This window comes from Medicago sativa, chromosome 1 (genome assembly GCF_051527215.1).
Source record: "Medicago sativa cultivar Bolivia chromosome 1, Bolivia_mono, whole genome shotgun sequence".
In the NCBI taxonomy this organism is placed as follows: domain Eukaryota; kingdom Viridiplantae; phylum Streptophyta; class Magnoliopsida; order Fabales; family Fabaceae; genus Medicago; species Medicago sativa.
In genome coordinates, this window is record NC_140749.1 from 60,420,701 (window position 1) to 60,482,455 (window position 61,755).

Genomic DNA, 61,755 nt, shown 5'->3' on the forward strand with positions numbered 1-61,755 from the left:
ACAACCCTCAAACCCTCCGCTACAATGAAAAAAGGAAAGGCAGCAATGGACCCCCTTTGCGTCTATCTCCTCCCCATTTAAAATTCCTGCGTTGGACTTTAGTTAACGAGAACTTATATTGTTAACGTGTACATGAATCTATTATTGACAAAAACAAAAAACACATTTTTTTGCATTGTATATTGTAAGTAGTTCCAATTCACCGAATCATATAAGTCTTTCTGAAGTCAACTTTAATGAGGATTCTCTTCTTGCAGGTCATGGTCTTCTAAATTTTAACTACTGCACCAAATCATGGTTTCCCTATTGTTAGGCATTTTCAACATTTATCCAACTTTGAAGTCAAAGATTTTGTATTTATGATCCATATCACATCTTGAATTCAAAGACAACTAGGAAACTTTTTATTTGGTAACTACAAGGAAACTCCTTATTCACAAAGAATTAATTATCTTACAAAAAAATAAAAATAAAATAACCAAAGACACATTGGAGTATCGGCCAAACTCATTAAAAAATGAAACATTTGAGATCAAAATTCATTAAATAAAGTCACATTTATAGATGTTTCTATAATTTTGATAAATTGAAGGACTATAATAATGGCGCTTCTTAACACATTCAATGATTAAAATGACTTGCTAAAAAAAATAGATACTAGTGACAACTAAGACACCTTCCCTTCAACATAAGCATATTATAATTTGCATGACTATACAGTAGCAGTAGGGACAGCAAAACTTTGCCACCCCTCTAAAGATACAAGCTGCTTGGCGCGTATGGGATAGGAAAAAATTGACTTATCAATCAATAATTTAGATAACAATGTCAATGAATGCCATATTGCCATGTCTATGGCTTCTACAACCACACGGTAACTACACATTCATAATTAATCAACAGATTTTTCTCAGTATAAATACACATACTCAGTGTGTAGATTTTCCAAGCTCAAAAATTTAGAAATTCTCAAGTTCACAAAGACACCAAATTTTATCAACAGTAATCACTAAGATGGTTCTTTCTTTTGTTGGGAAGATGCAAAAGGGCATTTCACACTTTGTACACAAAAGGCAAGATTTCAGTGAAGAGTTAGTGCCAGAAGATGTTAGGGAAGGATACTTTGCTGTTGTTGCAATGAAAGATGGAGAAACCAAAAGGTTTATTATTGGTTTGGAGTACTTGAGTGATCCTGAGTTTCTGGGATTACTAGATCAAGCTCAGGAAGAGTATGGTTTTATACACAAAGGAGTTATTGCTGTCCCTTGTAGGCCTCAAGAATTACAGAACATTCTAGATGGTCAGAGATGACTATGAGCAGGGTAGAGCAAAGAGCACTAAACAAAGGTGCAACAAAGATACAAGTACATTATAGATAGATGTTCCTAACTTCCTATGATAGAATAGTTATAATTGATTAAGCCTTTTGCTGCCACTTGAAATTGTATATGATCATATATAATATATACATGATGATTCGTTATACTCTCTTTACATCAATAATACTAATGAAATAGTTGATTAAGCCTTCTGGCGGAATCAAACTTTTGATGATATCTTCAATTGATCTCAGCACCGTTACACGCATATCGATCCACTGGAACATATTGTGCTCCCAAAACATGCTCGTCACATTTTCGTCGTTCTTTAATTCCACCCAAGTTAATGATACTCTCCCCTCGTCGAGCGTTGGACGTTTATACCAAACGTATTCCACCCTCCTTGTGTCTCCGGGGTTGACTCCTTGGTTGAATTCATCCAGTTCATCCTTGAGACCTCTTAACGTTACACCAAGGTACCGAACCTTCATCCTATGAGGTTCTCCGCCGTTGAATTGTGCATGAATGTCGATCCACCCGGCCGTTGCTTCAAATCTACACAATAAGAAATTAAGAACAGTCAATGAAAAACTCATTCAAACATTTCATCAAATATTTGAAGTGCAAATTATACATAAACCCTAAAAATGATAACTACTTAACATGCAAACATCTAACCACAATTAAGCAACATAAGTCATTTACATGTAACATTGTATCATTTCTTGCAAGCAAAATCAAAATTTAAACAAACCCTAAATCTAAAAAAATTCTCTAAAACTCAAAACCTGCAACATAAACATGCAAACATCTAAAACATTTAAGCAACACAAGTCATTTTTATGTAAACATTATATGATTTCTTGCCAAAAAAACCAAAATTTAAACAAACCCTAAATCTAAAAAAATTCTAATTTAAGAGAAAAAATCTAACATATAAACATAAAAGGTTAATGGTGTTTGATTATGAAAACTTACTTGTTATTGGAGTGTTATTTGATTTGAACTTGAAGGAATTTTGGTTTTGGGTGATTTGAGAGAGGTTTTTGAGATTTTAGATGAGAAATGAGGAAATGAGGTGTTCTGCCTTGTTTAAGACAGCACGTAGCGTGAGTTTACTAACGATGCGCTAGTTAACTCACGCGGCGTTAGTTAAGTAACGCGGAGTTTAACACTTGTGTTACTTAACTAACGCATGGGCATTTTTGGAATGGTTGCAGGGCGCGAGAGAAAAATGCAGGGGGAAGAGCAGAATTCTAAGATTTATGGCAGCCTAAGCCCTGGCAAAGTTTATGATTGTCTATGCCGCCATGAATTTAAATTTAAATTTAAATTTTCTTCATATGTTTTATGACGGTCAAGAGTAGATTTTTTTTTTTAGTTACTATTGTAATTTGTTATCAATCTAACTCTCTTGCCATTTTCAATCTCTAAATCATCATTCTTTTTTATGATACATGGAATCAAGAGTATGAAACTTTTTTTTTAAAATTATTATTGAAAGATGGGCTTATTGTGTTTGTGCAAATCAAATCAAGGTTTTTCAAAGTATCTTGGAAGGGATTCATTGTTATACCATTTGTATCCAATAGAAATTGATTGGTGGAGGAAAACCGAAACTAAAATCCAGTGTGATACACGCTTTAAATTTATTCATGCAATATTATAATCTTCTTATTCTAGTTTTTAAAGCAACCCACAAGATCTAATTGTCTTAGATTTCGTAGGTGTCGAGCAATTTGATTCCTTGAATAAGCGAAATACAAAAATACTTTGAAAATTTGTCAAAAAAAAAATACTTTGAAAATTAAAATGAGTGCAAACAACACTGACTTCAACACTCTTATTTTAACACTATCATTAGAGTTCAATTTTATAGGCTCAAGTTGGATCTCTTAAAATTTGAGTTAGGACTAACTCAACTTTACAAAACCAATTTGTAGGTGACAATGGCACCCACTTATAAATATATGTTCAGACCATTTCATCCAATGTTGGACTCTTAAGACGCACACCTCATGCCAAAGACTAGACATCTGGAGCGTGACCGTCGTGGTCCAATAGCTGAAACCTAATAATAGATGGTCTAACATATCTTCGATAGACTCATATACCATCTTAAAATTTGAGTTTAGTCTAAGTCAATTTTACAAAACTGGTTTGTTAATTTTTTTGTCGAGTAGCCTGGTGGGAGGGGCTCACGCATTTTAAATATGGAGAACTGTGAGTATGGGTTCGAAATCCGACTCCTGCATAATATTGTCCTTAGAGCTACCAACTGACTTGTAAGTTGATGATTACCTTTATTTATAAGCATATATGTTCATACCGTCTTTCCCCAACGTGGAACTCTTAACAAAATTCAACTCAAATATATTGTCAAAGATTTTGCCTTGGGTTTGGAATTTATGTACATATCACATCACATCTTGAATTCAATGACACAAATACACGAGATCCATATTCACAAAGAATGATCTTCAAAGTTAATGATACTGGTGGCTGTTAAGACACCTTCCATTCAACACAAGCACAATGTACCACACTCTTAGATATTATTATTAATCTATATGACTATACAGTAACAGTAAGGACATTAAATATTGCCACCCTTCGAAAGATACATGTATGTTTCTCACCGCGTTTTGAAAAATAAGAAATTGACCTATCAATAATAATCAATCAATAATATATATAACAATGAATGCCATTGCCATGTGTATGGCCAAACGGTGACTACGCATTAATCAACATTTTTCGTGTGTTTTTCAGCATGTTGACAACATAAATACTCGTGCTCATAGTGTGATTCTCCAACCTCAAAAACTTGGAAGCTTTCAAGTTCAGTAAAACAACCTAATATACTATCAACAGTAATTATTAAAGATGGTTCTTTCTTTTGTTGGGAAGATACAAAGAGGCATTTCACACTTTGTTCACAAAAGGCATGATTTCAGTGAAGAGTTAGTGGCAGAAGATGTTAGGGAAGGATATTTTGCTGTTGTTGCAATGAAGGATGGAGAATTTAAAAGGTTTATCATTGGTCTAGAATACTTGAGTGATCCTGAATTCTTGGGACTGCTAGATCAAGCTCAGGAAGAGTATGGTTTTATACACAAAGGAGCTATTGCTGTCCCTTGTCTCCCTCAACAATTACAGCACATTCTAGATGGTCAAAGATGACCATATAGAAGATAGCACTAAAGCTGAAGATACATGTTCATAACTTACGGCTAGGCATGGCAATGGGGCGGGGTGGGGACGGGTTTTGCCTTCCCCATCCCCATCCCCTACTCTCATATACTTACCCGTTACCCTACCCATACCCAACGGGGATGAGAAATTGAATCTCATCCCCGTTCCCAATGGGTTCGGGTAATCCCGCCCCATCCCTGTTCCAACAGTGAATCAATTTTTTAAATAAACAAAGAGTTTTTTTTTAAGCTTTAATGGTAATGTTGTAATGCATTATCCAACAATTTGCGCTCATTTTAACATTTTCTTACCGAATAATTCGGTTGTTCTTTAACTATCAATGAAAGTTCTTATATCATGACAATTATCAAACCAAATAACATGGCATATCATTATCAGCCCCCTAAACGATAAAAAAAAAAATGAACTTTCTACATTCGGGTAGGGACTGGGTATAGGTTCGGGGTGGGTACATATATCCCCGTTACCCATCCCGTACCCGTATTTTGAAATCAGGAAAAACCCAAACCCAATCAAATCGGGGAAAACCCGTCAAATCGGGGTTGGTTTGGGCGGGTACCCATGGGCATGGATTTTGTTGCCATGCCTACTTACGGCTAATTCATAGTTATATACTTGAAATTGTATATGATACGCTATAAATATGATGGTTCAATACATTGTTTGCCATTATTTTCTTATAACAATTCTTATATCAATAATACTATCAAATATCAATAATACTATCAAGTGTGAAAGATTTCTTCAAATTAATGAAAAGTGTTTTAAATAGTAGTCACGGTAACAATTGTAATTCGTCGTGCTTATCAATAATGCGGAGAATTGTAGTTAAATGTGATTGATGCAGTATCAATCGCAGTTGCGTTTTGTTAGAGAGTTTGAGAGTTTTAAATTTGAAACAGTAACCGGAAAAGGAAGTTGTTGTTTGTTTTAAGTTTCAGGTCGCAACGGTAGTAAACTGCCACGCTAGGAAATAAGCGAACGGTGGTTAACTGCCGGTTTTATACCGGTATTTGCGTCATTTCAATGTGTTTTTAAGAACTTTTGTATATGAGTAATAGCAATCTTCCTCATTTAATGCAAAGGTGATAGAAAGGGAAACATTTCATGGTCTCATGCGTCAAAGTAGCGGTTTCACCTTCATAAGAGAAAAAATTCCCAGCTATGAGACATTATCATTACACACACCTATGTATCACCCACCATCCACCATTCTCAAACGATGATGAAATTCCTCAACCCGTTATCGTCGAGGATCCTCCAAAAACGAAAATTGTCATTTAAATTGGATACAAATCAACTTGGACCAAAGGGAAATATGGCCAGAATCAGAGTTTAGTGGAGGGATTGCAAGATAAGGATGATGTGAAAAGCAATCCATGAGGTAAAAAAATTCTAACTTATCTGATTTGAAATTTTCCCTCCCAAATTGATATCAAATTATATTGTATTTTAATTCAACCCTAACCCTAATCTTTGCCTATAAAAGGGTCCATTTGGGGGGAGGAAAACACAGCCCAGCATTGCTTTTTGTTGACATTGCATTGCTTTATTTTCATTTGTTGTTGTGTTTTAAATTTCAAAGTTGTGTTTTTAGAATTTCAATTTGAATCTGGTTTTCACTCTTGGTTTCGAAAATTGTTAAAGGATAAAAAAACACAATATCTAATCCTTCTAAGTTTTCTACAATTTTTGAAATTTCAACTAAAAAAACTTTTTGGAACTTGAAGGGTAAGATCATTCGATTATGGCAAGTATCAGATTTTAACAGAAACGGCATGTCATTTTCGATTGAACTGCTTGATGAGACTGGTGATAGAATACATGCCACCATCAGTAAAACTTTACTCTTCAAAGGTATCTTTACTTTAACGGGTAAGTATATGGGATTCGGGGACAGAGAAGATAAAACTCGTATCTGCACCATTGTCATACCTAATCAAAAGAACGTCTTCGCGTAATTCAAAGTATCTTTGCTCTTGTTCGACACATTCACTTTAACAAATATCTTTGTTGGGTTGTATTAATTAATTGGTCAAACAAACGAATTGAAAAAGTCTTATACAGGGGATTAATACTTAAGTTCTTTAAGTATGTGGTTAAAGATTCAATTTCTGATCTATATATTAAGAAGGCTTAATAGCAGTTTTATCCCCCTAACTTTCTCAAAGTTGTGATTTTGGCCCCTTAAGAAAAAAAACTACAAAACCGCCCTCTAAGTTTTGCACATGTGGTAGTTTTGGCCCCCAAGGCCAATTTTGACTCAGTCTACGCTGACGTGGCACCCTAACTGAGGTGTCACGTGTTATTTTTTTATTTTTAATTTTTTGCCTTGGGGGCCAAAACTGCTACGGTTGCAAAACTTAGGGGGCGGTTTTGTAGTTTTTTTTCTTAGGGGGCCAAAATTGCAACTTCGTGAAAGGTAGGGGACGAAAACTGCTATTAAGCCTATTAAAAAACGTATATTCAGAGATGCCAACATAAAAATATCTCCAACATGTCGTGAAATTGGTCTCTACAATTTTAACATGTATACATTAGTTTACAAAACATAGAAAGGAAATCATCATAAAGTAAGGAATCGTATATATCTAGGGACAACAAATTATTGGCCCTCCCTTAAAATAACAACTTTTTGGTTAAAGGGATGGAATTAATCGACCTATCATATAATGGCATAAATGAATGCAATGAATAGGGCTAGATCCACCAATACAATACAACTAAAAATTTGTACCCAAAAACATCTCTTCAGTTAATTGACCTATGTGATTTATTTTGATCTTATCACTATGGTCTAACATATATGTATTTGCCAAATGATTGAAAAGTTTGGCAATACCTAATCGCAAGTGGCTAGAAAATCTCCCTTGTTTGTTTATTTTCATTTGCGTACATGCATGATATCTTAGTATAAATATATTGAACTCTACATTAACATGCCTCATCCTCAATATAAACTATTTATACATACAGAATTAAGCTTTCAAGTTCAGTAAATAGTTCACTACTTATAAAAGATGCTTAGATCCTTCGTTAGAAAAATACAAAAGGGACTCACACAAACTGTGCACAAAAGCTACTAAAATGAAGATGTTAGAGAAGGATATTTTGCTGTGGTTGCAATCAAAGATGGAGAAATGAAAAGGTTTATGATTGGGTTACAGTATTTGAGTAATCCTGCATTTTTGGGATTACTTGACCAAGCTAAGGAAGAGGATGGTTTTAGACAGCAAGGAATTCTTGCAGTCCCTTGTAGGCCTCAAGAATTACAGAACATTCTAGATGGTTCTAGAGCGTAGAACAGAAGAGCATCAAATGGTGCAGCTTGGAGTAATTAACGGATGTTTATTTTTTTATTTATTTGATTATCATTGATTTATTTAGTTTAAACTTCCTGATCTAGATGAACAACTAGAACGTTTTTGTTTATTTATTTAGTTTATTGTTTTCATATATGTTCCTTTCCAAATCTTCGGTAGTTTTTGTCTATTGTGCATTTTGGTCAATACACAAATCTTTTTTGGTCGAGCGACAGTCAATTGACGTTGGAGTATTTTGGTATTTTCTAATTTCCATTACTTATCTTCAAGAGTATGGTTATTTCTAAAGTGTCAAATTCACGAAATAGCTATTGCAAACATGTTACCTAAAGATGCTTTAGACATAGTTTATAACTATGTTTTCAAGAATTTGAAGCTGAAGAAAAATGGATGATTAACACTTACTATTTGCCACCAAAACTTCCTTTGATTTGCTTGGAAATTAGAAATAACATTGAAGGGAAAGGATATTAATGGATAAATTTGACTGAAAATAAATTAAATAAAGGTAAATTAAACAGGATGAAAGGATATATTTGAATTATAACAGATTTGGAACTAAATTGCTGGAAAAGTAGAAGTACAAGAAGTAAAGATTTTTTTTTAAGTAGGGTATCTTCCGCGTGCAACTGCAGAGACTAATCCCTCGAGCATTGTGGGACCTAAATTGGCAGCAAATTCTCCCAAGAGTTTTCAACATTGTCAAGAAGTAAAGGTTTTATCTTTAAATTTAATTGCTGAAATTTAAATGAAAATAAGACATTTGGCTGAAACCTTCGGAATATAAGTATCCAGCCTTTATTACATAACTCTTATCTACATATAAGATGGGAAGAGTAATTGGTCACTTTGTGACGGGCTGAAAATAAGATTTGTTGCAGTCGGCTTTTTAATGCAGTCACGTAGTCATTACATTAATAACCCTCAGTTTCACTACCAAAAAAAAACCCTCAGTTTATGAATGGAATTCAGAAGAGAAAAAAATGATTTAATTTTTATTTATAATTTTATTCTCAAAGCAAAACTGTTTGATCATGATCGGACAATCGAGGACGCGTGACTGTGTGAAAGCGACAAATTACTGGCGGCGGTCAATCATGATCTCGTTAAGGCAATTACTTTGTTTTTTTTCTTTTAGGGGAGCAATTACTTTGTTATAACTTAAATGTTTAGCGCCTAAAAGTTAAAGTTTGATAAGAAATCAGCTAATGATATTTTCATCGGCCTATCAACTTCGTATATTTCTCAAAATAGTCATCCAATCTCTCAGCATTCCTTGTTTAGTCTAAAATAATTCCTTTCAATTTTTAGTAAGAAATTAGAGAAGAATGTGTGACGGCCTAAACCCTCACAAAGTTTGCAGAAAGCAATGACAAATTTGTTTCGTAATAAGATTTATGGCAGCGTAAGCCCTGCCAAAGTTTATGGCTGTCTAGGCTGCCATGAATTTAAATTAAAACTTTCTTCATATGTTTTGTAACGGAAAGAGTGTGAAACTTTTTATTTTTAAATTACTATTGTCATTTGTTATCGGTTTACTCTCTTGCCATTTTCAATCTCTAAACTAAATCATCATTCTTTTCTATGATACATGGGATCAAGAGTATGAAACATTTTTTGTATATTACAATTGAAAGATGGGCTGATTGTGTTTAGGCAAATCAAATCAAAGTTTTTCAAAGTATCTTGGAAGGGATTCGGTGTCATACCATTTGTATCCAATATATATAGATTGGTGTGGGAAAACCGAAACTAAAATCTAGTGTGATAATTGCTTTAAATTTATTCATGCAAGATTATAATCTTCTTATTCTAGTTTTTAAAAGCAACCCACAAGATCTAATTGTCTTAGATTCCGTAGGCGTCGAGCAATTTGATTGCGTGAATTAGCGAAATACAAAAATACTTTGAAAATTAAAATGAGTGCAAACAACACTAACACTGACTTCAACACTCTTATTTTAACACTATCTTTAGAGGTCAATTTTATAGGCTCAAGTTAGATTTCTTAAAATTTGAGTTAGGACTAACTCAACTTTACAAAACCAACTTGTAGATGACAATGGCAACCACTTAAAAATATATGTTCAGACCGTCTCATCCAATGTTGGACTCTTAACACGCACACACTTCACGTCAAAGACCAGACATCTGGAGCGTGACCCTCGTGGTCCAATAGCCGAAACCTAATAATAGATTGTCCAACATATCTTCGATATGTTGGATTAATTATTTAATTAATCAATTATGGATTGACAATAATCAATTATTACAAGTTGATGTCATAATATAAATTATGGTCTATTGTGTTAAGCACTAATTAGTTAATGAATATATGTGATTGGGCTATTCTTTCTAAATGGACCGTGATGGGTTGGACCATTTAGCTAAGCCCAATGAGAGGTCCACGCCCTCAGCCGTTTAGCTATTTAAACGTCATCCCATCAGACGGTTAATTATTCTGAACATCATGGTGAAAACCTAAAGCTAGACGGAATGAGGGTAGTTATCCCTCTCATAGTTGTCAGTGTTGTCTACGTTTATCCTTCATCAACCTAATTCAAAGGTACACAATTCTTCTTTCTTCTTTATTTGTGATGATATGCTATAACTTGTATTTATTAATCTATGGCTAAATATTAAAACTTTTATCAATTGGTATCAGAGCCAAATAGATACATGTTATGGTTATAGGTTTATCCGTGAATCATCTGTTATTAAATCAGTCCATCGTTATTTGTATCCATATGATTCATTCTAATTTTTTGGTGATCGTAAACTACTGTATGTTGATTTCATTAATCCTAATACATGAAACATGAATCAACATATAACTGTCTCTATATTCTTTATACTGTGTGCATCGAAAATTCATATCCATGAAAAAGCAATTGATTCTTAAAATTGGTCCGTGTGTTTTGTCACTGATTTTCAATAAAAACACATATGAGATTGCCTGTTGTCAAATAATAAGATATCGATGTATATCTTGCTTCCAACCCTACAATTTCAATCTTAAATTTTCTCTCGAATGCGATCGTGTTCCCCATAAATCAAATTAGCAGATCGTTGTTTATTATTCTATAAGAAATCAGTCTCAATTTTGGATTTTGGGATGAACCCAAATTTCTTAGATTTGTCGTTAAGTCGATAATCCGAAGAATTGACATGTGAAATCCTTTTGTATCTCAATCGCGATTTTAACCCAACTTGAATCGTCGAAATTTGTCCACTAATGAGAATCCAATCAGGTCAATCGCGGCTCGTTTCGACCCGTTTTTTTAGTTAAACGGGCGAAGAAGACCATGCGCGTGATTACACGCGCGCGTGAGAGAAAAAAAAAACTATCCTTCACGCATTTCTGGCGCGTGGGAGCGCGTGTAAAAAAAACAAATCTTCCAAAATTATTTATTATATTCTTATTATTTTGGAATTTTTTGACACATGTAGATATTTATATGTTATTGTTTGGGGATAAATAAATTATATTCTCACATTTTTTGTGATAAAATTTGATGAACATTCCTTACTCTTATATGACAATTTGATGAACATTCCTTACTCTTATATGACAATGAGGAATTTAATGTGTCAATGAGGAATTTTTCACTCTTTCAAAAAAATTATATTCACTCTTTCAAAAATTGAATTTAATGTGTCAATAGGAATTTTTCATCCCCAATTATCTGATAAATATTAGTATATTATTTTACACCCAAAGTACTTTTAGAAGATTTGATTTATTCTATACCTTTAAAATTTGGGATTTAAATCACTTTATGAAATCTCTAAATATTTGATGTAAATTAATATGAGAATCATATACTCTTTTAAATCTTATATTCATTAGATTTGAGTCTATAATATCCTGTATTTTTTTATGGTAATAACACTTATGTGAATTAGTTTTAAAGTGTTATGATTGTGAAAATTTTTAGACTTAGACTTATATTCTTGCATCAAATATTCTATATTAATATATATTTTGAGATTTGTTGATACCCTCAAAATTATTTGTCTTGTCAAGAACAACTTGACTATTATACTATATTTATTCTTGATTTATGGGTTTCAAAATTTTGTCAAAACTTGAAAAGATCATATATTCCCAATATTTGAGCCTAAACTGTTTTGAAAATCTTCTCTTACATTAGTAACACTAACTATCTCATCAATTAAAATGTTACTATTGTGAATTTACAGAAGGCTCAATTTTATTAATTTTAATGCCAAATATAGTTAATTTAAATTTTACGATTTTTAATATTCTTGGCATTATAAATATTCTAATATAAGATATTCTTGAATTCATATTGTCTTAGCATAAAGATCCAAAGTTTACTAATTGATCATTCTTTTAGGCGACATATTTAAACTTAGAGACTTTTGTTACAAAATGATTTAAAGGGTCCTAATAATATTTTGTTTTCAATATGAGTATAGTAAGTTGTATATTATATATGTCATTTATATTAATTGAATCTAAAATTGACATATTTCTCTTTAATATACATTATGCTTTCTGCTACACTCTCTAATCTAGACCCGTAATTTATTACTCTAAATTTTGTGACAAACACCATTAACTATCTAATAATGTGTCTTGTCGCAATTAAATATTTGGATTACAATAATATTAAACTATATATTTTATATATAGTAAATAATGCATTGTTGCATTTTTATGCTAAAATTCTAATTATGAATTAAAATTTGTACGCCTCTTTGTTGTTTATCTGTTAACTATTATCAAAACAGCTTATTAAGAATTGAGGCAATTTTTAAAATATGTGTCATCCTTACATCTGAATTCTTATATAAATCATATTGATTTATAATTAAAGTCTCACGTATGTTTATTTATAATTGCTTATTCTCTATTGAGGAATATTTTGAGATGACTATATTATAAGATATTCTCGTTAAGTCATCAAAATTCAGTGGCTTTAAGTATAAGGATGAATGTCACACTCTCCGAGGTAAGTTGTGATTTATTTATTTTATACTCTTGTGACTTATTGCTTATTGTTGCACATATGAAGAAATTTAGTCTTTCTTCTCTTTTGTTGTGCAATTATGATATCCTATATAGAAGTGAAATCCTTTTTCAGAATATTCTAAATAGAACTTTGTTGTTATATACTATTTTCTTACTATAATACTCCATTTTGTATTTATATTCTTTCGAATTTATAGTGGGCGTATTGGAAAATTTTATTCTAAGAGTTCTATTCTGGATAAAATAGAAAACTATTTGACACACTTGTATTCTAAATAATAACTTTTGTTATTATACTACTTCATATAAATAAATTCTAAAGTCATATTTATGATGTGCTAATTTAAAATATTGTTAAGCACATTTTTCTATTATTTGAATATGATCGAAATTGAGTAAATTAAGAATTGTTTATGCATGATACTATTTTATCATATTCTTTTAGGCATAAACATTATTGTTTTGTATAATTGTAATCTCACCTATCGTGGATACAATTATGCAAATTTTGTTGAATAGATTAGCATTATATTGGTGACAGTCATACTCTATCGGTATGTTGTTATTAATATTTATTATTCAATGTACCTAAAATGTTTATACTTATGTCAATTATAATACTCTATCAATGTTTAAATTTTGAGACATAAGAATTGTACATTGTGATGATATAGTTCTTACTTATTATTATCCTTAAGGTCCTTGAATGACATTACAATAAGTAAGTTACTCTATTAAAAGACATGTAGAAAATTGTATAAATTTTGCAATCCAATATTATTACATTTTGAATTAAATTTCTACCTAAATGTGATTTTTTTATATATATAAATATATCGGATTGCTACTATCCCTTTGTTATGTGAGTGACGGACATACCATATCGGTGTGACGTTACTTAACATATCATTTTGTGATAGAGAAATAGTTGAATATTTTATTAAAATATCTTTCAAACTTTTTAATTCAACTATCATTGTCTATTCTCTATCAAGTGGGAGAATCATTGCTATGTATTGTGTAACGTGATGGACATACCCTATCGGTATGACATTACTTAACATAATCATCCTTTTGTGGGTAAGATAGTTTAACTATCATTCTCCACTAAGTGAAGAAAATATCATTCTTCAACAAGTGAGAAAAATTCTGCATGTTAACCAACTATATCTCATAAACAAATATATTTATTTGTTTCATAATTTTAGATATGAAATTATTGTAGAGACTTATATTGAGGATATTAATTATGTTATTGCTATTCTTTAATACTTATGGAAGCTTATGACTATTTTCTCTTATATCCTCAGTAATAATAAAATATAAGTCTTGTGTATTTCCGCTGCTTGTAACCTAATTTTTTTTCTCAAATGTGTGGAAGTATAATTGTAGCATTTGAGTTTTGAGTGAGTTACTAAAATTGTGAATAGAGTCTTATATCGTATTTTATAATAATAAGAGACTTATCTCACTCATATGATGATAATTTTTTTTTATATAATCATCATACTCTGTCATATAAAGGTTACTATATTTATAAAATTCTTTGGAATTTTAATTGTGAAAAAGGAGATCTTGTGTTATAAAATTCTTAAATGAAAATTTACATTCTCCTTAATTCCAAATGCAGAATATTGATATCTGTCATTGATAAAATATGTATTTAAGGGGTTTTATATTATCCTCGAGTTACCACTTGTGTTAATAATTCTGATATGCTTATGTGCAAAATATGTGGTTGAGTTCATGAAACTCTGTTAGTTAAAATTACATAACCACTTATGTTAATAATTTTGCACTAGCAACTAAGTATCCCACTATTGAATATTACATTATTGTAATATTTTTATATCAGTGATCACTAATGAGAATCCCTCTTACTCTTGTTTATATATATGTGGGATCAGTGGGAGTGTGTACACAACACTATATATTATGAGCTCAAATGAGAAATCCCACTCTTGTTTATATATATGTGAGATCAAGAGAAGTGTGTACACAATATTATTCTCGTCATTGCCATATACTCATGTGCACACTATAAAATATGGCATAGCTTAAGAGACTTTAAACTTTAGTCTCATTCTATTATATTGAGATATATATTAAAATTCTATCAATCTCAATGAGCATCATAATTGGATGCTTAAGTCAATTTTGTTGGAATATGCACAATAACCTCGTAGCATGCAAATATATATATTGTGCTTCTGTTTTACCAACATTCCACATTTTATGAGGTCATAAATAGTAAGTACAATATATAATATCAATACTCCTATCGAGTATGATATTGTGTTCTTGTGATACTTATAATTTGAGATAATCATAAATGTTCTTTTGTTATTGACATTCTAGTGGCCACATTAATCCACATCCTTTTTCTTCAAACTAAGTTACTATGTTAATCCAATTTGGGGATTCTTGAATTTCCTATTTTGTTTTTATGGATTTTCATAGTCACGCTTTTGCTAAAACTTGGATTAATTGAATGTCATAGAACATTTATTGATTTTTTGACTAAATGTAATTACACTCTTTTAATAGGCTATCCCTATAAGTAATTACTATTTGTATACCTATGTGGATATATGACTTCTATAAAATTGAAAACTCATTGGCAGAACCACTAACCACAGACTTGTATATATGAGTATTGTAACTCATGATGATTTGATTAAGTCTACAATATTTTGGGTTAGTGGGAGTTTGTTATAGCATTTTTAAAATGCTTGGGCCATTCTTTAATGACACATTCTCTTCAATTCAAAGTGTCAAAATAAATTCATCATTTGTTAGAAAAGTGAGTCTTTGATCTGTATGATTTATTTTCCCTATCGGATTCAATTTCTGCAGCATTAAAGCTTACTTCTCTTTTGAATGATTAGTGCTTAAACCATACCTATAATTCTAAATTTTAAATTCTTTATGACAAGTGAATTTTTTATTCTTTTAGTAATTGAGTATTGTCATCCAAGTGGGAGATTGTTGGATTAATTATTTAATTAATCAATTATGGATTGGCAATAATCAATTATTACAAGTTGATGTCATAATATAAATTATGGTCTATTATGTTAAGCACTAATTAGTTGATGAATATATGTGATTGGGCTATTCTTTCTAAATGGACCGTGATGGGTTGGACCATTTAGCTAAGCCCAATGAGAGGTCCCCGCCCTCAGCCGTTTAGCTATTTAAACGTCATCCCATCAGACGGTTAATTATTCTGAACATCATGGTGAAAACCTAAAGCTAGACGGAATGAGGGTAGTTATCCCTCTCATAGTTGTCAGCGTTGTCTATGTTTATCCTTCATCAACCTAATTCAAAGGTACAAAATTCTTCTTTCTTCTTTATTTTTGATGATATGTTATAACTTGTATCTATTAATCTATGGCTAAATATTAAAACTTTTATCACGATAGACTCAAATACCATCTTAAAATTTGAGTTTGGTCTAACTTAATTTTACAAAACTGGCTTGTAAGTTTTTGGTCAAGTAGCCTAGTGGGAGTGGCTCACACATTTTAAATATGAAGAAGTGGAGAGTACAGGTTCGAAACTTGACCCTACATAATATTTTCCTTAAAACTACCAATTGACTTGTAAGTTGATGACTACCCTCCTTTACAAGCAACTGTTTTTTTTTTTTTTTGAAGAAGTTAAATTAATCCACCTAAATTGACAGCGGGGAGAATCGATCCCAATACCTCAAGGAGGACCACAGGTCCCAAGCCAATACCATTTATAAGCAAATGTTGAGACCATATTTTCTCCATCATGGAACTCTTAACAAAATTTAACTCAAATATATTGTCAAAGATTTTGCCTTGGGTTTTTAATTTATGTACACATATCACATCACATCCTGAATTCAAAGACACAAATACACGAGATCCATATTCACAAAGAACGATCTTCAAAGTTAATGATACTGGTGGCTGTTAAGACACCTTCCATTCAACACAAGCACAATGTACCACACACTTAGATATTATTATTAATCTATAACAGTAAGGACATTAAATATTGCCACCCCTCTAAAGATACACACCGCGTTTTGAAAAATAAGAAATTGACCTATCAATAATAATCAATCAATAATATAAATAACAATGAATGCCATTGCCATGTGTATGGCCAAACTGTAACTACGCGTTAATCAACATTTTTCGTGTATTTTTCAGCATGTTGACAATATAAATACTCATGCTCAGTGTGTGATTCTCCAACCTCAAAAACTTCGAAGTTTTCAAGTTCAGTAAAACAAGTAATATACTATCAACTATAATTATTAAAGATGGTTCTTTCTTTTGTTGGGAAGATACAAAAGGGCATTTCACACTTTGTACACAAAAGGCAAGATTTCAGTGAAGAGTTGGTTCCAGAAGATGTTAGGGAAGGATACTTTGCTGTTGTTGCAATGAAGGATGGAGAATTTAAAAGGTTTATCATTGGTTTAGAATACTTGAGTGATCCTGAATTCTTGGGACTACTTGATCAAGCTCAAGAAGAGTATGGTTTTAGACACAAAGGAGCTATTGCAGTCCCTTGTCTGCCTCATGAATTACAGAACATTCTACTTGGTCAAAGATGACCATATAGAAGATAGCACAAAAGCTAAATCAAGATGCAACAAAGGATACAAATACTGAATACATGTTTATAACTTACGACTAATTCATAGTTATAAACTTATAATTAATTATTAAACCTTGAAATTGTATATGTGATGGTTCAATACATTGTTTGTCATTATTTTCTTATAACAATTCTTTTTCTTTTTTTTTTTTTTGTCAATTGGCCGTATTTAGAAATTCACCTTTTTCAAGGTGAGTAAGTGGGGTGTCTAGGTTCGAACCCTACCCCTACATATATTATGCAATGTCCTTACCAAGTGAGCTAAGCTCACGGGTATAAGAATTGTCTGTTAAGTCTGAAACATTTCTTCAAATTAATGGAAAGTGTTTTAAATCTTAGTTAAGGTAACAATTGTAACTCGTCATGCATGCTTATTAATGCAGAGAATTGTAGTTGAATGTGACTGATGCAGTCTCAATTGCAATTGCGTTTTGTCGCAGCTGAGAACGTGATCGCAAACCTTTATTTGAAGATCTGATATTCATGGCTTGGAAGTAGCATTAGTTTAGTGTAGTCTCCATGATTTCATATACTTTGAAAGACACTATACCTTGCGTACCTTATGTCTTGTACTTATTTTCGAATTTAAGTATACGTAACGTAAGTACTTTTTTTGTTACCATGTTATAAGTACGAAGTTTCCACCGCCGTTTAACAATGACTTTTCTAATCTTCCAACTTCACGCCACCAATCTGAAACCACAAATCCACCACCCTTAACCACTACCTTGGTTTCTCCATATTTGTATTTTAACACACTATACCACAAACTATTTTTCTTATTTCTCAATCTGTACATCCATTTTACTAGTAAAGCAATGTTAAATGCTCCCTTTTTTTATGTCAATGTTAAATGACACGATTATGATGGGTTATCGGAAGTGGGAGAACATGCAAGCAATAAATATCGGGTTTAAAAGTAAATTTTTGCAAAAGTAGATCGGTGGAAATAAAAGTTTGGTTTAAATAAAAACAATTATATTGTTCCTAAAAAAACAATCATATTGTTGAATTGTAAAATCGGTGACACTCGGTTTATGTATCTGGACCTTCCTATTAGTGCTGATCCCAAAAGTAAAAAAAGCTTGAGAACCAACGGTGAATAATATCAGGAGTGGATTATCATCTAGGAATAGTAGAAATCTTTCCGTGTGTTGTTACGTTATTAAGTTGAGTTTTGTTCAACGACGTGATTGCTTCTTCCGACCATAATGGGGAAACGTTTAATACCACTACCTATTTTTGTGAAAATTTATTTTTAAACCCATTACCAACTCAAACAAATGTAATGTGGTCTTTATTTATCTCTAGCACATTTTCTCGTTCTGAGAACCCATTATAATTGTATCATCAATGACATGTATGAGACAATTGTCTCTGAACACTAAACTTATACCCTTCAAAACTTCCTAAATCAAATGTTTTAGTCATCATGATTCTCAAACATTCAGCTACGATGAAAAAAGGAAAGGCGGCAATGGATCACCTTACCTCAATCTCCTCCCCATTTCAAATTCTTTTGTTGGACTTTCGTTAACCAAAACTTATATTGTTAATGTGCACAAGCAAAGCATTCATGAACCCGTTTTTCAGCATCATAAATTGTCATTAGTTCCAATTTACTGAATCATAAGCCTTTTTAAAGTTAACTTTAACAAGGATTGTCTTCTTCCAGGTCATGGTCTGCTAAATTCTAACTACTACACCAAGTCATGGTTTCCCTATTGTCAGGTATTTTCAAAGTTTCTCCGACTTTGAATGCAATAAGAAATAAAAATCCCACCTAATAAATGTAAGTCAAGAGATTTTGCATTGGGTTTAAACTTTTATATCCATATCACATCTTGACTTCAAAGACAACTAGGAGACTCCTTATTCACAAACAATAAATATCTTAAAAAAAACAAACTAACTAACTAAAGACGTATTGGAGGACCGGCCAAACTCATTAAAAGACACATTTGAGGTCTAAACTCATTATAGAAAGCTGCATTTAGAATGTTTCTATAATTTTGATAAATTTAATGACTATAGTAACAATGCTCGACACATTCAAAGATCAAAATAACTCAAAAAATATACTCGTGGCTGCTAAGGCACCTTCCATTCAACACAAGCACAATGTACCACACTCTTGGATATTATTTGTATGACTATACATTAACAGTAGGGACAACAAAATCTTGTCATGCCTCTAAAGATACAAGCAGCTTGGCGCGTATGGGAAAGGAAAAAATTGACTTATCAATCAATAATTTAGATAACAATGTCAATGAATTCCATATTGCCATGTCTATGGCTTCTACAACCACACGGTAACTACACATTCATAATTAATCAACAGACTTTTCTCAATATAAATACACATACTCAGTGTGTAGATTTTCCAAGCTCAAAAATTTAGAAATTTTCAAGTTCACAAAGACGCCTAATTCTATCAACAATAATCACTAAGATGGTTCTTTCTTTTGTTGGGAAGATACAAAAGGGTATTTCACACTTTGTACACAAAAGACATGATTTCAGTGAAGAGTTGGTGCCAGAGGATGTTAGGGAAGGATACTTTGCTGTTGTTGCAATGAAGGATGGAGAAATTAAAAGGTTTATCATTGGTCTAGAATACTTGAGTGATCCTGAATTCTTGGGACTACTTGATCAGGCTCAGGAAGAGTATGGTTTCATACACAAAGGAGCTATTGCTGTCCCATGTAGGCCTCAAGAATTGCAGAACATTTTAGATGGTCAGAGATGACTATGAGCAGGGTAGAGCAAAAGAGCACTAAACAAAGGCGCGACAAAGATACAAGTACATTATAGATAGATGTTCCTAATTTCCTATGATAGAATAGTTATAATTGATTAAGCCTTTTGCTGCCACTCGAAATTGTATATGATCATATATAATATATATACATGATGATTCGTTATACTCTCTTTACATCAATAATACTAATGAAATAGTTGTTATTTTGTTGAATCAATCGACATTATAGAGCTATTCAGTACAAAACTCAACACTTTTGATTATTTGATTCCTCACATGCCCTTTAAATATCTTCATGAAACACTAAACCAGACCCATATGATATATGCTAGCCTGCATAATTGTGCCGATTTAATCTCATTTGGAGTAATGACTCATTTTTAAAATTAAATTTTAACATGGATTATATCCAACTCTTATATGTGTCTTTATCTCTTCAAAAGTATTTCTTCGTATGAAGATGATCTCAACTCGAACAGTTAGATGAATCATTATAACGAAGAATGTATGTGGGAAACACGTCTCAAGCTCGCACTAAGTAACACTTCTCTTTGCAAACCTAGAAATTTCTCAAACTTACAATAAATCACTTTGAACAAGTAGCATAGTTTGATTATATTCCACCACATGTTTTCTGGAAAAATGGAATGCAGGCCTATTGGAAGCTTGAAACTTGCAAAAAATAACTTTTCCTTTCCAGCAAGAGTATGAGTTGTTCTGGGAGAGTATGACTTCAACCAGATTTCTGATAAATGATAATTCCACTATTTCCACCTACCTCTCTCTAAACTTTCTTCTCTCTATTCATCTTCTCATCCTTTTCCCAATTCCCTTACACTCGTTTTTATTGTTGCATGGAGTTGCATTATGGGAGAGGATCCTTGCTCCTAAGGGATCTGAATCGTTTCTCATAGTTCACTCTCTCCATAAATTTATCTCTATCTAATATCATAAAATCTATATGTGAAATTTGTGTGAAGAGCAAGCAAAGTAGAATGCCATTTGTGTCTGAGGCACCTAAAAGAGCAAATGCAGCTTTCATTCTGATATTTGTGGTCCTTTTGAAGTAGCTTCTCTAGATGGTAGTAAGTACTTCATTACTTTTATTGATGAATTTACTAGAATGATTTGGTTGTATACTATAAAGCTTAAGAGTGAAGCTTTAGATATATTCAGAAAATTCAAAGTTTTAGTGGAGAAGGAAAGTGAAAAATCCATTAAGAATTTGAGAACAGGTGGTGGAGGTGAGTATAACTCTAAGGATTTTGAAGCTTTCTGCATAAGTCAAGGAGTTGTTCTTGAAGTTATAGCTCCATATACACCTCAGCATAATGGACTTGCAGAAAGAAGAAAATAGAACTCTATTAAATATGGTCAGGAGCATGATTAAGCAGAAGAACTTGCCACACAATTTTTAGGGTGAAGCAGTCACTACAGCTGCTTACATTCTGAACAAAAGTCCCACTAAGAAGCTTAATTTGAAGGTGCCAAAAGAAGCTTGGTGTGAAAGGAAGCCTAGTGTGAAGCATTTCAAGGTGTTTGGTTCATTGTGTTATAAGCATATACCAGATGCTAGAAGAAGCAAGCTTGAAGATAAAAGTGAGATTATGATACTCATAGGGTATCATCCAACTGGTGCTTACAAACTCTATAACCCTATAACTCAGAACATTCATATCAGCAGAGATGTGATAGTGAATGAAGCTGAGAAGTTGAAATGGGAAAGTGAACCTGAGTATAGCAGTGAGATCAAGCAAAACTATGTATATCCTAATTCAAGTGATGAATCAGAAGGTGAAGAGGATCATGAAGTGGTAGAGAATGATCCAGAAGAAATAATAACATCAGCAAGGCCACAAAGAAACAGACAAACACCTACTAGGCTGAATGACTGTGAGATCATCCTTGATGGTGCAGTGAATGGTGAAGGTGATCTTATTCACTTTGCATTACTGGAAAATTCTTAACCAATCAATTACAAAGAAGCACTGAAAAGTGATGTATGGAAAAGAGTTATGATAGAGGAACTGAACTCAATTAAGAAAAATCAAACCTGGGAGCTTGTTAACTTGTCAGACAAGAAAAAGAAGATTGATGTGAAATGGGTATACAAAGTGAAGTTGAACCCTGATGGACAAGTTTCAAAGCATAAAGTAAGGCTAGTTGCTAGAGGTTTTCTGCATAAGCATGGCATTGATTATAATGAGGTGTTTTCTCCAATTGCTAGAATTGAATCTGTGGGATTAATGATTGCTATTACTTGCAAAAGTGAGTGGTCACTCTATCATTTAGATGTTATGTCAGCTTTTTTAAATGGTCCACTTGAAGAGTTAGTGTTTGTGTCACAACCTCCAGGTTTTGAGATTGCTGGGAAGGAAAATATGGTGTACAAGCTGCATAAGGCATTGTATGGATTGAAGCAGGCTTGATCAGGTCTAATCCATATAGGCTTTAAGAAGTGTTCAGTTGAATTTGGTGTATATGTTCAGAATCTTAGTGGTGAAGAATCTATCATAATATGTTTGTATGTTGATGATCTACTCATTACTGGTAGCGTAACATCAGAGATTAAGAAAGTGAAAGACAAACTGAAGTCTGAGTTTGAAATGACTGATCTTGGTGAACTTTCATTTTTCTTAGGAATGGAGTTTGTGAAATTGAAGACATGTATGGTATTGCATCTGCAAAAGTACATTGGTGAATTGCTGGATAAATTTGAGATGAAAAACTGCAATTCAGTCTCAAATCCATCAGAAACAAACTCAAAGCTAGATGAGTGCAGTGAAGAAGAGAAAGTGGATTCGACAAACTTTAGACAAATGGTTGGATCACTGAGGTACCTATGCAATAGCAAGCCAGACATTTGCTATTCAGATAGTGTAATTAGCAAGTTTATGCATGATCCAAGGAAATCTTATTTGATAGCTGCAAAGAGAATCCTTAGATACATCAAGGGTACCATGGAATTTGGTTTGCTATTCCCTAATGGAGCTAAAAGTGAAGTGAATGAGCTCATAGGTTACTCAGATAGTGATTGGTGTGGAGATCTAACTGACAGAAGGAGCACGTCAGGCTATGTGTTCAAATTCAATGATGCTGCAATTTCATGGTGTACCAAGAAGCAACCAGTCACTGCACTCTCATCAAGTGAACCTGAGTATATTGCAGGAACATTTGCTACTTGTCAAGCTTTATGGTTGGAATCAGCGATGAAAGAGCTCAAGTGTGAAGTTGTGAAACCTCTAACATTGATGATTGACAATAAGTATGCTATTAGTCTTGCAAAGAATCCTATTTCTCATGGCAGGAGCAAGCACATTAAGACTAGGTTCCATTTTATCAGGGAGCAGGTTACAAATGGAATGCTTGATGTGAAGTATTGTCCAACTGAGCTGCAACTTGCTGATGGATTCACCAAGGCACTAAAGCTGGATAGGTTTGAATTCCTTAGGAAGAAACTTGGTGTTCTTCAATATTCAGTAGTTAAGAATTAAAGGGGAGTGTTAGGAGTTAATTCATAACTACTTCATTCTAGGTTGTTAGTGGTTTTGTTACAAAATAACAACTAGTTAGTTAGATATAGCTTGTGCTACAAGCATATGATACTTTGGCTATATAAAGCTTTGTAATGTGTATATTCAACACTTAATGAAATTCATATTGCAAGCAATAATTCTCTCTATTCTCTCTTCTTCTTCTTCCTGATCCAAACCCTAGAAACCAGGTTATAACTGTTTTCCAGTTTTAACAATTTATCCACCTTGTTCTATAGGTTTATCCACCTAATTCTATAAAGAAAAACACCATTGTTGCGCTAACGCCAACTTCACGCCACCAATCTGAAGCTGCAAATCCACCACCCTTAACCACTACCTTGGTTTCTCCATATTTGTATTTTAACACACTATACCAGACTATATTTCTTATTTCTCAATCTCTACATCCATTTTACTAGTAAAGCAATGTTAAATGCTCTCTTTTTTCATGTCAATGTTAAATGACACGATTATGATGGGTTATCGGAAGTGGAGAACATGCAAGCAATAAAGATCATGTTACATCTGTTTTAGTGAGTGAAGGGTTTAAAAGTAAACATTTTCCAATCATGGTTTATAAAAAAAAAAAAAAAAAAAACAATCACATTGTTGAATTGTAAAATCGGTGAGATTCCGTTTATGTATCTAGACCTTCCTATTAGTGCTAATCCCAAAAGTAAAAAAGGCTTGAGAACCAATGGTGAATAATGTCACGAGTGGATTATAATCTAGGAATAGTGGAAATCTTTCGGTGTGTTGTTATGTTATGGGAAAATGATTGGTAGACCACTCATATTTTCATACCACCCATACACCCCCAGCTATGATAGGAGAGAGACGGAAGAGAGATGGATGATAGGGAAGAGAGACAAAGTGTTTGTGGGGTCTAGGCCACATGTCACATATTTGTGTGGAGGTTTAAGTGTGTATGTCACCTATGGGTGTGTATGTCTCCACTCTATGTTATGTAGAGTTTTGTTCAACGATGTGATTGCTTCTTCTAATCATGATCGGGAAACGTTTATTCCCACCTACCTATTTTTGTGAAAATTTATTTTTAAACTCATTACCTCAAATGTTTTAGTCATCATGATTCTCAAACATTCAGCTACAATGAAAAAAGGAAAGGCGGCAATGGATCACCTTGTCTCAATCTCCTCTCCATTTCAAATTCCTTTGTTGGACTTTCATTAACCATAACTTTTACTGCTGATGTGAACAATCATTCATGAATCCGTTTTTCAAAAAAACACATTTTTTTGCATCATAAATTGTAATTAGTTCCAATTCATTGAATCTTAAGCCTTTTAAAGTTAACTTTAACAAGGATTGTCTTCTTCCAGGTCATGGTCTTCTAAATTCTAACTACTACACCAAGTCATAGTTTCCTATTGTTAGGCATTATCAAAGTTTCTCTGACTTTGAATGCAAAAAGAACTAAAATCCCCACCTATAAATTTAAGTCAAAGATTTTGCATTGGGTTTGGAATTTCTAGTCCATATCACATCTTGAATTCAAAGACAACTAGAAGACTCCTTATTCACAAACAATAATTATCTTAAAAAGAAAAAGAAAAAAAACTAACTAACAAAAGACATATTGGAGGACCAGCCAAACTCACTAAAGGACACATTCGAGGTCTAAACTCATTAAAGAAAGTTGCATTTAGAATGTTTGTATAATTTTGATAAATTTAATGGCTATAGTAAACAGTGCTCGACACATTCAAAGATCAAAATGAATCTAAAAAAATATACTCGTGGCTGCTGCTAAGGCACCTTCCATTCAACACAAGCACAATGTACCACACTCTTGGATATTATTTGTATGACTATACATTAACAGTAGGGACAACAAAACCTTGCCATGCCTCTAAAGATACAAGCTGCTTAGCGCGTATGGGAAAGGAAAAAATTGACTTATCAATCAATAATTTAGATAACAATGTAAGTGAATGCCATATTGCCATGTCTATGGCTTCTACAACCACACAGTAACTAGATTATTCTCGTGTTTCAGCATGTTCACAGAATAAATACACCTACTCAGTGTGTAGATTTTCCAAGCTAAAAAATTTAGAAGCTTTTCAAGTTCACTAAAACACCTATACTATCAACAGTAATTATTAAAGATGGTTCTTTCTTTTGTTGGGAAGATACAAAAGGGTATTTCACACTTTGTACACAAAAGGCAAGATTTCAGTGAAGAGTTGGTTCCAGAAGATGTTAGGGAAGGATACTTTGCTGTTGTTGCAATGAAGGATGGAGAATTTAAAAGGTTTATCATTGGTCTCGAATACTTGAGTGATCCTGAATTCTTGGGATTACTAGATCAAGCTCAGGAAGAGTATGGTTTTATACACAAAGGAGCTATTACTGTCCCTTGTCTGCCTCAACAATTACAGAACATTCTACATGGTCAGAGATGACGATGAGCATATCATAGATAGATGTTACAAACTTCCTATGATAGACGTATAATTATACTAGTTATAATTGATTAAGCTTCTTGCTGCCGCTTGAAATTGTATATGATCATATATATAATATATACATGATGATTCGTTATAACTTTCTTTACATCAATAATACTAAGAAATAGTTGTTATTTCGTGAGTGTAGAGAACTTCGAAGTCCAATTGAATCAATAGGCATTATAGAGCTATTCAGTGCAAAACTCAAGACTTTTGATTATTTGATTCCTCACATTATAGAGCTATTCAGTGCAAAACTCAAGACTTTTGATCATTTGATTCCTCACATACCCCTTAAATATCTTCATGAAACACTAAACCAGACCCATATGATATATGCTAGCCTGAATAATTGTGTCTATTTAATCACATTTGGAGTAATGATTCATTTTTAAAATTAATTTTTAACATGGATTATATCTAACTCTCATTTGTGTCTTTATCTCTTCAAAAGTATTTCTTCGTATGAAGATGATCTCAACTCGAACAGTTAGATGAATCATTATACCGAAGAACGTATGTGGAAAATACGTCTCAAGCTCACACTAAGTAACACTTCTCAATGCAAACCTTGAAATTTCTCAAGGTCAATCACCTTACAATAAATCACTTTGAACAAGTAGCATAGTTTGATTATAGTCCACAACATGTTTTCTAGCAAAATGGAATGCATGCCTATTGGTAGCAAGAAACTTGCAAAAAATGACTTCTCCTTTCTGCAAGAGTATGAGTTCTTCTGGGAGAGTATGACTTTAACCAGACTTCTGATAATTCCACTACTTCCACCTATCTCTCTCTAAATTTTCTTCTCTATATTCATCTTTTCATCATTTTCTTGATATCCCTATACTTGGTTTTATTTTTGTATGGAGTTGCATTATGGGAGAGGATCCTTTTTCCTTCTAATGGATCTGAATCTTCTCTCATAGTTCACTCTCTCCATAAATTTATCTCTATCTATAACAAAAATATGTCATTTCATCTTTTTCTCTTATTTTCTCTCTCCAGACTCATTTTATTGTTGCATGTGGGCTGCACTATGGGAGAGGATCTCTGTTGGGAGATAGACTTTAGATGTTTATAGTTGGAGAGAATGGACTGTGTGATAGGATTTGGAGCCTCTACAGTCGTTGCACGATGCAGCGGGCTGTAGAACCGTTATATTTGAATCCAAAATCAACTTGTATTCCGATCTAATGGCTCTACCGTCTATGCAACGATCAAAATTACCACTTATAATTTAATGTGTGTACATCAACTAATGATTTGTTCATGTATTCACTTTTTTCATGAACAAAATGCACTAATATTATCCACTTTCAAAACTACAAATAATTGCATGCACTAGACACTTAGACACCTAACTAGGAGAAAAATGCCAATCAACAACATTTTACAAAGGATAAGACATCAAAAACAGTGATATATATACTTTCAACAGGTTATAGACAAAAAGTCAGTAGGACAAGTTCCATCATTGTGTTTTACTTAATACATCCAATGAGTAAGGAAACACTAAGGATGACTTTTCAAGTGCTTCCCTAGCTTAAGATGAATACACTGCCAGTTTAAACAGCAGATTTCATACACTAAGACGCTATCGTTTGTTTATTAACAAGTTATATTGATGTACAATTTCTTACATCTTCTATTTATACAAAGAAATTAAAATACATTGCATCATGGCCCCGTAATATGTATTACTAACATAGAAGTACACAAGATCCTTAAATTCTGCATAATATAATTAAAAAATATGAAATTAATGTACCGTCCTTTATACGTTATGTTCAGTTCTATTTCACCTCAGAACAATTATTAGCCCCAACTGGTTCTCTCAAGCAACTAGAAATTGCCATAACTGCTGACTCAATAGATGCATCTTCACCCTGTTTCGTTTGGTATTAAACCATTATCAGATCATTATGATTAACACATCAAACCAATAAAAGAATAGACACATTAAAATGCAGGATTTAACTCCTTCGTCTGAAGTGAGTAGAGTGTAAAGTGAGAAAACTAAATATTGATATTTCAATCATCCATGATTTGATATGCATGAGCATATAAAATCAACTGTAAATTTGTTTATCAACCATTGATATTGTTTTTTGTATGCTCTAAAATAAGTTGCTGGCTTTAGAGGAACGAGATAACCCAAAAAAGTAGAGCTTACCTTCTCCCTCCAATAGAAAATGTTCCCGTACTTGCCTGCCAAGCGACTCCAGAAACTACGTGGGATGTCCAAATCAACGGTAGCACCAACATTGAAATTCAATATATTGCCTGGTCAACAAAAAAAAACTCCTTAATGTTACCTATATCGGTAGATCCATCAAGAAGAAAGAGGCGGAAATAACTTAGAGGAAGAACAACAGTAACAGAAAGGTGTGGTAGTTTGTGCTTGCTTCTAAGCGAAATTGATTACGACTAAATTGATTTCAACTAAAAGTGAGTTGAACGTTACATGATTTATGTTTAGATACACTTGAGTAAAAATAAGTTGAACTACAAATTTAAAGCTAAAAACCTTGTTTGGAGGCAAAAACTCTAAATTTCAACTTCAAGTTAAACTTCATTCTATGCAACAAAAGCAATTATACTCATAAACACAGAAACAGCACAAAAGTGTAATTAAACATGAACATAATCTCATAGATTCTTTACCAAACGTGGGATCAGCAACAAAGACAACTGTACTGTCATCTACTTGCCAGAAATCTTTGACAGCCAAACCTGCATAATAATAGTACATTATTTCAAGTTTGATTTCATTAATTAATAACCTCAACTCAACCCTTAAATTGTGCGAATATCCTGATCATAAACCTGGAGTATCAGGATAGTTCTGGGCCAAAACTCTCAACTTAAATCCTGTATCCTTTTCAAGATCAGCAATCTCTTGTGCTAGTCTTTTCTCCTGAACATAATGATCAATTTAACATCATTAACATTTTTTCAAGAGTATCAATCATCAGCAGGGTTTCAAACAACATTCGAAGGAATGATTCTGGCTCCGTCGCGATCTTTGATATTACAGAGAATCGCGGTCAAATACGGCCTCAATCGAAGTCACATTGCACTTGTGACAATAATAAAAACTATTATGCCACGGGTCAGATTTCTGTCATCGCATAGCTTTATGAAAACAATGATCACTAGCATTGATTCCATACACGATGAAACAGAAGCATTATATAGTTTTCAATTGCAATTCCCAAATGCGACAGAAATATAAAGATTTTGGATGTCTCTGTCTTATACAATATCAAGATCACTGCGGAATTTAATATCATTGCTGTCAGCCTGTCACTAAGTGTTTGAACATCAAAAGACATTTGTACTACATAAGCTCTATTTGGGTTGGCTAATTGCAGATTAATTACCAGCATAAACATTTATGAAATTGTTTGAGAGAACTTCAAGAAATAACTTATCACATGTCTAGAAGTTTGTTTTCAGCTTATTTCCATAAGCTCTCCCGGTAGCTTATGAAAACAGTTTGACATCTTTTGTGCTAGAAATAACTTATAATAATAACTTATATTATAAGCGCTTATACTACAAATGCTTATTTAAGTTATTTATCCAAACAGGATTCTAATACCTGTCCATCGGAGAGGAATCCAGCAACATCAATGACTGTACTAAACTCTTTAGGAAGCAATTCTGGCTTATTGACACCAGCTTTAGTAGCAGCCTCAGCAATTTCAGCCCCTACCAAATTCCAGAATTTTCAATATTTTGCAGCATAGAAAGTAAATAAATAAATAAAAATCAAGTTTGAATAATGGGTGGTACCTCCAAATAATAAACAAAGTGAGAGGGCTCCAGATAGAGCAAAATGTAAAGGTTTTGAGTGAATGTTGGTGAGTGAAGAAATGATAGAATTGGAACTACATTTGTTGTTGTGTGATGAAGAGAGGTGACACGACAGCGTTTTTGGCAGTGATAATGTTTGAAGACAAGGTGAGCGATGTGGGAATGTTAGAGATGTGAATGATGATGGATTGTGAAGAAGATGATGAAGAGGATAATGTGCCATCATTGTCCTTCCCTTTTTGGAAACTTGTTTGTTATGGTTCGTTTTATTAGTTATTTTTTGGGTTTTGAGATGGATTCATGGGCTCATCATAAGTTGGGCTCTTCTCCTAATTTTAACTTGACTGCCCACATTTGCTTAAAAACCCGATGCTGTCAGGAAATAATGTTACCAACGAGGAAAAAACACAGTTTTGTTTGAATTCACTCATCAGGAGGTGGAAAAAATTGTGTTTTTCCTCGTCGGTACTTCCTGACTATAAAAATATACATCTTCAATTGCCCTGAAAACGTAACCTGTTATCCGACTTGAGTATTAGGGGTGTTCGCAAATCGAATAGGATCAATTTTGAGAGGAATTGATTTTAAAATCATACATAAGTGGCTTTTTATTTATTGACATTCAATTAATTTTCACTATGGGATCGAAAACACATTCAATACGTTTTTTGAATAAAAATAAAAATTGGTTTCTTTTCAATTTTTTGGATCAGTTGTTGTGGTTTGCATTGTGGATCTAATTGGAGGATATAAACACCCGTATCTGCCTACGATGAGACTTCAGCAAACTAAAACACTTGCATATAAAGTACAAACACTTTGAAATTCATGTGTTTTACTTTCAATTTTTTCCATACTCACTTCCACACTCTGGACTTGGGTGTTTGATTGCGTATAGTACACATTATTCCTCCACTATGAAGTGAATTGAAGACCATTGTTCTTATCTAATCATCAGCATTCTTGAGGGAAATATTAGCGCCATAGGCAATAAAAAAACTACTAATCCCAGTCCAATTACAACATACTCAAATTCGTCTAGAAAATGGAGGAAAGTTATAGGTTTGAATTTATATTCTCTCTATTTACTATTGTTATCGCTTTTATTTACAAAAACATCACTAGTTAGCTATTTTAAAAAATGTATACAAATAAGAGTGGAAATTTTGAAAAGGTATAGAAAATAGTAAAACCAATGAAGTTGTTTGTCCCAATTTTTCTACAAAACTTGGAAGTGTACTATGAAGTATATATGATATGATAATTTTATAATTAGAAGTCAAAACAGAAACAAAAACAATGTTAAAATACACATCTAAAAAGTTTAAAAGTTAAAACATCTAGCATATAATTCCTCCTAATCTAGCATATATAGTTATGATTATATTGTGAGGTAATAATAAAATCTAGCTCTCAGGTATTAATAGCATCTCAACCTTCTACTCCTTGATAAGTAACATACATATCAAATAGGGGTGGGAATAGGTCAGGCCGTCCGACAGGGGCCTACGGCCTAGCCTATTTAAAGCCTAGCTCGGTCCAGCTCGTTTATTAATAAGGTCAGGATCAAGCTTTTTATAAGGCCTATTTAATTAAACAGGTCAGGCTAAGGCTTACAAAAAAGCCTATTAAGCTCATTAGGCCGGCCTATTAAGCTTTTCATATATAATATATCTTCCATCATTGATATTTTTGAAGTTTTTCTTCTTCATAAACACAAACCTTCATATGATTGGTTATTTAGTAGCTGATATATTGGTGTGATTAGACCTTCCTAAGAATTCATTATCTAGTAGCAAACATATTTGTGTGCTTTAGGCCTTAATAAGTTTTGGCCTATTTAGGAGTAGGCTTGCATGTGTTGTCAGGCCTTAGCAAAATAGGCTTTCAGGCTTCATCAGACCTTTAAAAAGGCCAGGTCAGGCCTCGAAAATGAGCCTATGACGGGTAATAGGTCAGGCTCAGGCCTATAATTTTTGAAGTAGGCCAGGCTTAGGCCTTACAAAGCTCGGCCCGGTCTAGCCCATTTCCACCCCTAATATCAAAGCACACCATTCAGTTTTAGTCATTTCTTCGTCTAAACGCTTTGTACTTCCTATAATTTTGCATTTAACACACAACATATCAGTAATTAAATAGGATCATAAGGACATTGGACAGAGCACAAGAAAAACATTTTGTAATTGTTTAAACTCGCATTCAAAATGACATATTCGAAAGTACAACTAAGAAGGGGCGGGGGACATTAATTTTCTCCAAGTTTGCAACCAAAGTAACAATGATACAAAGACAGCGGGGGGGGGGGGGGGGGGGGGGGGGAAGAGACCTAAGTGAAGTAAATAGGCCAATTGAAGTAGTATGAATCTCGGTGTGCCCTGTCCCAAGTCTTGTTCCACTGCAATTACACAAACATTTATAATTAAACAAAGCACAGAGGTAAAAATAGCTTTAGCTATTTCAGCAAAACTCTCAAAAAGATGAGGCAGTAGAGGGACGTAAAATACCATACATTGAACTCATATCGCTGATTCTTCCTCGTTGCCTTTTTCCAGTGATATTGCTCAAAAAGCATTACCCTATCATGCCAGCTGCGCATTAAAAAATGTTACGTTATGAGATGTAAATGATTTGGTGCAGAAGAAAGCATCACCGAGCAAATTCACAATATAGTGAGAAATGGTGTCAAGTTACTGAATCTCACAAGCAAACTACAGGAACACAAACCAAAACAAACCAGGAAGAAAGACAAGACACAAGTACATGATCGAACAAGCTACATTTTATGCACTATAAATGAACCTCCATAGCTATGAAGCACGGACACTCCTCGGATTAGGCGTGCACCAGGACATGTGCCGTGTCCGACACAGAACACTGACACATATAATTACACTGAATTTAATGATTTTCTCAAATTGTTAGCAATGTCAGTGTGTCAGTGTCCGTGTCCATGCTTCATAGCTCCATAGCAAGTCATTGATTTAGATCCGTGATATAGATAAGCTTGGACCTTAATATCAAACTTTGGAATAAACAAACAACAATAAAGTGACAAATTTGTTGTTATTTTTGCATATGAATAAAGTCAATAAACATACGCAGTAGCTTCATTTTGGTTACAATTATGTCCTACTGAGCTAACAAAGCAATAGATAAATTTCGTGAGAATCATCAATTTAGTCTTTATCATTACAGGCAAATTTAATCTAATTCATTACATTAGCGAATTCGAAAATAATTTCAAAATGAAAACGCTCAATTGTGGTAAATCAAAACTTGGATTCAATTGATTTTGCAATAATAGCTAGCACAACTATGTATATGATAAGATTGAATTCAAGTTAATCAAGGTCTGAAATAACTGTATAAATAAATATGAAGAATTAAGTGTATGACCACAGAAAACCCTAAAATTAGAGCAGAAGTATAGGTTTAATAAATAGAATGAATGGGGTTGAGAGATACTTGAAGGAAGAGGAACCGATGTGCCAGAAGTAGGGATTGACACAGTTGCAGGCAGTGAAGGCAAGGCAACCGAACCAAATGTTGACAAAACGGTGTGGATCAGCATGGGGTACGCCTGGGTCACCACGATATGCTGAACTGAAATACTTGTCCATTCTTTCTCTTCTCACACAACTAAGAACTCAACTGACTATCCACTCTCTTCTCTTATCCACTCCTATCCTATGTAATATCCGCTTACGACGTCGTTTTTGTTTTGTGGGACACGAAATATTTCCCTTTTTTACTATAGTGAACAGTCTATCACATCTCATTTCATAAAGTAAAGTAATTTTTTTTTTTTTGAGGGAATCTCATTTCATAAAGTAAAGTAATGTAAAGCGATGAACCAAAAAAGAAATAAGAAAATTATTGTGAGTATTGAGTGATTATTTTAACGTCAAAGAGTTACTCCATTACATTGTTCAATTGAAAATTGTTGTATACACATGTTGGTTGGCCGAGAAACACATGTAAAAGACTAAAATACCCTTCGGTAGTTAAGTGTCGAGGAAAAATAAATCCGGCTGCAGTTAACTACCGAGGAAATCCTCGGCACTTAACTACCGAGGAAATCCTCGGCACTTAACTACTGAGGCGTCCTGAAGTCCAGAAATGGCAGAAGCACTTGCTTCTGGACCTGTAATGTGTTTTAAAACACATAACACAAACCTATTCCAATATTTTCACATCAACAACAATAATAAATTATCAACATTTGATTCAAGTAAAAATGCACCACGATAGCAAATTACCAAGATGAACTAAAAATGTACCAACATCATTTAAAATACATAATGTCAACCAAATACGAACAAAAGTCACCAAAGTTTGAAAATGAAACTAACAAAGGCTAAAACCAACAATCCCTAAACAACAACTACAAGTAATCCTACTGCTGGTCTGGGTCCTGCTGGTGCCTCCTCCTCGGCCTCTGGCCTCGCCTCCTGGTAATGATCGGCGCGATCTGCTGCCTAACATCATGCAAGGCCGCATACAACTGTTGAGGGGTCATGCTCATCACCTCCTGACCAAAAAACGCATCAGCATGGGCAACAGCGCCGCTAACCATGTCATATGTATCAGGCGAGCTTCTCGCCTCGTACCGCTCCCACTACTCTGCAATGATCTGCTCCTCATTTGGAGGCCTCAGAATATCTCTCGGAAGAAGTGCCAAAATCTGAGGGTGAGACACAACGGTGTACCATCGTACATAGTCATCTGCCATACGCCATGGTTGCTCTTCTGCATGCTCACCCCAATAGTCCGCCTTAAGCGTGCGAGTGCGAAAGTCGACGAAGGCCTGCACAATCTCAGTCGGTGACAGCTGTACAATCTCAGACGGATGTCTAGGGACGATCTGGATGTATTTGTACTGCCTCAAAACCCTCTCGGGCAAGTGACGGTACACCCTACGATCACCGCACATAATTCAGCCTGAATACCAGAATACCTCCTCGAAAGCCTGGAACTCTCTGTGCTCTTTGTACAGCCTCCAGCATACGTCATCAAACGTAATACGATCAAGCAATGACCGATACGTGACCCCTCTCCATGACCCTTTTGAAGCTTCCACCTCGCCGCAACCGGTAAGTTTTCAACATAGTCGGGGTTTGGATCAACAGCATAAAACTTAGGAAAGTGCGCCAAAAACCATGCCTGCACAAACCATACAAATCACATTTATAAATTATTGCGCACGGAAAATATAACATAAAAAATAATAGTTAACAAAAAATAAAATATAAATTTTCTTACAGTGAGCAGTGTCACGCTTCCCCCAAGTTGCATGTCTTCGGGCAAACGGGCCTCAGCTAACTCGCCGTATAGGTATGCAAGTGTCATCCCTCCCCAAGAATAATTATGCATCCCTGCGTAGCCGTCCTCCATGGTCGTCAGATAGACCAACTCGATGTGTTTGTTGCTTCTATCACCAAACAACAAGCATCCTACAAGATAGAGAAGATAACACCTCACACAATATTTCCTAACCCTCTCCAACTCCTCCATCTCCTCTGGATCCTCAGTATCTGCCAATATGTTAGCCCTACCAAGGTGCGTCGTATATAATTCCCTCAGTTTTGGATAACTAATGTATCCACCATACTCTTTATTGCGAATTTTCTCTACCTCCCTCTTCGACACACCCAAGTGATTCACCAGTAGTGCCTCTCCCTCATGTCTCAACATCTTCTTTCGGTGGCCCAACATCTGCCCTTCAATCGGAACATGCATAAGACATGCGAAATCCTCCAAAGTCACGGTCATCTCCCCCATGGGCATGTGAAAAGTGCTGATCTCGGGATGCCACCTCTCGCATAGAGTCATCAGCAAAGCATGAGGTACAGTGGCGTAGCCCAAGAAAACCAAACCATGTAAGTCACTCTCCCTAAGCGGATCCCAAAACCATCTTTAATTGTCGTTTGGACGTCCGAGAGTCAAAATCTTAGCGCCATGATTAATCGGTTTTACAGTACAGACTTTACGGCACTGAAATAATAGAAAAATAAACATAGTTTAAACAACGTAAACATTTAACTAATAAGTATAAAACTTAACAAATGCAAAAATATTTAACTAATAAATATAAAACTTAACTAATAAAAATAAAGAAAACATATAAATAAAACATATAAAGAAAATCACAAATTTAATTTGCCGCACATATTTTTAATTTAAGACATAACATATGTAAAACATAAAAAAAACACATAACAAAAACAATTTAAATCAAGAAAGAAAATATAAAGAAAATAATTAAACATAAAGAGAAGAATTAAAAAAAATTACATATAAACGTTGATATAATAATTAAACAAACACACATATAAAGAAAATAATTAAAACAATATAAAACATTTTAAAAAATTAAAACAATATATAAAGAAAATATAATGAAAATAATTAAACATAAAGATAAAACATTTTAAAAAATTATACTTACGTTCTCTGAATTATACCAAAGCGGCAATGCCACATGATTGGCATAAGACTGAAGCAGAGATAGGTTTTGCGGTCCTCCAGGAAAGGGAGCGTCCGTAGGTAACACCTCTGGGGCAACCGTTGCTGCAATGTCATCATCGTCTGGTATATGCGACTGCTCTGGCATATATTGTTCGTCGTACCCACCATCAGTGACATCATGGTGATCCTGATAATTCAGGTACTCCACCTCCTAGGTCGGGTCAACCACCTGCGACTGTTCAGGCTGTGCCTGAGAAGCCTCAGAAGCCTGAGAAGTCCCTGAACCATCCGCCCTCCGACCTCTTCCCCTCTTTGGGATGTGCCCCCTTTGCCTCTCCTTCTGGTGACTTTGAGTCATCGCACGCCTACCACCAATCATCTTATATGGATCAATCGGTGGCTCTTGATTAGACATATCTACACAAAAATTTAACAAATAAACATCATTAAACAAAGAAAATTACCATAAAATGTAAACACCATTCACATCACATTCTAAACAATATTCATAACACTTTTGTCTCTATAACCATTCACAACACATTCTAAAACCACATTCAACTTAAACATAATCTAAACATCATTTCCATCAACTACATTTATCTCTAAGTACATAACTAACTAAAAAATCAATACAATTCTCATTTGCGCATTTTTCACTTTGTGTGCAAAGTTTCAAACATATTCAAATTGTGTTAATTTGACATCATTCAAAACCACATTGTACTTAAAACTCATTCAAACAACATTCACAACAACTACATTCAATTATAAACTACATGCAATCATCAAAATTTCAATTCCTACATCAACCCTAACCACATGCAAACTACTCAATTTTAAAAAAAAAAACTTAACCTAAACAAACTAACAGTAAGATTACATTGATTAATGCTACTTACTTGTGATAATGTGGAGATGATTGCTTGCAAATCGTGAAAATGGAAATTGGAGGAATTTGAGAGAAGTTTGGAAGATTTTTGAACAATGAAGAAACTGGAAAACGGATGTTTCTGTTTCTGCCTATGTTCAGCACGCTTCGGCAGTTAACTGCCAAGGTTTTCCTCGGTAGTTAACTACCGCCGGTTTCAATTTTCCTCGGTAGTTAACTGCCGAGGGGGCAAAAGCGTATTTTACATATGTGACACAGCCTTATGCAATGTGTCAACAACAATTTTCTTCAAAGTTTGTGCTAAATGATAAACACCGACCTAATTAATTATGCACATAATTATACCATGACAGCATCTAATTATTCATACTGTTTGATGTTTGAACCCTTTCTTCCTTCCTTTTTAACTTAAATAAATGGTGTTGCTTCCTAGTATCTCTTCAACATCTCCAAAGAACTCATTGACTTCATCAATACTAATTATTTTGAAGCTCTAATATTTGTATATGTAATTTATCAATAACTTTTCTAAGCTATTATAAGATAAGATGGAGATTAACATTCTTGTAGGTTTCCTTGGGGGAAAATCAGTATCTTCTACCTCATGACTACTTCAATATTCTTTCATATTGCAATAATTATAGTAAAATGAATTTGGAACATTGTGAAATTTGATAAATATAATATGAGTAGAAATCCAAGGACTAAATTGATAGCGAAAATTACTGTCAAAAAAATATAGCAAATTGTTTTTTTGTTTTAAACAGCACAATAAACAGATCAACTTTTATGACACAAAAAAGGTGTAAGCAAATCATTCACATAAGTATGGTCAGCTTGTGGCTGCCTCGTCATAAATAAATGACTCTAGTAGTAACATCCTGTCCAAATTACAGACAGGGTGCCCAATACAAAAATGTAAGTATGAAGCTACAAAAGAGATATCAAATGCTAAAAAAAATTATCCAATGTTACAGAAAATAACTTTCTCCCTCGTATAAAGAAGGTGTTTAATTCAACTATAGAGAAGTCCTCAATGTCTCAGCCTCTCATTCATTTCAACCGGAAAGATTTTGCCTCGATGGTTGAAGATCATGAAGTCCAAGTTGCCGGGTAAAGAAACAATCCTGCATCCATGGTAACAAACCGTGATGATTAGGATTTGGGATCCAATTAAAGTCACAAAGATAGTAAAGCCAGACCAAGTATTACTACATCATGAGGTTCTATATTTTAGTATGAACAAAGTGCAACAGCCATTAGGGGAGAACAGTTGAAAAGTTTCGGAATCGGACCCTGCTCTTAACTTTTTCTCATGTCATGTTTTATCATAAACAGTAAACACCACCTACATGGTGGCTCAACTTTGTTATCTCAATCTCATAGAAATGTAAAAACAAACGACTCAGTAATAACAAAATAGGCATAAAAGGGTGTCCGGAAAATGATGTCTGAATGTGAAGAACTTGATGTATTGTTCGGGAGTATGCTTTTGTACAAACAATATATATACTAAACATCATGCCATATATTAATGGAGAGTACAACTAACAAAAATCTTGTTCCTGTTTAGTAAATTGTTATCTCGCTTTAGTGAAATGAACAAGTATGTGGTGGGGGTGATTCATGATTGCAACCATTGAAGCTTAGGTCTTCTGAACTCTAGTGATAGAATAAATCTCTTATGAGCACAATGCTCATTGGACATAACTAATTAAAAGTGCAAGATATAAAAATAAAAAAAATCATGATTTTTTATGCCTCATTTATTAGAATTATTTTAATTTATCTTGAGATTTCGATTGATTGTGTCTAACAACCACATGCTCATGCAAAAACTACCCTTGGTAATATTCATGTCATGCTTAGGAACGGCAAAAATTTCATGTCTCTTATTATAGAGAAATAATGCCAAATTGAGTATAGTTATCAAATGCAGTTGACTAGTATCTAACTGCAGGAATATGAAATTATGAATGAAGAATCTAACAGAAGTGGCATAGTGTCCCTAAGGATAATTACTGGATGCATTTGAATTAAAAGCTACTGTAATATTGGTAGTTGTTTACCGGAGGGGAAGGAAACGAATGAGAGGGGATAGGGAGGATGGTAGTTACTTCTCTCGTTTGGGTATTCAATACAGGAAGGAAGGAAAAAGTGACGCAACCGAAAAACCAAGTATACTATATTATTGAAGAAAAACAGCTACGGTCCCTTCTCCATTGCTTGCTTATATGGAGAACATATCAATCTCAGGGAGGGAAGGGATTCTACAAGAACAGATAGCACTTTGAGGGGAAATCTACAGACATGACTAGCACTTTGAGGGGTTTGCTTTCTTTACTCCCAAACCTTACTCACAATTTGGTCACCTTTTCCCTCTCCCCTCTTCGCCTACTATCCCACTCCCACTACCCAGATCTATTCATGTCACATGGGTAGGTTGTTACACTCGATGTTGTCAAAATATCACCACGAATTTTGCACTCTGAACTCACTTGTTTCACAGCTAATCCAAACAATAAGTCTAACACCTCGAATCTAAACCTATTTGTGAACTATGTCAATTTTAAGTATAGAGGAAATGGAGCAACTCGGACTAGAAGGTAATGGAGAATTAGTTTTGTAAGTTCATGTCAACCTCCTTTTTCAACCATCTTAACTTCCAAATCTTCTACGTTTCAATTCCTCATCAATTTCAGCCCTCTGTGCCAATAAAATCCCAAGACAGATTCAATAGCCAACAGAACTTGACCACGATATACCATTACAAAGCATAAAATGGCAAGAGCAACTTATATCAGTTTGAGTTTATCTACTGAACTTGTTAAGGGCCTGCTCGGATTGTTTAATTTAAGCTTATCTACTGACATAAGTATTGTGATACTCTTTGGGAGAACTTATCAAAACGGTCTACGACAATTTTCATAAGCTTTTTTCAGTTTATTTTCATAAGTCCTCCAAAATAGTTTATGGAAACAACTTTTAGAATATACAAAAAACAATTTAATTTTATCTTTTGCTATAGAAATAGATTATGTAAGCTTATACATAAGTGCTTATCATGATAAGCGCTTGTGCTATAAGCTGCAGATAAGTTGTTTATCCAAACAGGGTAAATCAACATTTCGGTCATCGAAATTGGAAAGGTCAAGCAATTTAGTCCCTCAAATTCAAGAAATAGCAAATTAGTCTCTTAAGTCTTAAACTAAAGAAAATCACTAGGATACATTCCCATAGTCTACTCTAGATACTTTCAACCTGCTAGTCCTCTAAAATCACAATAACCTCTTGCTAATGATAAATCAATGACACAACAAAATCAACTCAACCAATAGCTTAAATTCACAATCACCAAAATCCAATTTTCATAAAAAGAGAAACAAGAAAGATTTACCTGTTCTCATCAGAATCTGGGAGGATACACAAAAACTTCCCTGGCACAGTCAAAGCAGCCCAAGTACAAAACAATAATCCTAAAGTAAGTTCAATCACCACCTACATATTCAAAACCCAACACTCAGAAAATTCCAATAAACACCAAACACAAAAACAAAAACAAAAACAAAACAAAAAAACACTCACAATCAAAGGAGACCCAGAAAACTCTTCTTCTGTAATCTTCAACAAAGTCCTATCTGCAACCAAATCAAACCCAATTTTCATATAATCAAGCACAAAATCCATGAAACTTTTTACTGTAAAATAAATTCAAAATCCAAATACATAAGATAGAAAAATTATTATTATTACATTGGATAGTTGAATAAGCAGCGTGAAATAGAATAAGAACACCGATGAATCCAACCGTGAAACCTAGACCCATTGTTTTCGGTGCGATCTTGTCTTGTTTCAGAAGGACAAAGGTCGGAGATTTCGATGAGGAACACGGTTGGAGAAGTAATTAGCTCGAAGGGTACACCAAAACTTGCTAATTGCAATTTTTTTTTTCCTTTAATCAATTGAGTAAATGTTTGGTTAAACCGAAGGGAGCACGTTTAGAAAACCCTTGTTATTTAAATTTTGTTAAATATTGCGTTTTGTTTTTCTTCAAAAAATTATTTTGACTAACGTACTTGATTAAAAATATTTGTAACTTTTAAATTGTAACAAACTTAAAAAATCATGTTTATCTTTTATAATAACGATAATAATTTAACAAATATAATATAAATTTTTATTTTTTTAACACCACCAACAATATAACATTAATATAGAAAAATTTGTTTAAGTGTATTATTAGAATTATAAAAAATTCAGCAAAAAATATATATCTCATTCAAATATAATATCGTAATGTGATATTTCCTATTTTAATGGAATTTAATTTTTTTATTAAATTTAAAATAATATTATTAAAAGATAAAATAGTAAAGAAAATAGTTTGAATGATGGGTAAAATAGGTAATGCAAAAAGTCAGTCCAAACTTATGTATTTTAAGTGTATTTTTTTATACGTAGTATAGATTTAGTAGGTTGTATGAGTTATCGTTATTAAAGGGGGAGTCAGTAGCATCGATGAGAGCTTTAGGGTGGGGAGAAGAGGGTGAGGCGTGGAGGTGGAGGCGTAGGTTGTTTGTGTGGGAGGAGGAGGAGGTAGGGGAGCTTAGGCTTTTACTTCACAATGTTTCTTTACAGGTTCACCGAAAGGATATGTGGAAGTGGAACGCGGATCCTTCTTCTTGTTACACAGTTCACAGTGCATACAATACTCTCATTGCTCAGGTTCAAGTTGATAATGTGCTGCCAACGCATTCCTTTTGGCATAAGGATGTTCCGTTGAAGGTGGTGCTTTTTGTGTGGCGGCTGTTTCGTGATCGGCTTCCTACAAATGATAATCTTCATAGGCGTCATGTTTTAGATTTTGATGCTCAAATTTGTGCTGGTGGTTGTGGTCTTATTGAAACATCCAATCATCTATTTTTACATTGTAATCTTTTTGGTTCGGTTTGGAATGTCATTTTTCAATGGCTAGGAGTAGTTTCGGCCTTGCCTTATGATGTTAAAGGGCATTTTAATCAGTTCAGTTTGTTATGCGGTGTCTCTAAGTCGAGGCAATCTATTCTTCAGGTGATTTGGTTTGCGACAATGTGGGAAATTTGGAAGGAAAGGAACATTAGAATTTTTAATGCAAAGGAAAACTCTATTATGCAAGTGGTGGACAGGATTAAGTTGTTAACTTTCAAGTGGTTGAAGGTGAAGTTTGTCACTCTTCCCTTTAATTATCATGGTTGGTGGCTTAGTCTGTTTACTTTACTAGGCATAGGCTAATTGTTGTTCTGTTTTCGGGTTGTATTATGGTGCAGGCTCTTGTCTTGTTTGTAAATTTTTTACATTGTATCGTCTTTGAGGTTATTATTCCTAGGCACATCTTGTGCTAGGAAGGCCTTTGTTGAGTTTATATATTTCATTTTAGCTTCTTAAAAAAATATATTTATTCTATATATAAAGAAAGTATATTAATTTAGGCTAGTTTTTTCCCTTTCCAATTTTACCCTTCATTCAAAGAAGTTTATTTACTATTTTATCTTTTTTATGATATTACTTAAATTATTAATTAAAAAATAGTTAAATCACATTCAAATAGGAACGAGTTCACCGTAATAGGAACAATATTATCTATAACAATGTATAAAGAAAATATGAGATTTTGGGTTAAATTTTTATTATTCCAATTATACCATTAAACAAATTTTTCTATTATAATTTTATATTATTGATGTCATTGAAAAGGATAAAATTTTATAGTGTTAAATAAGTAAATGGTCCCCCTAAATATACCAACATTTGATTTTAGTCACCCTAAAATATTTCTTAGACTTTTGGTCCCTCCAAAAATTTTCGTTTATGAAATTAGTCCCTACTTTTTAGTTATCTCATGTCTAACCTTCATATTTTTTAATGAAATTTTTCAGAAATGGATAAATATTATCACAATCTCTCCCAAAAAAATTAGAATTTTTTAACAAAACGTGAAACAAATATTTTGATGTTTTTTGTGTTAAAAAAATCATACTAAATTCATGTTTTGTCAAAAAATTCTAATTTTTTTTGAAAAATATTGTCATAATTTTTTACCCAATTATACCCTTAAACAACTTTTCCTATAATAATAATTGGTGTTGGTGTCATTAAAAAGATAAGAATTTATATTATATTTTTTTCTTATATTACCGGTGTCATTCAAATAGATAAACATGATTAGTTAGTTTGTTATAATTTGAAAGTTATATTTATAATTTTAATCAAAATTAAAATTTCATGAAAAACGTAGTTCATAATTCTCAAATGTTAGCGCAATAAAAAGAGCGGAAAGACGTGCACTCACATGCCCATTTTTTCGCTAATATATATAAAGATTTTTTATGTGACAGAAGTATATCAACATACCTCATATATTACTTTGATCTTATCTACTAAATATTTTATTTAAGTAATAATTAATTTATAGTATTTCATGTAGTAAAAATGTCTCCACAAAAGCGAGAAAAAACTCTTTTTTTTTAGGCCGAAAGAGAGAAAAAACTCAAAAAACTACTTATTATATTTTAAATTTTTATAATTTTATTTGAACATATTTTTTAATAACTTAAACTATTTAAACATAATTCAAATTTAAATGATATTATCTCTCTCTCTCTCTAATATATATATATATATATATATATATATATATATATATTGTTTTTTATATAAGTGTGTCACATGTCAATTATTAATGTTTTCTTTTTCTTTCTATTTGTTTAATATTTATTTTCTATTTACCATAAATTTCTCAGAAAAATGTGTATATAATTTGATAATATCCGCTAAATATTTTATTTGATGTTTTAGTTGTTTCTTTGATCAAATGAAAATTATTTAAACTAATGTGGCAGTCTGTCTGTACTTTTTTATTGCGGTGATGCGTATAAATCACGAATAATAATTTTTATAAAATTTTGATTAAAATTATACTTAGAGATAATAGATATTTTCCACTTTTATATTGTAACAAACTATACTTATATTTTTCAATGATATAAAAAAATTTAACAAATAAAATATAAATTCTTATCATTTTAAATTACACCAACAAAATATCCATATTGTTAAATTTGTTTAAGAGTACAATTGAAAGTGAAAAGGGTAGTCCAACACTATGCATTTACTTTATTGTTTTTAAGGGAATAAATATAATATTATATTTAAAATTTTAGAACATTTAAATTGTATAACATTATTTAGATTAAATTATTTAATATTATTATAAGATTAGTGTTGTTGACTGTCACCTTATATTAATAACTAATACAAATATTAAATGTTATATATATATATATATATATATATATATATATATAAAAATAATTAATACAACTATAATAATTAATATATTATTTAATTTAAGCTATTATTTAAAGGGTGTCCTGGATAAACATTTATAAATAATACCCTTAGTATAAACATAAGTCGATGTCATAAGAGTTGTGCTCCAGGTCCAATGAGCGAACGTCCAATGAGTGATGGGGTTAACATCAACCACATTCAAAATGACACTGTTTTGACTCAATCGGTGTCTGAAACCTCCACCAATAACCTATCACCCATTTTACCAGATGAATTGATCGAAGAGATCCTCATGAAGGTTCCGATGAGACCTCTGATATGAATGAAGTGTGTGTGCAAATCGTGGCGAGCCTTGATCTCCAATCCCCGATTTGCAATATACCATCTTCTATTGACCGGTCTCTACCATGAGGACTAATGAACATCAAAATCGGTTCTTGCCCGTGGAACTATTTTTGAAAAATCGATCAATCCTTGTTAAACTTATTAGCATCAGCATGAGACACCATTATTGTATTCTTGATTCCTGAAATGGGTTGTTGTTTCTTTATGATACTAATAATCAATGTAATTTTATGTTGGTCTCTTGATGTTAAATTGAAGTATGATATATTTTAATAATTTCGTAAAATTTTAGAATAATGGAATATAAGTTTTTTTTTTTTAAAGATGGAACATAAGTTGATATCAAGTGAAGTGACAAAAATTCAAATTTAATCCTTGAATTTTGACAACATGGATGGTCTACAAAAGTTTATAGCTTTTAGTGTGGCAAATTTTGCATTGAATTATAATTTTTAATTTGAAGAGTGAAAACTCATTTTAAGAGGGACAAAAGTTAAATTATGCATAATTTAACTTTAATACAATACTTTTTTTTAGTTAGGAGCAACTTATTTACTTATTTTGAGAAAAAGGGGTGTTATTTGAACATAAAAATTTTGAAAATGTATTTGATATCGTATAAAAATACATAATGTATGACAATTGATTTGACTTTGACTGAGATAAAAAAATAAATTGTATATACACTATTTGTAAATACAGCGTTGGACAACAACGTTGTTGTCAAAATAACGTTTCTCTTTGGGAAACCTACGCATATGAAGAAGCTTTGAATGAAAGTGTGTGAAGGTTGGTCTTCACATCTAATTATAATGAAATTCTCACGTTAACCTTAAACAAAATTAATTATACAAATCAACATTATAATATAATTTGAGCACAACTTATATAATTTACATATTTTTTTAGTTATTCATATCCAATTAGAAGCTTAATTTGGGGGTGGGGGTGGTTGGTGGGGTGGGGGACCTGTTTGAGGTGATGGATTTATGAATGGTGAATATTAGTCTTCTGTCAAAATGGAAGTGGAGATTATTGTTGCATGAATCGAGATTGTGGAAAAAAAAATTTCTTTTAAAATATGCATCTCATATTGTTGGAAATTTAAAAATCAATAACGAGGTGGTGGCAAGAGCGAAGTCTTTGAGGTGGAAGGATATGTACCCTTTGAATGAAAGTGGAGATTATGAATGGTGAATATTAGTCTTCTGTCAAAATGAAAGTGGAGATTATTGTTGCATGAATCGAGATTGTGGAAAAAAAAATTCTTTTAAAATATGCATCTCGTATTGCTGGAAATTTAAAAATCAATAACGAGGTGGTGGCAAGAGCGAAGTCTTTGAGGTGGAAGGATATGTACCCTTTGAATGAGTGCTAGGACTGACAATGAATCGAGCCAACTCGAAAATAATTCGAAACTCGACTCGACAATTAATTCGTTGAATTTGGTTCATGAACCAAATGAGCTGAATTTGAGTTCAATATGAAGTCCGTAAAGTAAACAAGCTGAACTTGAACTATATATAGTTCGACTCGTTTGGTTCATGAGTTGATTTAATTATACGTGTATATATATATATGTGTGTGTGTGTGTGTGTGTGTGCGCGCGCGCGCGCGCGCTCACGCTGATTTCCGTTGATTTTTGTTTATGTTATTTGTTCTAGTTGTCGTGTAATTTATAATTTCCCCAATATCCTTCCTTTTTTACTCATAACGTCCTTTACTAGAATCAATTTTAATCCATTTTTTACTCTCTCAACATCAGGATATGTGTAACACCCACGGCTGACGAGAGCAGGGGAGTGATCGCCGGTGCACAAGGCACGACAATGAGCGGCTCCCGACAACATCTAGAGGAACCGAATCACATCGAAATGAGAGGGATCCTGAGGCCGTGTAGGTATGGAACTACATGGTTGAAGGAAGACTTATAAGAATTGTTTGGTACTACTAAATCAACAAGATGCATATTCTTTTTGGTAGCCCATTCCATAAGAACTTCACAGTTAAACGTGCTTGACTTGGAGTAGTCTTTGGATGGGTGACCTACCGGGAAGTTTCCCGGTAAGCGTGTGAGTGAGGACACTTTGGATGGGTGACCTACCGGAAAGTTTCCCGGTAAGCGTGTGAGTGAAGACAAAACACGTTGAAAAGACTCGTGTTGGTTTGTAGGGTCAGTCGACAATGCTTAAAGTCATCTGGGATGTTACAATATGACTTTGAATCTCTCTCTTTATTAAATCAACTTTTAATCCTCAACATGCAATCTGGCTGGACAACGGGCGGGTTCGGGCGGGTTCGGGCCCCAACTGTCGAACCGACCAGAACCTGCGGGTGCCATACATGAACCTAGCTTCGCCCATTCACACATACACGGGTTGAGCGGGTTCGGATCAATCGGGTTGCGGGTAAATCGGGCGGACATATGTGGGTTAACTCTTGAACAAACCCAAAAAAATTCTTAAGCAAATCAGATTCATAATAATACTCATCAAACAGAAAAACAAGAACACTAAACTGAGATCTAAGAAAAAGAAAGATAATGAAGAAGAAGGAGGAGAAAGGAGTGATTATCTCTATTTTATTAGTTTAATAGTGATGTTGCATGGTTGTCTTCTTGTTTACACAGCAACAAGGCAAGGGAAAGTGATCAAGAGCCATAAAACTACAGACACAGAGAAGGAAGGAGAGAGGATCTGTCTACATGGTTTCAAAGAAAAATGATTTAAATGGAAATAAATAAGTGAAAATAAAGAGGAGAGGGTATAAATATTGATAATGATAATTAAAAATTATTGGAAACTTAATATGTATGCATTTATTATTATTAATAGTAATAATCATAGTCTATCATTTTTTTTTAAAGAATCATAGTCTATCATAGCTCCACTGTAACGACACCTCTCACATCACATCACACATTTTTCCATAATCAAATTCAAAGATTGTCACATGATTTTCAATAAAGATTGTGTCAGAGACTAGAATAAATTTATTATATCCTCAATTCCTATGCATAATCGGGTAGGTACGGGTACCCGCGGGTGAAGGTCCGTTACCCGCCTCTGCCCATGTATACCCTTGTGAACCCGCATTTATAACCCGTTTGACCCGCGGACCCGCTTTAACCCACTCAACTCGGTTTTTTTCGGGTTGGGCCGGGTCGCGGGTCCTTGTCCAGCGCAATCATGTAGCTTCTGTCAATATTTTCTTGAATTTCCCAACATTTGCATGACAATTGATATGAATTTGGTAATAGGATGAGCCATGCTAGTTTGGTCACGGATGAAGAATTTCTATCCACATCATAATTACGTTTTTTTTTTACTATCTCAGTAACTTTGTTTTAAAAAACCATATTCATACAAAACCATTAAAAAAGAGACTGAAAGTAAAAAAAAATTACAGTGTAGTCTTCACTATGAAATTTGTAGGCTTCACTATGATGTCCCACATCGGAAGTTTAGAGAGTAAAGAGATGGAAATTGGTTATAAATAAAAGGAAAAGAAGTTAGGGCAGTGCACTTGTGGAGCATATAGTTGGTCTTGTGATAACCAACTTCCCACAACCAAATGCATTTAATATTTTTTTTTCCGGGACTTGAAGCAAATTACGTTATATTGTTTAGCCAATAAATTTTTAGATTTTATGCAAAAAAAAAAAGGCTTTTAAATTTAATTAATTGAACCTAACGAGCCGAACCGAGTTGTTCGCGAACTATAAGTGAGTCGAATTCAAGCTAAAAAAAAATTTGTATCGAACTCAAGTCGAGTTTCGAGCCGAACGAATTCTTATTGATTCAAGTCGAGCTTAGATCAGTTTGGTTTGAAATATTTCCAGCCCTAATGAGTGCTAATTGGTGTGGATATTTAATCTTTCTTTATGGGTGTGTTTTCCTCGTTTGTTCAATGTTTCAAATGGAAAAAGAATGTATGGTGGGGGAAGTTGGTATGTGGAAGGCGTGTGTTAGAACCCTGTAAGTTAAAAAAAATAAAACAATATCTATATTGTATGTTTTGATGATAACAAAACTATTGATAAACGAACAATTTATCTACTAATTGTGTCTATGCAGACAAAATTTAGTAAGTCATTTATGTATTGGTTTTAGTTATTCTAGCTACTAGTTATATTTGTTCCTTTGTAATTTTTCTTGGTGTACATGCCTTAAAATCATGTTTTTGAGGTTATGAGATTTTGCCAACTACTCAAATCATTCTACACAAGGCATATGAATTTTGTTTTTTGATTAGTTGTCATTGTTATGACTTGTGCAATGCGGATATACACGTTTTTTTAGTTTTCTTACTCGTCAAGTTGTAAGGGCTAAGCAATATGGAGATCGAGTTTAAGGTTTGACATACTGCAAAAGACAACCTTAGAGATACCAAAAGAGAAAACCTTTAGGGAGTGATAAATATAAGCCTTTGGGGGGAAATTTCTAAGGTTGAGAAACACTTCAAAACACTTTGAGAACAAATCATAGAGTATCTTGTCCATGAGAAGATATTCGGGTAAAATGTAGAAATTATTATTTATCGTTGAAGCCTAATTTTTTGTAATTTTTATATCTTTGTATGAAACTCTTTGATAGTGGATTAGAGAGATCTCCCCCCTTCTTCTTCTTCTTCTTCTTCTTCTTCTTCTTCTTCTTCTTCTTCTTCTTCTTCTTCTTCTTCTTCTTCTTCTTCTTCTATTTTATTGTTTGTGATTGTCTAATGATGTTGATTTTGGCTGCCATTAATTTTGCTCCACACATTAATGTATTGATGTGATTTTTTAATCAAATTTTCAATAGTTCTGTTGTAAGTAGGGATGGTTGTTTTTGGCTTTGCTCGTTGTTTGTTTGTAGGATTACTGGATTTTGGTATATTTTAGTAAATTCATGTGTATGGATGATTGATTATGGACATGTTACTGATGGCTAGTATAGTAGTGCTTTTTTCTTTATAACTTTTGGTCTTAGTTATTGTGAGTTGTTGCTACACTAGGTTCTTTGCTCTTGTTTGAGTTATGGTGGGTAGGTTTGCCTCTTTAATTTTTTCCATACAGTGGTATGTAATCATAGTTGTATTTTATTTGGGTTTATCGTGTGCTTGAATTTGAAATGTTTTTACATATTTGATCGTTTCAAAATGAAAACAAAGGTTAATTCGAAGTGTGTACAAGTTGTGTTTGATACCAACCAGTGCTTATGGAAAAATATTTGTTGGAAGAGATCAACTCTTAAAATGGATCTTAGTTATCATGAAGGGATTATTCTCTACATTTTTTTGAAGAAGTTAAACTAGCACACCCAAATTGACACAGAGAAGAATCAAACTGAGACCTTAAGAAAGAGCATATTCCATGGTCTTAAGCCAACACCACCAGACCAAGGATTAGTCTGTATATTTACACATGGAAGACACCTTTTTGTTTACATATCAAAATGTTATAGATAGCGAAAGTGTTAAAAAAAAATCTTGATTCAAGTTTGAAAAGTTTCTAACAATATTTGTAGAATTTAAATAGCTCACCTCTAAATTAATTTTTGAAAATATATTATTGGACCAATAATTATAAAGAGATTTCATATTTGAATCTTAAAAATGAGTTCATAGTAGCACTTACAATGATAGAAAATTACACAGAAAGGTGTGAGCAGAAAGAGACTTAGGATTACAAGACTTGATTTATTACAACAACAAAATTTTATGCATAATGGAGTTTATATACATTAATATAGTTGAGCACAAGGAGACTTATAGTCTAGTGAAGGCTTTAATGGACATTATATTAATTCCATTTTCTTCATAGTTAATGTTTTAAAATATGGGAACAAGTTTGTTTATTTATAAATAAGCATTAGAACTTTGGCAATCTAAGAGAGGGCATCAGGAAAATTTACTAGTCAAATATAGTTATGGATACAATAAATATTTGCCTTAGTCATAGATGTAATTTAGTTGTGTCTCTACTCAATAGGTGTGTCATATCATATTATTTCAGTATACATATATGGTCATAATGTAAATATCTTTTCTACTATTTCTAAAATAACAACAACCTTTAATCAGTGCTCACAAGCCGGTAGTAACTTTTGTTGTAACATTTTTCTTAAACTCATGCATGCCTTGTATTGAGCCTTCTCAAATATTTTGCTGTTAAAAGAAATAGCAACCATTTATCAATGAACTATATTTGATCTTTCATGATTGACCTTTTGTTGTTGCCGTTGGAAATAAATGACTTATACTTCTCTTTTTAGTGCAATACTATGATGAAACAATTATTGATTAGCATCCTAAAATTAATGTAGTCTTTCTTCCAGATCATGAACTACTTTCAACGACAAAAATTGGTTATGCACAAAGTAAATGCATGTTGAAGTATGATTATCTTAAAACCTTTAATGTTTTTTAAGAGCTTACCCTTAACACATTCAGGAGTTTATTGAAATTGAGTTTGGATCCCTACAATAGTTGTATGATACAACAATTATGAGAGTTGTTAGATTTTGAGAGAAAAGGTTTTTCTCTAACTAGACTTTTGACCCGTGCTATCGCACGGGTCTGTTATAGCATTCGTCATTTATATTAGCAGTTAGTGTATCATAAAATAATATTTAAGCATTTTATAATATAGAGAAATTAAGGACATAAAATTCAATAGAAAAGGAAATTTCAAAAAGAGGACTCAATTGAGGATTTTCATAGTCTATAATGTGTAGCTGATGAGATGCCTTCTTACAAAAACGCTTGAGCATTTATCATTAATCACTAAGAAACCTACATTAAATGTTTAGCTGTTCAATGCTAGACCGAATGACAGACAAAAATATAGGGAACAAACAAAGCTCAATAAATGTTGTTTTTTCTTGTTAGCCAACTGTAGAAGGCAACTGATCAGCCTGGATTGCATCGAGCTCCACACATTCAGATGAAAGTAACTGTTATTCCCATATCTTAAGCCACCCTGATAGCTGAAAGTAATTATTGAGCATGGTTAGCTAACATACAACTTTATGCCACATGCCATAAGATTATGTAGTCATACTATCCATAATAGTCTAATACTTGGTTTCAATTGTCAATGCAGTTAACATGGTGAAAAGAAACACAGAATCACCATTATTTCCTCAAGTAACTGGTACATATCAGAATAACATGAGGATGTAAAAACTACCATTATGGAATTTGATTCAATATAAAATGGAGATTAAATATAATGTGCGAATTAAATTAGTAATTGGATTCTAAAAGAGTATAATGGATCAAAAAATGCATTCAATTTATAATCTTTTATTTCTAACATGAATGGAGATTTTCAGACAAACAAAAAACAGTAGGGTTTGAGGAAAAAATCTGGTTGCATTAAGGTAAATTCAAAATAACTAAACCATGATGAAGGGATGGCTCATTTTATATTTTAACCATGATTCTATAATATCCTTAAAAATTGTAACTATAATCCAATTATAAAATTTCTCAAATTGGCACAAGGTCTGAATAGTTTTAGAACACCAAGCTCCTTAATGAGACCATTAATCTTCTCAACTCATGTCAGTTATAATTTGTGTCAAAGCAAGAGGTTTGGCCAAAGGGTTGAAACCATTAACAAACTTATATAAACAAAATTCTTGGCATTAACAAAGTTACGTGCGTTCCATCCTTATGAATACATTTTATTACCAAAACATATTACTTTCCTCTTAAAACCTATATATGATTATTATTCTTTTAGACTGCATTCTTATTGAACATTGAAACCATATATCAGCATCAGCAGAAGGCAAACATAAAAATATTCAAATGAAATAAAAGCAGGAAACACAATCCATTAGGAAAGAAAATGATATTCAAAATAAGTTCAACAAACATGGCAGGACCCCAAACAACACAACTACTCCCAGAACTCCTCTAACAAAATGGGACATAGCCAAAAAAAAGTGCTCAACCAAGACTGGTCTACATGATTCAATGCAAAAACAGAAGAAAAAAAAAGCCCTAATAAAACATGGTTGAAAGCAGATCCCCAATTGCATTATGCCCTTCAGCGCACCACCCTTAATAAGAAAGAGCTGAAAGCAGATCCCCAATAGCTAAGGAAGGAAGGATAATGAACATGGAAGTAAACAATGCGTTTAAATAAATCCTGAGCAACAGTATCATTTATGGTTGGATTATTCAAATATGATGTACATTAACTCAAGCCCACCTGATTTCAGATTTTTACGTCAAACAATGCAGGTTGTATGAGGTTTATCATGCCATGCTATTATTAGGTTAACTGCTCAATGCAAATTCATTTACCACACGTAGTAAATACCTTAACCATAGTTTTAACTAACTTAATTAAACTCATTTTAACCCTGATTAGAGTTGCATAAGGCGCGTTAGGGCTAACATAATGTGCTTATCAGACTGCACATGATTTTTATTAAGTAAGATTTATAGAATAATAATTAATAACATAGACCATAAATAACAATTTAATAAAAAATGTTACTCCCTCCGTTTCAAAATGAGTGTCGTTTTAGGTGTTTACACACATATTAAGAAATGCAATGATTAAGAGAAAGAGAATGATTATTTTACCAAATTATCCTTATTAACTATTGGTTAGTTTTAAAAGTAATACTTTGGAAGTAGTGTGCAGAGTATTAATTGGAGGGTACAATTGAAAAGAAAAAGTTATTATTGCATTGGAAATTGAAAGCGACACTCATTTTGAAACAAATTTTTTTGGCCAAAGCGACACTCATTTTGAAACGGAGGGAGTAACATAGAGTTGTAATTAGTTAAAGTAAAAACTTAGAATGAAAAATTAGTGTTTAAAATCAATGAGTTTATTTTCATGTAATGTTAGTGTAAAAACTTTTTAGTAAACACTTACTCTTTTTTCTAAAGATAACATGCGATGTTACAAAATCCCTACAAAAAAAAAACATTTTAAAGTCTTGGAATCACCCTTCTTTTAGCCAATAAAGTCATCAATTAGCTTCATATTTTTTGTTAATTTTGCGAAAGTGTCAACTTTCTTTTACACAATATACTTATTTGGGCTAACACAAATAAGCTAACTTATAGCTTCTTGGATTAGCTTATAAGCTTGTTGGATGAAAATTTGATGTGTATGTTAACATGCTTTTCTCACGAGCTTGTAGTTTTTTTTAAAATGCTATTTCAAGTAGCTTTTGAGCTTATAGTGTATAGTTTTTTACATTTTCTTTCAATAATAACCTTATTATTTTATTTTTATTACTTTTTAACCCTTTTGTAAACAAAACAACCGTCCCACTCACTCACCACTCGTTCACGTTTTATTTTCCTCTTCTCTGATACTATTTCATTGCTTCATCCACTATTATTTTACTCCTTGCTAAGAATTAAAGATCCATGCTTAGAGATTCCTTACCATACGAGAATTGATTAAGGTAAGAATTTTCATATTAGTGTTCTTTCTTTAGCACATTGTAAATTCTTAAAATTGTTTGAAGGTTTTCACTTTTTTTCATCAAGTTTTTAATTGAGTTTATTGGAAAAGAATTGGGTTTCTTCCTCAAAAATTCAGAAACAAGAACGAGAAGAAAACATGTTAATGATGGTAGTTTTTTTATTTGTTGATAAATGTTTTGATTCATATATTTGTTGTGTTTTTAAAACAACTAACATACCTTACCAACAATTAGTGAAAATATGAGGAAGTTGTTTACACACAAGTATGTGTGTCTGCGTGTGTGTGTGGTTGAATTGAATGTGTTATGCTAGAGTAAGCTTGATAGCAGCAGGTTATGAGTTCTATTGATTTTTGTAGCAATATAAGGTGGCATTGGCATTGCTTGATTAAATGAGATGTAGAGAAAAACTACTTAACAAGTTCTTTTTGTTATAGAAAATCGATCCATTAGTTTGTTTTGATAAAATTATAAGATGACATCCAGTAGCGAAAACATTGAGGGAGGAATGAATTTTAAAAGGACCGAAAATGACCATGAAAATATTTTTGTTGAGCTTTGTAGCAAGTTCATTAGGAAAAACGGTCGTGTATCATTTAGATGGAAGGAGATTAACCAAGAGTTTGAATCTATCATTAAGCAGAAATGTGTGGACAAAACTTTGAAGAATAAGTATGATTATATGAAGAAGAAGTGGCGCATGTGAAAATTTTTGAAAGTTTGGAGAAATTGTCTTAGGATGGGATCCTCTTACAGGAAAGCTTAGTTGTTCAGATGAGTGGTGGGATGGAAAGATTAAGGCTAGTTTCTTTCATATGTTTATACAATTAAGTTAGGATAAAAAGTGTGAGTAGAATCTCTAATTCAATGTTTCAATATTCCCCTTTTGTAGGAGAAACTTGAGGCTAAAAAGTTTCATAATAAGTCAATAAATGCCCATTTAGTAACTCTTGCACCCAATTTTTTTTCCTTTTTAGATGCTCATATACCTGCATGTATTCCAGAGGCAGATCAAATGCGTTATAGAGGGAGAAAAGAAATCTCTACTTTCAATGACATGGCTAGTTGTGATTTTGATATGTGTTTCACATTTATATCAGTTGGATGGGAGGGATCAACACATGACACACACATTTTCCTCCATGCAATCAACACGCAAGCATTAAACTTTCCAAAGCTACCATAAGGTATTGTTATTTTAATGTTTTCCTCCACGTGTTTTTTTTTTTTGTATGTTAACAGAGTCTAATTTTGTTTTCTTTCTTTAACATGTCGTTATTATTTAGTTGGTAAAGGATATCCAAATAAAGAATGATATTTGGTTCCTTATCCTAAGGTAAGATATCATCAGTCTCAATTTGAAAATGAGCTTCCAACCAATGCTCAAGAAGCCTTTAATCGTTCGCATTCATCTCTTCAAAGTTGTATTGACAGATCGTTTGGAGTGTCGAAAAAAATGGAAGATACTTGGCCAAATGCTAAAGTATAGCGTAGAGACCCAAATTGATGTTATAATTGCTGCATTTGCATTACATAATTATATTTTGATGAACTCGCATGATGACTTACTCTTTAGTATGGTCGAGCATAATCCAAATTACAGAGGTGATGACGAACTTCCATATGTTCATGATACTGATACAAGCAATGAAATTCCAGAGGATAGATCAACTACGATGAGAGATACTCGTAACAATATAGCCAAGTTAATATGGAAATGATAGATAATACACATGTTTTTAATATTATTGTGTCATATGTATTTAAAGGATCTTATTTTTTTCTTAGTTATTTGGCAAGTTTGATTTATGGTGTTGTCTAATACAATTTGAGTGGATATGCTGAACATGACAGTTGGCTCCAAAGAAAGTTTGGCAGTAATACATTTCTCTGCTTTCATTCCTTGTACCCACATGCTTTATTCCTTGTTGATTTCATGGTTGAGCATATGGGTAGGTCTAAAACTGCCTAAAACTGTCATTTCTCTGCGTTTCTGGAGTTTGAAAATAGGAGGTAGGACGAAAAATGCAACAAAAATGATAATTGAAGGACGATTTTGTTCTGTTTTAAAAGGCCAGGACCAGTTTCGTGAGTAGGCCAAAATACGAGGACCAAAAGTGTAATTAAACCTACATTTTATTAATTTAAATTGAGCCTTGAATCTTGTTCAATAATTCATTTGATCCATGATGTTGATTTTAATGTTGTGTACATAGAAATTTGTTGTTGTTACTAGGCAATTCAACGAAAAATAAATTGCAAAGGAGTGATTGCACTCTTACATGCTTAACATCATTACATCGAAGGTATTACATGAATTAAGGTCTTGTGCGTCACTCTCGTTGAATTTCCTCATGTTCTTTCTGCTACTATAACATAAGAGAATGTATATCTTGCTTTATGGTTCTGAAACTGTGCAGGAACATCATGCCAGTTTTATAGGCATTACAAGTTATAAATATGGTGCGAAACAATAAAGTTTTAGAGGTATATGCAAGTGTGTCACACAATATACCTTAAATTATGTATAGATATATAGTTGGTAAGTGAAAGTGTGAAGTTTGAATAATTGAGGTCTGTGCAATGTGTCACACAATATACCTTCAATGGTAATATGCATCCAAACAAGAAGCAAATAAGCAAGATTGCATCGCTGCAACATTACATTCCTCATGATTATGATGCAAGTAATCATGGAACTTCTAGTTTCCTTTTTGTTGTTGTTCACAATTCGGAATTTTAGACGTACGAATCTTAAACACAGACAGACATGCAAGAAATCTTCTTGTCAGGAAGTTGGATGGGCTTGGAAGGTTTGATCACTATATAAATTTTAGTTAATGAGTTTATTACTAGTTCAAGTTTTGTGAAGCGAACAAATATGGATGAAGAGAAATGGAACCAGTTTCTTAAGAATTTTCAAAGGTTATTGGTCCCATCTTTTGTTAATTGCAAAGAAAGGAATGTGGAAAAGAGGCAGAGACAAAAACTTGGAACATCATGCCAGTTTTAGAGGCATTATAAATGAATATTGTGTGAAACAATAACCTTTTAGGGGCTTGTGCAATGTGTCACACAATATAGCTTGAATTATATATATATATATATATATATATATATATATATATATATATATATATATATATATAGTTGGTGAATGAGAGGGAGAGTGTTGAATAATTGAGGTTACACGCAATAATAAAAGTGTTCTCTAAAAAATCACTTGAAACATTGAAGTGCTCCAATGTAGTGTTGTAAAAAGTTTGGGAGCTTCTTTTTTCTCATTGTTCTTTAAAAAATTACTTGAAACTGAAAGTATTTTTTTATAGCTGAAAAAATCCGTGTTTTTAAGGAAGTAATTTTCTGAAATGAATGTGGGTTAGAAAAAAAAACTAGTTATTTTCTTTTCTAAATCAAAGTCTAGTATAATTCTTTAGATTTGTGAAATGATAATTTAGTCACTTAAATTAACGTATATAATCGAATTTATTCTTTTTCAAATTTAGCATTATAGTATGTTCGTTTTGATGTATGAAGAGGGGACGAAAGACAATACGTGATTTTCATAGGTTTTTGATGAATATTTATTTATTAATAAGCTTTATATGTCATGCATCAGTAAAATGATCTTTTATTGACATAATTTTGATTTTTAAAAAATTAAATTGTCATGTACTTTTGAGTCATTTTATATTTATAACAGCTAAATTTATCAAACACTTTAATTTTAAATTAGTAGCTTTTAAGTTATCAGCTATCAGCTAGCTTTTAGTTTTTTTTCTTTTTTTTACCAAACAGAGCCTTGGTATAGAAGGTTATGTATATTCACTCCTTGTAATATTCACATTCGCAATAACTAAATTGAGAGTTAGTTAAAACATTGTCACTTTTCAATTCCTTCTTAATTTAAATAACTATAATCCTTATTTCTCCCATTCTTTATGAAACTTAGACTTTGTGTGATTTGGTAATATCAAACTGACCAACTTTTGACATCCCTTTATGAGATAATGAAGACATCAAATCAAAAATAATTGAAAATTATAAATGTCTCCTTGTCAGAAAAATGTTTCTATAACAAACACATTTACATAACTTTTCTTCGAATCGACGGACAACTAAAGCCTAACTCGTAAGAGCTAAGACTCAATCCATTCAGATATTTCTAACAAACCACACCTACATAATCTCTAGAAACCATAATGGTTTCCCTCCATTCATTGCCTCGTGTGAAACAACAGATAAAAGGTTAGGGTGGACCGGTGGGGGGTCCCATGTGAGATTGTCCCTGCAACAACTTGTCATCATTCTTCCAGGATCCCTCCCTCCTTATAAATACATTAACCGAAATTTAATGGAAAATACACAATTCTCATCCCATTACACCTATACTTCCACTTATTCTCATATCGACTTAGAGTAATGCAAACCCCATGCTTAACTTTGAGGCAACAAAGTGTTGTTCAACCAAATCGACCAATCTCCTTTGTTCATTTAAGATTAAGTTACATATAGAAGATTAAAAAAATTGCACCAATAAACAAAAACTTTTAGTATTAGAAGTAGTGATACTCTAGAATAACATATCACACTAGTCATTTCATGAAATCATAAGTTTTGCTCATCAAAGAGGTGATGTTTTTGTTCTGTAAATTCACCCTTGAAAATATTAGTCTCAATTACTGCATTGATTAAAATCTTACAATTCTCAATCAAACTATCTGTTTAGTACAACATAAAAATAAAGCACAAGCTAATTTGGACTGATAAGGATGACAAGTTTAACGATTTTACGATTATGATTTACTAACATTATGAAATATCTTTAAGAGGTTAGTGTATGTAATTTACATTAACTTGATTCTTTTTTATAGATGAATTAACAAACATCCCCCCTAAGATCAACATACAAATATTTGCAAGGTCGTGCATTTGAATATAAGTGAAGGTGTTAGTTGAACTAAGTCTTACAAATATATTTTTTTTAAAAAAAATAAATAACAGTAATATTTGTTGAGATTTATATTTATAACTTATATTTTAGATGATAACCAATGAAAACGGAGAGAGTGATTTTCATCATCACAAAAACTAAAAAAATAATAAAAAAGAAAAGAAAACATAGTAAGTGTTGAAGCTGCTCCACCATGCGTGCTAATCTTCTTGATGCAAGCTAAAATTTTTTGAGGTCGATTGAGTTTCCTCAACTGTGATTCCCTTTTCTTTAAGCGATTGACACTAAGGGAGGAACTCTGCCTTGGCATGTCAGAAGTTTCGCCTAAATTTAAGGGGAACAATTAGTTTTACACTGAACCCGATTAAAAAAGTCTTTAGCGGTCATTAGTCAAAGGCACATCAATGGGAAACGAGAAAAATGTGCCTTAGAATGTACGTTCTCAATGTTATCTTTGATAGCATACTTGCAAATGCGTTGGCAAATCTTAGTAATTTCAACACCACTAAAGCATCAAATGTACTTGGCAAGATCTCTGATGTCGACATCCTTTGCGACGGGGAGTTTTCTCAATACAACTTTGAATATCTGACGGAGAGATTCCTCATCTGGAAGGGGGATATAAATCAACATGTCTAGACATTCAAGTCGTAGTAAAGTATGATATATAATGTCTACTTGGTCAGTGGATCCAATGATAAACACAATTTTCTTTGCTGACAATCCGTGTATTTCTATAAGCAGTTAATTCAAAATCTTGTTAGTAGCACCACCAACATCTCCTAAACTACTACCTCCCTTTGCTTTGACACATTAGCATGCCGCAAGTTCCTCCTAAAGTTGTGATTTCCCTTTGCTTTAAGCGATTGTCCCTCAACTTTGGGTTCCTTAACTTCTTTATTAGAGCCTTAGATACGATTGTTTTTTGGTTTAAGCTACGAGAGCCCCTAGTATAGACACCAATAAAAGAGGACCACATGTGAACCTCATGAAATGACCAGATATGGCCTGTAATAACAAGTTTTGCCCAATTTTCATACATATCCATGTGTTGTGCGAGAACGATTACAATACGCCAGACCAAAGATAAAAATCAAAGATGCAGACTTATGCGACTGCAGTTCACATTCCACCAGCTCTTAGAGATTCAAAAGCCTCAAACTGGCTACTTTTGGGTCATAATGAATAGCTTGAAATTTGAAACACCAAAGTAAATACAAAACTTCATTTGTTTCCTCTCCAGTTCGAATATGAAGGGTTCATTTTGCGTTCATTCTTAATTTACAGGTGATTTTTTTTAATTTGTTTGGTCCTCTGAGTATGAAGTCCACATTCGTTAGGTAGAAGAACTAATTTTGGGGAATGGAAATAGTAATAGCTTGAAGCAAGTTGAAGTTTGTGGCTTTAAAGATAATCATATCAAAATCAAAATATCATTCAATTGCAATTTTTTTTAATGTTTTACAAGAGAAAACTCATATGAAATTCTTACATAAGTTTAGAGGAGAGAAAGAAAGATGTGGCGAGTGGTGGGAGAGAGCAAGGGAGAGAGGGAGGATGAGAGAAACTCAAGGAAGGAGAAGAAAGACTCGTCCAATTAGAGAGAAAGATGGGTCCCCGCCAATTAGAAGACAAAATTTCAGATGCATATATTTTTTCATGTGACCGGCTATACCAATTCATTCATTGAGGTTCACCACTGATCCTTTTTATAAGGGTCCATATTAGGGGTTCCCTTAAGCTACACTAAGAAATGTATAAAATTAAAAGCAGAAAGATATATGGATAAATTGCAAAAAAAATCTTGTTTGATTAGTTGGATGTGTCGGTTACCGTGTATGAACAAAATACTTATAGTGTAAATATTGCCTACGAGCCAAATAATGTGGCCTACAATGCTTAATCCTCCGCTCGACTAGTTTTACGGGTTGTGTGCGGTAAGTCCCATCACAGTGGAATCATGATGCTCCACATTCGACGTAAGTCTCCTTTCCTCGACATGATCCGTTGATATGGTCCTTGATGTGCAACTCCACAAGAGAACGTCTCTTCCATCCCACTCCTAAAATCGGTTGGTGTTGCTGAGAATAGAGAACATGGATTTGTCGCGACAATATCCAGTTCCACTACACTTTGACTCACTTATGAGCTTATGAGGACCCACACTGTGAGTTAGTGGTCTTGAGAAAGAATCAACTTCCTCACTCAGCTAATTTAGCATCGCCTAACC

The 61,755-nt window shown here is 33.1% G+C and overlaps 8 protein-coding genes and 2 pseudogenes across 8 annotated transcripts; 6 read left to right on the forward strand and 4 right to left on the reverse strand.

Moving 5' to 3' along the window:
- The first annotated feature begins 929 nt into the window (after positions 1-929).
- LOC146955985 (auxin-responsive protein SAUR32-like) lies at positions 930-1,485 on the forward strand. Its single transcript, XM_085716125.1, has one exon. It carries the CDS (start codon positions 1,015-1,017, stop codon positions 1,309-1,311), a length of 297 nt encoding a protein of 98 aa, XP_085572251.1. The 5' UTR covers positions 930-1,014; the 3' UTR covers positions 1,312-1,485.
- Positions 1,486-4,068: 2,583 nt separating this feature from the next.
- On the forward strand, positions 4,069-5,322 carry LOC146955986 (auxin-induced protein 6B-like). Its single transcript, XM_085725428.1, has 2 exons — positions 4,069-4,544; positions 5,124-5,322. Exon 1 carries the CDS (start codon positions 4,206-4,208, stop codon positions 4,500-4,502), a length of 297 nt encoding a protein of 98 aa, XP_085581554.1. The 5' UTR covers positions 4,069-4,205; the 3' UTR covers positions 4,503-4,544; positions 5,124-5,322.
- Positions 5,323-17,079: 11,757 nt separating this feature from the next.
- On the forward strand, positions 17,080-17,814 carry LOC146955987 (protein SMALL AUXIN UP-REGULATED RNA 16-like). The gene has a single exon (XM_085725446.1). The coding sequence runs from the start codon at positions 17,161-17,163 to the stop codon at positions 17,455-17,457; it is 297 nt and encodes a 98-aa protein (XP_085581572.1). The 5' UTR covers positions 17,080-17,160; the 3' UTR covers positions 17,458-17,814.
- Positions 17,815-19,919: 2,105 nt separating this feature from the next.
- Positions 19,920-20,428, forward strand: LOC146955988 (auxin-induced protein 15A-like). Its single transcript, XM_085725457.1, has one exon. The coding sequence runs from the start codon at positions 19,957-19,959 to the stop codon at positions 20,251-20,253; it is 297 nt and encodes a 98-aa protein (XP_085581583.1). The 5' UTR covers positions 19,920-19,956; the 3' UTR covers positions 20,254-20,428.
- Positions 20,429-25,831: 5,403 nt separating this feature from the next.
- Positions 25,832-26,287, forward strand: LOC146955989 (auxin-induced protein X15-like). The gene has a single exon (XM_085725501.1). The coding sequence runs from the start codon at positions 25,934-25,936 to the stop codon at positions 26,228-26,230; it is 297 nt and encodes a 98-aa protein (XP_085581627.1). The 5' UTR covers positions 25,832-25,933; the 3' UTR covers positions 26,231-26,287.
- Positions 26,288-27,685: 1,398 nt separating this feature from the next.
- LOC146955990 (thylakoid lumen 15.0 kDa protein) lies at positions 27,686-30,363 on the reverse strand. The gene is made up of 6 exons (XM_085725473.1): positions 30,077-30,363; positions 29,883-29,992; positions 29,105-29,195; positions 28,943-29,011; positions 28,452-28,561; positions 27,686-28,164 (listed from the first exon to the last, which is right to left on the reverse strand). Exons 1-6 carry the CDS (start codon positions 30,321-30,323, stop codon positions 28,072-28,074), a joined length of 720 nt encoding a protein of 239 aa, XP_085581599.1. The 5' UTR covers positions 30,324-30,363; the 3' UTR covers positions 27,686-28,071.
- A 1,909-nt stretch (positions 30,364-32,272) lies between these two features.
- Positions 32,273-33,773, reverse strand: LOC146955991 (actin T1-like protein). Its single transcript, XM_085725491.1, has 3 exons — positions 33,563-33,773; positions 32,607-32,685; positions 32,273-32,492 (listed from the first exon to the last, which is right to left on the reverse strand). Exons 1-3 carry the CDS (start codon positions 33,715-33,717, stop codon positions 32,424-32,426), a joined length of 303 nt encoding a protein of 100 aa, XP_085581617.1. The 5' UTR covers positions 33,718-33,773; the 3' UTR covers positions 32,273-32,423.
- A 942-nt stretch (positions 33,774-34,715) lies between these two features.
- On the reverse strand, positions 34,716-37,119 carry LOC146955992 (uncharacterized; annotated as a pseudogene).
- A 1,142-nt stretch (positions 37,120-38,261) lies between these two features.
- Positions 38,262-41,451, reverse strand: LOC146955993 (membrane magnesium transporter-like). The gene is made up of 4 exons (XM_085725481.1): positions 41,211-41,451; positions 41,043-41,095; positions 40,855-40,955; positions 38,262-38,584 (listed from the first exon to the last, which is right to left on the reverse strand). The coding sequence occupies exons 1-4, from the start codon at positions 41,281-41,283 to the stop codon at positions 38,491-38,493; spliced, it is 321 nt and encodes a 106-aa protein (XP_085581607.1). The 5' UTR covers positions 41,284-41,451; the 3' UTR covers positions 38,262-38,490.
- A 524-nt stretch (positions 41,452-41,975) lies between these two features.
- On the forward strand, positions 41,976-56,390 carry LOC146955994 (uncharacterized; annotated as a pseudogene).
- The last annotated feature ends 5,365 nt before the right edge of the window (positions 56,391-61,755 follow it).

What these genes read in the sequence shown, in the direction of transcription:
- LOC146955986 (XM_085725428.1), top strand. Translation starts at nt 4,206, where the DNA reads ATGGTTCTTTCTTTTGTTGGGAAGATACAAAGAGGCATTTCACACTTT.
- LOC146955991 (XM_085725491.1), bottom strand. Translation starts at nt 33,717, where the DNA reads ATGGACAAGTATTTCAGTTCAGCATATCGTGGTGACCCAGGCGTACCC. An exon ending in ATCGGTTCCTCTTCCTTCAA is followed by an intron (nt 32,686 to 33,562) that starts GTATCTCTCAAC and finishes TTTAATGCGCAG; the next exon opens with CTGGCATGATAGGGTAATGC. An exon ending in ATCAGCGATATGAGTTCAAT is followed by an intron (nt 32,493 to 32,606) that starts GTATGGTATTTT and finishes GTGTAATTGCAG; the next exon opens with TGGAACAAGACTTGGGACAG.
- LOC146955993 (XM_085725481.1), bottom strand. Translation starts at nt 41,283, where the DNA reads ATGGGTCTAGGTTTCACGGTTGGATTCATCGGTGTTCTTATTCTATTT. An exon ending in TTTCTGGGTCTCCTTTGATT is followed by an intron (nt 40,956 to 41,042) that starts GTGAGTGTTTTT and finishes TTGAATATGTAG; the next exon opens with GTGGTGATTGAACTTACTTT. An exon ending in CCAGATTCTGATGAGAACAG is followed by an intron (nt 38,585 to 40,854) that starts GTAAATCTTTCT and finishes CCATGGATGCAG; the next exon opens with GATTGTTTCTTTACCCGGCA.
- LOC146955988 (XM_085725457.1), top strand. Translation starts at nt 19,957, where the DNA reads ATGGTTCTTTCTTTTGTTGGGAAGATACAAAAGGGTATTTCACACTTT.
- LOC146955987 (XM_085725446.1), top strand. Translation starts at nt 17,161, where the DNA reads ATGGTTCTTTCTTTTGTTGGGAAGATACAAAAGGGCATTTCACACTTT.
- LOC146955990 (XM_085725473.1), bottom strand. Translation starts at nt 30,323, where the DNA reads ATGATGGCACATTATCCTCTTCATCATCTTCTTCACAATCCATCATCA. An exon ending in TGTTGCTGATCCCACGTTTG is followed by an intron (nt 28,562 to 28,942) that starts GTAAAGAATCTA and finishes TTTGTTGACCAG; the next exon opens with GCAATATATTGAATTTCAAT. An exon ending in TTTTCTATTGGAGGGAGAAG is followed by an intron (nt 28,165 to 28,451) that starts GTAAGCTCTACT and finishes CAAACGAAACAG; the next exon opens with GGTGAAGATGCATCTATTGA.
- LOC146955989 (XM_085725501.1), top strand. Translation starts at nt 25,934, where the DNA reads ATGGTTCTTTCTTTTGTTGGGAAGATACAAAAGGGTATTTCACACTTT.
- LOC146955985 (XM_085716125.1), top strand. Translation starts at nt 1,015, where the DNA reads ATGGTTCTTTCTTTTGTTGGGAAGATGCAAAAGGGCATTTCACACTTT.